Genomic DNA, 72089 nt, shown 5'->3' with positions numbered 1-72089 from the left:
TCTGAGGACATGAAGCAGTGAAGGTGGAACCATTGGCCGCGTCATCAGGATATCGAGCTATATTTTCATCAAAAGGTGAATGTGGATTCAAAACATGGCACCTGTAAAGTCTTTTCGTGACTGTATATTTTTGTAAAAAGTTATTACTCTCAAATTTCGCTGCGTGTTGGAAACTGAACGAAATACGTTCATGAACACTTTTTTTTATCCATTTGATTACATACTATCACAATATTGTGTTAACCGTGATTTGATTTAAATGTCTTTTTGTTTAAAAACAGCCAATCCATTGAGTACATATCAGTAATACCCCGAAGATTCAAATGTGATTGGGAATCTTTGAAATTCTCTTCAATATGGCTCGGAGTACAATTTCATACAGACAACAAACGACTTGTACGTAGCTCATTCGCGTAAAATCGATACATGGCTAGAATGTAATTGTAATGTACCCCCATGAATTGTCTACAGACATCAGAGTATTAAATTTATACCATGATGGATAGATATAATAGTTACAGGAATATATAATGTACGTAGATGATCACAGGCTTAACATGTTAAAAGTAAATGATTTGCATTTTCAATGTGAGCACCCGAACACATATGACTTAATCTGAGATTTCTTGACTGATATATCTACCCTTTTCAATAATTAATTGATGACAGCTGCAAATTAAATATTTTATGAAATATTAAATGAAATACAATTATGCTTTCACGCGTAACTGTAAACACTGTTAGCAATGGTCATCTGCACATCTGTAGTAAAATGTATTGTTTGGCAAGCCTGAGGATAAGTGCGCCTATCATGAAAGAAAGCACGATGATTTCATGCCTTTCATAGGTGGAAGGTAAATGAAATCATTTAGAGTTTTAAAAACTTCTCCAAAGATACATACTTAAATAGACAAGTAACACTCTTTCCTCATATCTGAATATACACGGATTTTTATTTATATCGAAGAAAAGCTGAAGAATAAAACTGAAAACAAATGTCTTCAAAAGGCATATTTTTGTATTGTTCATCGTTACATTTGAGGAGAATGAGTTCTCAAATTCTTTTTGATCTGAGCACAAGTAGTTGTCATTTGCTACTGGCATATCGTAAATATATAGTTTTAAACATAATACTTTACAAGTGCCAGAATCAACAGTCAACCCTTTGCATAGTCCTATCATTTGATTAGCAAACATAGTCTTAATTTGTTTACACTGGGAGCGGGTGTGGGGTCTCCAATATCGGTGATACCTGACCCTGTATTGAAGGCCACTGGCTTCTGAACGGGTGTTTACCTACCCTTAAGCTATGGGGTTGACATCTAGTCGAATACAAACACGTCCAATATATCCTTTTAGACGAAACAAATCTCACTGTTTGCACGTGTAAAACGATACGGCTAGGTACAAAGGGCGGTAACTCTGTCCGGTTTGCATTTGAGGCTTGGCAGGTGGTGTTTTTGGAAAGTCGTGATTTCTGATTGATTTGTGCCATTTGAACTTTTATCAGAAAATACTCTTGAGAGAAGAGGAGAGGAGAATATCTCAAAGCGCACAGGTGTCGTGATCGAAACGAAGCAATTATCGTGTTCGTAACAGGATATTCGCCCCTTTGCTTCATCATCAGCAAATTTGTTGATTAAGAAGTGTGGGGCTAAAACCTTTCAGCATTACGAGCACCAGGGGATGGAAATATTTAATATTTTTGTCCTTTCCACTTTTAAGCGTCCCTGTGCTGATAAAAAATCCGGATCTGTTTTATTTGGAGAATAAACTTTGAATTAACCCCGTGGTGACGTCGCAAAAAACGATGGCTGTGAACAGTCGATTTGAAATGTCTGCGTCATATGCGGACAGGCTTCAATGGAAATGTTTTATGTTAAGTAATATGAGTGTTGGACATTTTCCGAATTGAAAGGTTAATGTAAAAATGTTACCGTAAATATTCTTATTTCTGAACTTTATCCTGGAATTTAGAAATATAGTCATATAAATCAGAGAGAGGGCGGAGGAGGAGAGGAAAGAGAGAGGGCGCAGAGAGAGAGAGAGAGAGAGAGAGAGAGAGAGAGAGGGAGGAGGGAGGTAGGGCGTATTTACACAGGTACAAGCTATATCAATGTACATGTACCTCGTAATGCTTTCGAATAGGTTAGTGAGTTAATAATCAAGGTTACTGTTGTTTAAAGCAACCAATAGCGCTACGGTGATCGTAGGCCGATGTTGTGCAACAACAGCCAACTCATGCACAATAATTTGGCAAGTCTAGATTGAAATTAAGAATTTATCCTATTTGGTTTTCATCTGTTAATCTATTCATCTTCGATTACATATTTTCAAAAGAGACAACTTTAATACTGGGACTACATTTAGACTTTATATTGTAGCTGAAATGAGAAATAAATGTGGAATTTATAAAACGTGTGTAATATTTTATCTTAGCCGGTAACAAGTGCAGCACTGCAGAACGACAAGACAGATGTTCCGATTGTACGCTGATGGTGTTTTGATATTCCTATAGTTTCCGTGCTGAAGGTTACTAGATTTCGCCAGACCACAGGTTCATGCCTTGCTAATCCGAAAAAACATTAATGTTAACAAAATCGCTATTAAAACTCAGTCATTTATAAGAAGCACACAACTTCCAGACAATACATCAGCTTAAATCAAACAGAAACTTACAATTTACAAACCCTTTAACACAATTTTTAACATCAGATATAACCAGACTAAAAAAAAATCACTGTCGTTGTTTAGCAAAGCATGTCAGTGAATGAATCTTTAAAATAACCACATGTTTTGTTCGTATGGTACAAAATAGGTGAATTAAGCAGACGAGGCCATGGCAAAACAGCCTTGTCTTTTGTTGATACATCCTGCCAGATGACTTCGGGCAGAGATCTACAATGTGTGGATGTTCATTGAAAAAGAATACCTGCTGTTGATAATATTGACGAATGATTCAAAGCAATAATAAAGTATTCTTCCTCCTAATATACAGACCGTGTTCCGATGCTTGACACGCGCCGTAGAGTGGTATGGGGAGGGAGAGGGTGTTCGTTTCTCAATAAAAGTCGCTCGTCTTAGCCTAATTGCTGTCACACACGAGTACCATAGTGTTTTCCCTATGAATTGTCTAAATATGAATGCAAAGTGCCTGCAAAGGCAAGAGGTTAATCCCTTCCGGACACACATTAAAGGAAATCCAAAAGACCCCTCCACCTTTGTTCAAATTTGGAAATTTTAATCATCACTTTCGAATCCTTGAATAAAGGTCCGGTGCTAAAACGGCACCCTGGCTATGTCCTCTTGCAAGGTGCGCGCGTCGCTGCGAAGAAAGACTGTGATTGATAAAGGAATAAATTCAACGAGACCGCCTACCTAATACCATCCACGCGATTGAAAGGCTTATTTGTCATTCGGGCTCACTAGGCTATGTGTTCTTCGCCATATGCTTGCTGCTTTGGTTCTTCACGGGACACAGATCAATTCATATTTATACAATAATCTCGACGAGTCAATATTTTGAAGCAAAGCTTTAATCACGATTGTAGTCAGCGTATTTATACTTGCATTCTTCATACACCTTCCTTTATATTCGCTCTAACGATTTTGTATCATATGATTTCTAGTGAGTGTAAACATTTTCGTCTATTTGGTTTGGATGTGTCCACCCTTTGCCTGGGGGCTCTTTATGAGATGGGGTTCCAGAAGGGGGTGTATGAGGGGTCATTTCGTTTGAAAGAAAGTAGATCAGATTTGAAATTGTAGCAACTTTTGTTTATGGAGCGAATTGTTAAATATTCAACTGTCCACGATACAGTAAGCCATCCATGTTAAAACAGGAAACAAACATAAATAAATATAATCAATATAATCCAGGGACCGATCAATAATTGATCTAATGTCAGCGTTACAGAATCATAGTCAACGTCATATAAATATATCTAAACCTAACTGTAAATACATTTAAGCCTTACCGTGTATGTAGGGATAAAGGAGGAAATAAACGTCACTATTTTCTTGTCCAAGGCATTAAGGCATTTAGCGCTTTGTGAAAAATCATGTAATGAGTGAACTTTTTCGCGTAAGAATCGATGGGTATGTGGTAGATGGCTGTTCAAAGTCGACATGGGTCGTGCGTGAGGTATATTGCGGGGGATATAACATAATCAGTCGTTTTAGCAAGAGATGTTTACAGTGATAGATAGCTGGTTGTGGTCTCGACAATTTATGTGCACTTGACACATCTGAATATTTGGAAAATCTTTCGCAAAATCGCCATAAAACTTAGGCTTATAATATTGTATACAATAACGTTTTATGCACACAATGGCACAGGGTTTGAGGTTATTGCTGCTGTCTCCCTTGCGTTATTGTGGATGTATTGCTATGAGCGTCATAACATCATACCCACCCAGCAGCAAACATTGATTTTAAGAAATTGATAATTTTGTTTTGATTTACTATAACACATCTTCCGACACGTCCAGCGAACATTTTTCTTAATTCGGTAAAACGTGAGTAAAATATTTTTTTCATCTCCTTAGCCTCACCCCTATCAAGCTGGCAGTGTCCGGGTATATATTGTTAATCTGCACGCATCAATAAATGACCTGTTTACATGTTGTTAGGGTCACAGAAAAGCTTTTCAAATTAAATAATCCTTTAAATATGTTTAGGACCATAAACTCTGAGAATTTAGGTCAACAGTATAGGGTTCGGGAAGTGCACAAGTGGTATTTCGGCCCCTTCTACTGTATTACCCCAACATACTAAATTACTTTTAGTTCAATTTCATAGAATATATGTTTACATATTGTCAGTGATAATCAGTTTCTGTTAACTTGATATTTGTTCATTTAATAGAAATAGCACAATGGTTAAGTTTTTAAATTCCTCATATTTACGTTCGACACCCTCGCGAGTCTCCAAGGTCGGGTAGCTCTAAAGGTATCACGAATTTAAAAGCTTTACTTGCTGTTGTTCGCATTGATTTAATGAAAGGAATCTAATATTGCGCCGTTGCACTTCGGTTGCCCCTCAAGCTCTCGGTGTATTGTGTACGTCCCTTCCATTCAGCAATCTATCGCAAATACAGTCGCTAAAGTAAACATTAAACTTACAACAAGATGTGTCAGAACCCTGAAGCTTCAGTGATACTTCCCTCACCACTGATTCAATGACAGAAACGGTCCCATAATGCATACTCATCGCCCCGAGCCTAAATGATACTACCCTCGAAACTGCTTCAATGAATAGAGAAAGTTGAGTGCATAACCTATCGCCGTTTTTTCTAAGACATTTCCTCGTACAAGTTGACACAGTATGTTTTAGCTCGAATATGTCTCTAGGGCATCTGAGGCAAAGATTAGACGTTTTGTCGTAGAACAAGAACAACATATGGGCCTAATGCTGTCGGTCCTCAAGTAGAAGATTTCAAGATAACGCGTTAAGCTATAGCCGATGATGCACATACAATGACGACTAATCTCATCATTCTGACGTCATATATAGCCTTGGATGAGATTTCATTCACGTCTTCACTGACGAATGACATTGAAAACGAGGAATACTATAACATTTGGATTTGTTTTTATAAGCTGTATAAGACGTTCGTCTTGCAAAGGAGACGAATGTTAAAGCACGTAAGGCTCAAGGTGTGCATGCACAAACGTACGTCTCACCGCCACACAGTGTTTCTGATAAACAGAACAGTGTGTACAACGCAATTCATGACGGAGGGGAATTACGATCTCTGCAGCTGGAAACGCTTGAATCAGTGACACAATTACCTGTATCAGTATTACCAGTTTGTCATTTTGTATACAATATTCCCATCAGTCTGGTTATTACCTGTATTTTATATTAGGTTTTTGTTGTCTTATGCCGATTTGTAAAATATGAGCCGCATTAAACACGCCAGCCCTATCAACGATGTTGGAAATAACATTTGGATAATACATTGAGGAGAAAACGGGAGTACCGCACTTGTTTCATACTGTAACGTTAGCACCAACGTCTCATAAAGTGAAATTCAGAAAATGTTTCCGTATTTTGTTTAAAGCTTGCCTGTGTGAAGAATGAGAAATGCTTCCCCAAGTTCCAACTGCGAGACACAATCTCTATAAGTCTGATGTCTTTACAGTGAATCTTTAATTAATTTATCGTACAGGTTAAACCGAAGGAAGCAAACAGTGATGGCTTGAATGTTCACATGACTGATCAGTTGTAAGCTTACCTAAGGAGAAAATCATCTCTGCACCCAATGCCCATCCCAGGTCAGGCTATCTCAGCAGTCAGTAATCATCAAACACCATCCCCAAGCGTTAAACATGCTAAAGTGTGTTGAAACAAACAACCATTATTATTTAAATATAGTAAGTAAATGTTGTTTCACGGATATGACGTACGTAATATTATGGACTGTCGTCGTCATTTAATTAAATGCCGGCGATTCTGAACCACGTGTTGACGTCGTCGAGATACTTTCTCATACGGGTTCAACTGCTCTGCCCGTGGAAGATTTCTTCCCAAAATCTGCATGCTATATGTACGTGTATATGGTAACAGTCTGACACATTCTGAGTCTCACACGGGGATGATTACGATATCATTGCTTTGTTTTCTTTGGGGTTCTTTTTGTTTGTTTGTTTTTCGTTTTTTTTTAATTATTTCCATTTTTGTCATTTCACGCCAAAATGTTTTCATTTTCATCAACGCATGACATAAATTCATGCATTCATGCATATTAAGTTTCTTTTGACTCTCTGTAGCTCCACGTACATTTGTCCTTCTGGACTCTCTAGTTCTCGTCTAATCACGTGGGTAAATATATCTTCAGCCACATTCTACCAAGTAGAAACCAGCCATCAACTGTGAAACGACAAAAACATCACAGCTATGTGTTTTTCCATTTACAGTACGACAATTTTTTTTTCAAAAACGTAGCAAACTTTCAAAATCTGGCTGTATACAACTTATTGACTCTCAGTCAACACCATACAGGTCAAAGATGATAATTACTATCATGTTGAGAATACATGTGCACTACAATCCTAATGATTATCATCTGTAACATGGACATGATAATCAACATGGGCGTCAAACTTGTTAATAAGCAGAACCATTATTATCAATATAAGAAATATATAATAATATCAACAAAATGCCTATCATTGATATCATTAGGCCAAATTTAATCCTGAGTTATCAAACGAAAAATAACAATAAACACTTATCATTATAATTATAGGCTTAATATCGTCAGTGGCATCAGACAAATTTTTATTAATATCATCAAACAAATTATCATTAATATTATCACACCATCAACGTTATCAGAAAAATAACAAATTTTACCAGAATGATTATTATCGATAACACTATTCATCACAATAGAACGATTACCATTCAATTCATCCGAAAGATTATCGTCATTAATATAATCCGCTGTTATCTCTGCCCTGCTTTCTTCATGAGGGAAAGAGCGAAATGACAAGCCCGCTTTTCTGCAGTAAACGCCAAGCTGAAGTTGGGCTTGTCACGCAATGTGTGGCTTTTCCAGGCAAGTGAATCAGATGACACATATATTGTGGCATTCTTCGTCGGCAGTCAGGGATAAAACTGTCTTCATCACAACCGAGACCGTCATTAAACTCTGATTACAAGCAAACAATTTCGACAATTCAATCATTACATTATACATCTCTGCTACCATGATGTCATACTAATATGTAATATCTTTAATGTGATAATAATTAATCATTTAGGTCCAAATGGGCTTGCGAGGTTAGAGTTCAATATCTGGTTTCAAAACGTGGTCTGACAATAGTTTGACGAGTGTCGTAAGGGCAGTGAGATGGCCCAGCGGATAAAGCATTCGCTGGTCACGGCAATGGCCAGGTTTTGATTCCCCACATCGGTACAACGTGCGAACCCATTTCTAGTGTCCTCAGTCGTGATATTGCTGGAATATTGCTAAAAGCGGCGTAAAACCCAATCCACTCATTCACTAACCAGTGTCTACACTATCTCCCCATCTGGTTTGTCTGTAACCAATGATGGTCATACGAAGGAACTTAATGGAGCGGAACCACGTGGTTGACAGATAGTACTTGAACCTCAACAGCGTTGGTCGCTGCTCACAACATCAATCACTGCATTGTTCTATTCCGACTAGACTACAAAAAAATCTCACACAGGCGCAAGCACCCATGCACGCACGCACACTTCCGCTGTTCATGGCCGTCATATTCTCATGGTATGAATGCACACAAGAGCTTGTTTAAAATAGAACAACAGAACAATAATTTTGCTAATGTTAGGTAATAAAAAATTAAGATATTTAACCTTGAACGCCATATGATTACAAGGCAGTGTCAGGAATATTTTAATCTTCATAAATTTGGAGTGTACGTTCCCATGTCAAAGGTATTTAAAAAAAACCCCCCAAAACATAAGGCACAGTTTCATTGCTAGGACTAACAGTAAACAAGTAAACACAACCAGCTTGATTTCTACCAAGCACTGCTACATTCCTGAGCTGAAGAGCACCAGAACCTTATATACTACTGCGGTGAACCTGTGATTCCATGAGTTCTAAACATTCCTGAATATAGCCATTTTTCATCATTTATGTATTAAGCAGATCACGATAGAAGAAAACACACGAATAAACAAAGTTTCTCCAAAATAAATTTAATTTCGTATTTACTGAAAGTTGGTTAATGCAAGAGTGTCAGCCAGCTCCACCGATGTTGTGATAGTATTTTCCAAAAACTGTTTATGCGGGTAATTTAGTATTTATTTACTTTCAATGAATATACACCTCATTTCCGTCCTAGCAAGCTGCCACGGGCGCCATATGCAAGGAAGAAACTCCATACCTGCAAAACCAAGCTGGGTAACACAAATATATCATTTGGTAATTAGATCGAGTGACAAATCAAGCGAAATCGACAGCCGTTACACCGTGTCAATAATCCATTTAAAGAACCTGTCATGAGCAAAAGTTGGAGTAAGTAAAGTCTCACGTGCGTCGTGTTTATTTGATTATGCCAAGTAAGATGTGTGTGCGCACATGACGAAAAGCGAACACAAGCGAATCGGAAACATTGTAACTGATCTTGGGTCATGACTAGCAGCCATCCATGACTCTAAACCGACATCCTGTTTGTGTACGGTTCCAGTTAAGATAGATTTCAGAATGCCACCGGCTTCGAAACGTCTCAATCAACTTGGCGGAGTTTGACATTAGCTCTTTTTACGACGAGGAAATAGTCTAAATAATTGCGCATGTCAAGAGAGAACCTAAACTTTTTTTATTTTGTTGCTGGAAATATACCGTTTACAGTATGATTTCACTTGTGTGTTAGTCTAATCCTTGAATGTCAGAAAGATAACATGAAAATGTCAGTATGATAAAATTTAACTGTAAGTATGATAACACTTAAAAGTCAGTATGTTGTTCCTTCAGGGTGTGGGTGAGTATGGGTTTACGCCGCTTTTGTCAATATTCACGCAGAATCAGGGCGGGGAACACAAGAAATCGGATTCACACATTGTATGCATGTGGAGAAACGAACCCAGGTGACGAGTGGACAGGTTGACCACTTGGCTACCACATGTTCCGGTATCCCTTGAATAATTTTTTAAATGCACGCTACTTGAAATATAAGTATTTGCTTTGATTAAGTATAATGACACTGGGTTGCAAAGATAACATTTTAGTAAGATTCTGACATAAGTGATTGTTCAATAAGGATAACACTGGGGTGAGTGAGTAACTGAGATGTGTTTTAGTCGCTTTTAGCAATATTAGAGCAATATCGATATCATTGCGGGGGACATCAGAAATGAGCTTCACACATTGTTCCCATGTAGGGAATCGAACCAGTGTTTTCGGCGTGACGAGCGAGCGAACACTTGAACCACTGGGCTATCCCACCAACCCTGTTAACGCTGGAATATCAGCATGATAACATTTATATATTGGAATTCAGTCGACGACTGACGTCCAATGTTCATGTTGGGGATCCAAATTTCGATCACATCAATCTAATGCTGTAGCGCCATCCGACTTTAAGCATCAGAAATGTTTTACTTTTCGAAATTATTACCTTAAAGATCAGATAAGTACCATATACAAAGGAAACTGTCACAACCGACATAAAATCTCAGTTACGTGGCTTGTACATTTGTCACCAGCTCTACAATCCGGCATGTTGTCTAAACCGGATTATGTCTTCAGTCACCCCAGTGTTTTGTGGTTAAATTGTTAACAAGTTTTGTCTTTGTTTGAGTGGATGTGTAAGACTGATATAGACGTAGAACGTTAGCGAAAACTATATGACTATATATTCACCTTGTGACTGACTGACTTGAGTTTAATTATGGCCGCATTTAGCAATATTCCAGCAATATCACGGCGGGGGAGAACAGACATGCTCTTCACACAGTGTCCTCATGTGGGGAATCGAACCCGTGTCTTCAGCGTGACGAGCTACCCTAACGCCCCATTCATCTTGTAATGTACATATTTTGAAGATAATTATGATATCCATGATTGCAATTCTGCTGACTCAAAATTTAAGTTCAAAATAGATAGTAACTAACAGTTATTGTGTCAGCTGTATCTAAAGTTTCATCACTGCAATCCATTGATAACTCTTGTGTCACATTTTAAGGTCACTTGTAGTCTGTTAACACACCCCATAGTATCAGTCCCAGGTTACTGGCCTAAGTGGCAATAAATGTGTGCATCTTTGACTGGGAATACTTAATCACAGTGTACTTTCCCTGTGCCCTCTGATGCCACACAGCGAGAACCATTAGCAGCCTCTTTGACAGAGATAAGAACACTTGATCCCGTGTCAGACTCGATATAAGTCAGAGCGTTAAATTAGAGGAATATGTCGCTATTTTGAAACCAACACACGCATAGCGGAAATAAACATACTCCCCAGCGGAATATTTTCCAGGTGTGGTGCGTCAGTCGGAAAACCTTACGCCACTTTCGCGCTCAGCTTAACTAAGAAAGAAAGTAGTTCTTTACTCAAACTGTAAGCCCCCAATCAGTAGAGGATGTAGATTCGTAGATACTGAAGCGGAGGGATATTCGTTGATACGTTGCCGTTAATAAATAAATGACGATTGTTTTTAGCCACGGTGATTGTGGACTGTTTTGGAATGTTCCCTTTTTTTACAACCGTCTGCCTAGGAGTGATAGGAAGACTACACATGCCCGCATTTGGTTTGCAGGAAAATCAGATGATAACACATTTCAAAATCCGAGCTGACCGTGGCAGCAAGAACATATTGTTTTGATGGATGCAGTCAATGTACATGTGGCTGGCCATGGTGGTGGAAACCATCCTGTAACCGCCATTCTTCTGGCTGAATATGCCGTGTGTACTCATTCAGTTTTGTAAGGCCTCTCCTAATGAAGACGACGTAAATCGCATTAGACAACCTAGCCATTCATGTCTGGTGGTGTTTTGTATACAGTAACCTTCCTTTGACAAGGAAGTAATGCAGCCCTGACCCTCTGAGATGGCTGTAACGTGCCCTAGGAGACATCCACGCGGATCAGTTGGTCACAACTGCGTTGACTGCATGTCATCGTATACCGACCGTAGCAGGTTGGTGCTCATGATATAAATCATTAGCTTGTTCAATTTGAAATAGATGGAATATTGTTGAGGCTCATTTCGAAACATACATATGTGTTAAGCGATGTTAAGGCATATAAAACCCAGTATGGGCGGCATTGTTGTTTGATTCATAAAGTGAGCGAACGAGTGAGTATGGTTTGCACCGATTTTAGCAATATTCTGCAATATCAAGACGGGGGACACAAGAAAGGGCTACACGCATTGCACCCATGTGGGGAATCGAACCCGGGTCTTCGAGGTGACGAGCGAACGCTTAACCCCAAGGCTACCTCAAGGCTAGTGGAGATGAGGACAAATGAGATTTTGTCTCCTACGATTATTATGGCAGCCATGCCTGCTTGTAGTAGTTCTATAAGGTTAACTCATTGAGATTCCACGCTGCCGTTTAACATGGATACCTCCCTCAGGTATGTTGTTCGGACATCTTTTTGTCCACTCGCCAGGTGGGGTAGCAGCAAGCACAGATCATCTTTTACGTCTTTACGGGCGATGCTGCAGTGGATCGAACCAGCGACATTCCTCTCTCCCGCCACTACACCAGCAGCGGTCATGATGATGTTGGTGGCCTAGGAAAGGGCCGAGGCGCTACTTCTTTGGTAAACCCCCTATCACATGGATTCGAACGCACAATCACAGGCCTCAGACACACATGAGAGGAATTTCGGGGTATCGAATTGGGACGCCCTAAACCACTGGCCTATCTGCGTCCCAAACATTGTCTTGACACAGTTCATCGGTGTGATAGTGGGGTGTTACTGGGCAGACGCACGACATGAATTCGCCAGTCTGTTAGCTCGCTTGCTATCCTAACCTGTTAGAATTCCGATTTATGCGGATGCATCGGTTCTTCTGTTAGGTGTTACTTCAGAAGCGACATGGTCATGTCGACATGGTACAGAAACGCCACATCGTTTACACAAAGGAATTATTATCTTTTCCAGTTGTTGGTGCGCTTGTTCGTCAAAGATGTTCCTTGTTTTAGTCTCCAAAGTTTCATGTGAAGCTTACCCATAGTCGGCCACGATTTGACGGCTCCTGTACACATTCCGCTGACTTTTTGTTTCGTTATGTTTGAGAGGCATACTTCAAGGAAACAGTGTGTTCTGGTTCCACAGTGAAGGAGGGAGGACAAGAGGACACCATGGCGGTATCACCCGCGGTAACCTGTTTTGAAAATTGACCCAGCAATGAAGTCTTTTCGATAGGATGCGCATGTTTCTAAAGGAGGACAGATTTCATCCAGTATTTAATTTGATTCCCATTTAAGGAAGAAGAAGCCCTTCTTTCAGAGGTGAATCTTTCACGTAACGAGGTGTTAAGGATTAACCCGATATAGAAGCAAGGATCGTATCCACCATTGAATTATCTAAGATGAGAGGTGTAGCAAATGTGACGAAAACGGATTCGCAGCAGACGACATTTTCTCCTCATTTCTCCATGCATGAGCCGAAGGCCGTGTACTTGGGTCTAATCCTATTTCGTATGCCCCGGGGGCAGCGCTTGCCCCTCCCTCTTCATCAATTCTCACTGGCCCATTGTCGGGGAATTCTTTAGCCCTTTCTCCATGGGTGATATCTTGGGGGCACCCAACTTCGTCAGTTTTAGAGACACGATTCCACTGTTTATACGTCAAATTACTCCCACTCTTCACTCGGCTCAAAATGTTTGATTTTCGCCATGCTATAATACGATCCCATTAAATCTCGATTTGTCGAGTAAAGGCTTGTGTCTCGGTCCAGTGGGATAGAATAACATCCCTCTTTTCTAAAAGAACGCTGTCCCTCATTCCTTATTGTAACACTCTATATGGATATAATCTTTTCTTGCCTTTTGAAAGCGACTATTGGCCGATTGAAAGAAATCTAATATGTTTCATAAATCGGCCATGAATTGCATCTCGTGTATTGTGAATCTCAATCGGGGGCTGCTTGTTACCGGTTAGCGAGGCGGGTTAATTTAGAACAATTTGACACCCAAATTTCATTAAACAAGCTACTGGCACCAAGATGAAGATAGCCATAGGCTGTTACAGCTGTGTCGCTGTTGAATTATTTCTGAAGAAAATATGTATCTTTTCATATGAGGTAAAACGACGAACTTGCTTTCCCTGAGGCAGAATCCGAGACCCACACGTGCGAGAGAGAGACTAATTGGTAAGCTATAGTTCATGCGTTGGTGAATTACACTGAATTCGTGCAGGTGTGTCGAAGATGGCGCTTTAAAAGTTTTCAGACAAATAAACAGGTAAAGAAACTTCGTTTGGGGTCGGTGTGATATTATCTATTTCGGGATTAGATGATTGAGATTGGTGGAGCAAATCAAATACAATTTATTTGATAGTAGGCGATACGTTGATGAGATTTAGGCTTTCGCATCAGATACAACCCTGCGGCATATGGGACCAAAAAATGGATGGGTAAGTTTAAATGTTTGCTTTTGGTTATTGAGTTATCAATGGAGTTTCAATTTCAATTAATCGCTTGACGTTACCGGTATAGTCTTTAACTTGCTCCCCACTAGGAACAACCGATTCTCTTTGCAATAATATGCTGTCGCTGTCGCATGAGACGGCTTGCGTGACATCTCCTTACCTGACGGTCACAAATGACACAAATTGGTGGAGATTTAGGAACAGGATCGCGAAGATCATTGTGTGGCATGTATGTTGTTAACAGAAGGTAGATGCCTGTGGACATGGATACTGTGCAACGTAACGTGACGGGTACCCGCTAGGCTGACCCAAAACAGATGATGATGATGATGATGATGATGATGATGATGATCGCGATTGTTACCCGCCTCAATGTCACACAAATCCGCTTGTTGACCATGGTTTTCATTGTAATACAAACTTTACTGTGATATATTTTTGTATTTGACGCTCTGGAGGGTTGTCCGTATTTTGTATTCTATCATTGCACTCATTGCTACGAGGAAGCACCTGGTTGGAAATGCAAACAATCCCAAGCACAGGTGCTAGGCGGCACCTTGGAACGTAACAGCGTCGAATATATCACAAAGATAATGCTGCATGTATTAATAATTTAGACACCCTTCATAATGTCATGTATAAATTAATGTCCATAATTGCCGTTTTTGCATGTCATCATTGAATATAAGACGTAAATGAATTGACAATTCAAACACGTGTATGGCTTTTTATGTTTTATGCGGAGACATTGACAACAGTATTACACTCTATGGATGGAAACATGGATGTATGCGGTGCATGGGAGATAACTCTTGATTTGGAAGGAAATTGCTCACCGCGATCAATACGAAACCAAATAAAGCGTGTATCTGCGAGGTGTAGGCTATTATGTCTGCATATATCCGCGGTGTGGGGATCTGAATACAACGTCTAGTTTAATAACGACGCTATAATAATATTTGGAGCATAAAATTTAATTGTACAGTGGAAGCTGTGTAAACCGGCACTCATTGGGGTTGAAGGAATAATCCGGTTAGGACAAGGTGCTGGATTATAGAGCTGATGAATTGGGCTGAGATTGTATGCCGGTATTGACAACTTACCAGACTGGGCAAATGCCGGTTTTGACAGTTTCCACTGTATCTATAATTTGTAACGAAATCGTAATTTCGTTGAGTATGGTCTTTTTTTCATTAGATGATGCTTTTTTTTTCATTAGTTTGTCTCTCCTCTGTTCACAACTTCAGCACTAATTTTTATATGACGGCACTCACAAGATCGTTTCACTTAATAACCTAGTTTTTCTTCTACAATTTGCGTCAGAATTACTTTAAGGCCATTGTACAAATTAACATTGGTTATTTTCTGCACCACACTCAGCAATATTCCAACTATATGACGACCATCAGTAAATACCAATCAATCCAGTGACTGACATCATGAACAACATTTTAAGCGACTGGGGTACAATGAGATGCATCAATTAAGTCAGCGAGTCTGCACATCCGATCCTGACCGTCGGTTCTTACGATTGGGTTAACTGGATTTTTCCTATTCTGCCTACACCTTTATTCTGTCTGTCATCGGACTGTCTGAACTACAGGCTGTCCTCATAAAGAAGCAGCATCGAGGTTGGCGTCAAACAAGTACACAGTGGGAATTGTTGAGATTGTCGTATCAAAAGGAGAGTTTAAGATTGTAAGAGTAGTCTCCCTTATATGAGATTTTGCTGATTTTACGTGCTCATCTTTTCGGAAGAACTGGCTCTATTGCCTTCATTCTCTTCCCACAGTGGTTACCTGTCATAAACGTAGGAAGATATGGTATGTAAGGCTAAAGGAAAAAGTGAAATGTTTCTCGGACATCGCCGCGTCGCTTTTATTTGTGCGCGTAGCAATTTTTTATTGTCATTTAAAACATATATCCCCCATCATCGAATGATTATAAGAACAAGCGTGACTGAATCTACAACTCATTAACACGTACTAAACTTTCCAAGCTGCATTTTTGAGAGAGAGAAAAAAGGTGTTCCTCCCTCGTCACCCTTTTTCCATCCCACCACCCTGTCACTTCTGAAAAGCATGTGCCCGAGAAACATTTGTTTATTTATACAGCCTAATCTCTGTGGGAAGAGAATGAGTCGACTTATGAGCGATGTTGTTAATTTATCTGCAATGTAGCTAAGAGATGGAGTGAGAACCTATCACATATATTCATGACATTCCTAATAAATTTAACCCGCGCAGCCCGATCGTAATTTCTTCTCCCCGTCAAAGTGACACCAAATAGCTAATAACTAAAAACAGACACATAACAATACCACGAACCAAATTATGATCACAGTTTATGCAACATCCTTCATCGTTTGATGTGCAACAACAGAGTAATACTAACATTTAATATAACACTCACTGACCCAAATCTACACATATACACGTGCTCCCTCGTCATAACAATTGATTTTCAGTAACCCATAGATGTCTTAAGTGGCGTCTAACGAGATCAGACTTGATGACTTGGGTTGCTCATGTACTCGTATCCCAATTGTATAGATCCACGCTGATGATTACAGGATTGTCTGGTCCAGAACTGCTTATTTTCAAATTGCTGCCATATTGCTGGAATATTGCTGAGTGTGGCGTTAAATAACAAAACAACCATCCCATCGGTTGACATGGAATTGTACCGTATACACTTTCGTGATATGCCATTAACCAGCTTAACTGCACCCACAAATATTATGTCTCTATATATTTACATTATATACAGACACACCACTGTCCGCGATGACGGTTACAACGCTGGCTATTTGTGAAGACATCTTGCCTGTATGGGACCTAGTCAGTTGCCACATCTGACTGTAGGGGAATCTTCCCGGGAGGAGTGCTGGAGTCCGGCGGTGACTGGGGCGGGTACGGTGGATACCACTGAAACTATTTGAATACGGTATCATTTACACGATTTCATTATGTGCATAGGTTTGAGAAGATGAGGCTACATTTCCATCATGGCAAAGTAGCAAAGGTACAGGTAGTTAGTCTGATTGTATCCACTGTCTGAATTTCATACCTTTCCAACCATGAAATAACGCCATTAACTGAACGATTACCCCACAAAGAATTCGTACATAATTCTATTCAGAGTACGTAATTTTTACAACCCAAAGTATAAATTATCCAGAAATGAATTATCCAATCCAAAGAAGTGAACAGTAGCGATATAGTTTGGTATATTATCCCGATACTCAGTACATATACTGAAATAATGAAACTGATGCATGTTAAGTGTAAGTCTCCCTTTCTCTTGAACCCATTTCTGTTCTGTAATGCTTAAGCCCAAAAGGACGCAGGTCTAGCTTAGGATTTTTGTCATATGTTCCTCGGGGCTCTTTTTCAATGTAAAATAATTTAATTTCTTTCTACCAAAGTTATATACATTCAGAGACTTCGTGAGAATCTACCTCCTCACCCCCACCCTCACTCACCAGCTACCACCTTGCCCTAAAGGGTATCTACTTACAGCAGCTCCTACGCTAGATGTGTCCTCTAGCGTATGTCCAGGAGTGTAAGGTGGAGGACTAGGAGAAGATTCTGTCTTGTATTTCTTGGGATAAACAGAGCTGTTGCTTCTCTTCACCTTGGTGCTGTCCGAATACGATTATAATATACCATTAAAGTATTGGATATTCCATTTTGTGGGCATACCACAAGCCCATGCCAGTGTATATGAGAAAATGTAATATAAATTATATAAATGAAACATTTCCAAAGGAATAGAATTAGTTTCTCACGTTTTCCATTAATTTCGTTTCATCATCTGTTTCCTCCTTGGCTTCATCACTTTCATTTCATCAATCTTGAAAATCCGATATCCCCTACTTTTTTGGAATGGTATATGATCATGTTAGATGTGGTTCAGCCTATGTCCATCCCTAATATGATGGAGGGATACTCACATGTTTTCCGCTTGTAGTACTAGTATCTGATACCCAGATGTTATACTAGTATCTGATACCCACATGTTATACTAGTATCTGCTACCCACATGTTATGCTAGTATCTGCTACCCACATGTTATACTAGTATCTGCTACCCAGATGTTATACTAGTATCTGATACCCACATGTTATACTAGTATCTGCTACCCACATGTTATGCTAGTATCTGCTACCCACATGTTATACTAGTATCTGATACCCACATGTTATACTAGTATCTGATACCCACATGTTATACTAGTATCTGATACCCACATGTTATACTAGTATCTGATACCCACATGTTATACTAGTATCTGATACCCACATGTTATACTAGTATCTGATACCCACATGTTATACTAGTATCTGATGCACACGCTATACTATTTGTTGCAGACCCAAGAAGGTCTGGGGTAAAATAGGCTTTCAACAACCCAAGCTTGCCAGAAAAGTTGACTCTGCTAGTCGAAAGAGGCGACTAACGGGATCGGGTGGTCAGGCTCGCTGACTTGGTTGACACATGTCATCGGTTCCCAGTTGCGCAGACCGATGCTCATGTTGTTGGTCACTGGATTGTCTGGCCCAGACTTGATTATTTACAGACCGCCACCATATAGCTGGAATATTGCTGAGTCGAACTATAGCAGATTTGCTATCAAACGTTTGTTATTACCGTTTGACCTTGAAAGCCACCACAACCACCACGACGATCAGCACCAGAGCAGACAGTGTAGGAAGCACAATAACCAGCGTGATATTTGGGGAATCTGTAAACCAAACAAGTCACCATCTTCACAAAGTATATTCAGGTATTTCTTACCACGTGGTGGTTACACTATAACGTACATTAACTGACAGATACTTAAAAACAAAATGGACGACTAAATAATATTTTATTCTTTTGGACTTTCACTAATATTTGGAGAAAGACGAAATATTTCCCGGGCTTACCATTTGCAGCAGAATCAGGAGCAGGATGGTCATCATCTTAAACAAATTGACGAACAAGGAACTAAGTACATGCCTCTTTTGAGTAGCGTTAACATCAATGTTATCTGAGAAGAAAGCCATCAACATCTTGATACCTAAATGAACGTACTGCATATTGTATCACTCTGGCAGATTTTTGCAGATGTTTGCACCATGTCTATCGAATCCACGAATCCTTTTGCTGAACCTACATATTATTTTCACATACCGGTACTGCAGTCACTAGCCGATGTTGCTCCTAGACCCGGAGTTGTCGTTCCTGACGGACATGGTCTACACATGATGCTGGCAGGATGGTCTTGGTAGGAACCTTTCCCACACAGAATACATACGTTGTTGTCCTCTCTTGTTCCAGCAGGACATTCACCTATAGAGTACAATATCCGTATAACTTCACTGGATTGGAAAACTGCAGCATAAATCATAGCAATTTACTTGAGTTGCTTTGCTCAACAGTTTCCCTCGTAAACGCGTCACTCAAAAAGTAGGGGTTATTGGCTTTACAAGACTGATCAAATGCAAATGACGAAGCCAAGGAGGAAACAGATGATGAAGAGAAATGAAGGGACCATGTGTTCCATTCCTTTGGAAATGATTCATCTGCATGGATATATATTACATTTTCTCATATGCATTGTCACTAACTGGTGGTATGCAAAATGGAATAAAGTCTACGCAAAGGCCGTGCGTCAGACTTTCGACTAAAGACACTGGAAGTGTACAGTGATGCCTACGTATACTCTTTAGTCACATCCTACCACAAAGCCCAGCAGCATCTGTAGGAACAGTTCCGGGTGGGCAGTTGATATCCACTGCCGTGGTTCCACTGCTGGGATCTGCCCTGTATGTCTTGCCTCCCAGGTTCACTGTGAATATAGTATTGCTGTTGTTGACCAGCTGCTGGGCGGATATCTCGAACGTGGTGACATCAGTGAAGTATGTCTTCAGCTGTCCGGAACCTGTAGCGTTCAAGAGACGAGGACACGGGAAGGTGGACATATCAACATATCAGTGTGGGGAAAGGTTGATGCAGGTTTTGGTTGGATACGTAAACCAAGGGTGATAGTTCGGGCTAATTTGGAGTTTGATCGACAAGCATACGATACTGGCACTCGATTGTCCATAAACAGAGCCTGGTATCTGGATTAGATCAAAAATTATTGTAAAGCACGAGATGTCTCTTGAGGGTCGGATTATCTGTGTGGCTGAAATTAACTTGCCGACCTTAAACCGTTTACATAATACATATATACCTTCCCGTTGATTGTTTGCACAAAGGATTGTATCATTTATTTTGTTCTTTGGACATATGAAACGTGAAGATGAACCAAGACGCAAATATTAGATGTAGTTTAAGAGAAGACATCTTTGAAGGCCATCAGTTACCGATTATGCTATAATTCTGCTATTGAAAGTTCCAAAGGTCGGAATATTTACTTACGCGATTTATCTCTGAATACAAGCGATATGTTCATGGGATTATGACTGTCGGTGTTTGACGTCATCACAATGGCCACAGGGGCACCAGTGGAACGCTTTCTTCTGGCAGTGCCAGGACAGAAGTCAACTCGAATCTGGCATGAGTTGTCCTGCGTGCAGTTCAGAATGTTTGTCTTGGCAAGGAGCTGTGTTGTCAGAGAGGACCTGATTTGTTCACTGCCGTCACAGGTTAGAGATGGGTACTCCATCTGGTGTTGGAAGGTGAAGCCACGGGCACTCGATACAGCTAAAACCGAACATAACAGTGAGAGAGTGAGTTTAGTTGGACGCCGTCTTTAGAAATGTTCTCTCGATATCACGACGGGGGTATGTGATTCATGTAACTTAGATCCCTGAGTGATTACATTATTTGATATTTAACATAACACTGACATAGACCTGAAATATCTTTGGTAATTACAACTATACTGAACAGCAAAGGAAGCGCACACCTGGCTTTTTGTCAAGTTGGTAGACATACACGTGCACACATACTTTTACGAGATTTCATTTTTTAAAATTGCATTTCTTTTGCTGTTCAGCATATTACACACATTGTACCAATATCACGCTAAACTTTGCTTTCATGAATAATCGAACACAATAAATAGATATTATATTTTTCCAGTTTTAGAATCATGTCGTGTGATTAAACATATATGAAACAAATACAAAAAAGTATTTCTTAAAGTAATAGGTTAAAAGTAAATGGTACGAATTTACACTGTCAGTGATTAGTTTAGTATCCTTATGAATCCATGTGATTATGTTTGAACTTTAAACTCTAACGACGGCTTTCCGACTAAAACGTTCGTTGAAGACTATCGATAAGTTCTGATGACACACAAACCGGAACAGACTGGCAGCCTTGCAAGGGGGTTGTCCTCTGTTTGATGGGTCCACATGTAGTTGGTCTTCCTTCCACACTCGTACAATGGCAGCACCGGCTTGATGAACATCAGATCATCTCGACACGAAATGGTGCACTGGATCAGGTCGATAGTCGTGTTGCAGTGAGTCTGGACACCGTATGACCTCAGCAGGTGGCTACAAGCTGAAACACCTTTGCATCTTGTACTAGGGTATCAGATATAAGGGGATCTTGTTTAGTATTTGCAATTTCTGAACCGTGATAATGGCACAGACAATGAGTATCTGTGACCAGTGTCAGATTCAGGACCTAATGGTTAGCAACAATATCCTGAGCAAATGATTTTGGACAAACGTTTTACAATTCTGCTTCAGGTGATATTTAAGGAAAAACCCACTTTTATAAACAGTATTCGGTGCTATTTCCCAACTATGATGGATGGTTTGTAAGATGGTTCCTTGAACTTGAGAGAGTCAGAGAAACAAGTTAAAACTCGGTATGGAGGAATTCTGAAAATATCCTGTGGCCGATTGAACGTTTATAGTTACGTGTTTACCTGGGCACTCTAGTGCATTACACTTTTCGGACAAGGTGTCATTTCCTGCACACGGTTTCCCATCCGGGTCAGGTGGGGGACTGTTACACTTCCGGTTCCGCGTCATCACTCCTCCCCCACAGGTCACGCTACATTCACCCCAGTCGGACCATAAACTCCACCCACCGTTAACTTAAAACAGAAAAAGGTTAATACATTATATAACTCATAAACAGGTTTCGTCCTCCGAATTGGACAGTTGAAATTGACTTAATGTCAAACATGTTATCACCTGTTTAACTAATCAACTATCAATTTTCTAAATTGCATAAAAAAGTAGGGTGTCTCCTGGAATGGCGCAAAGAAAAATTGCAGTGAAAAGTAACGCAGAGTAATATATATTTATCCGGTAAGAACAGAAGAATAGGTTGTTGAAATGTTAAATACATTCAGGAAAATAATCATAGTATTGTTTTACAGTACTCAGTGGGGAGTACATATTTTCCGTACCTATAACCTCTTCACATAGCTGTCCCCGATACCCCTGGCTGCAGACGCACGTGTAGCTGGAGTAGCTGTTGACACACCTGGCCCCGTGTTGACAGCTGTGATGTAGACAGTGGTCAGGCGCTACCTCACACTGTCGTCCAGAGTACCCATGTGCACAGTCACATCTGTATCTGCCCACCTCGTTCACACAGGTGTGGTTGCCACATGGACTCGATAGACATTCATTAACAGCTACAGAAGAAGAGATTCATCATAATCATCATCATCATCATCATCATCAAGGTCGTCGTCGTCATCATCATTATCATCACTTTCCATTGTCATAAGGCTTTTGTGTCATACTATCTTTTATCACTAACTTTTAAACGAAAAGCGATCAGTATAGAGTGCACTGCCCTGTTCCTAAAACGTTTTATGTTCGAAAAAGTGTGATATACGCGCACACACATATACATGTATGGGTATATGTGAGGGTATCACGTTGAGGCCCAAACGGGACGACATGTGCAATGACAATGCCATTGTTCTCTTACAATCACATGTGCTGGGTACAGTTAATCCCTCGGAGTTGACTTCTATGGAAGAGTCGGGTACATGGACGCCACACCCGGAACTGACTTCTCCCACCTCACTTCCGGTCAAAATCCGTCCAATAATGTTGAGGCTACTGATGGTAACTAGATAGTGAACAAATATTAAAAACAAAATTACTACCACGTGAGTGTCCGTTTACTTTCATCATAGTGAAGATAACTTTACGGGTTATCTGTTGTTTAAGGAACAGTATAGTTATCTGGAAGCGGCGAATGATGACGAGAACATTCCAACAAACGACTAGTATTATCAGAAATACAATTCAAGGAATGTCCATAACATTACTGCCTTAAAATAAATAGGTATGCGTCCTGGGCAGTTTTGCCTTTTTTCGCGACTTCGGAAGAATGTCTTAAAACAATAAAAACACGAATAAAAACATGTCGTGCAGAATGCAGAATAATCTGACCTTTTGTGTTGGAGATCAGTGAGACAGTACTTCCGTTTAAGACCACTGGTGAAGCAATTCTGGAAAGAACTTTCGTGAAAGCCTGTTTGCCGTTAGCAAAAACTGTGATCTTTTTCGTGCTTGAGTCAGCTGTTGTTACGATATGCATCCAGTCATTTTCCGTCACAGACAGACCTGAATCCACTGAGCCACTGAAACATGCCAGTGTTTGTTTATTTGAACAGACTTTCTGTGCTGTTGAACTGAAAGTGACATCCATCTCATGCACAGTTTGGTAGTTTGGCTTTGCCGCTGAGTTGGTGTCCTAAGAACATATGAACAGGAGGCAACCAAAGGGAACAGGGAATGGGGAATGCTCATGTATCAGACAGACTCTTTACAGAGTGCAGTATTGCTAAGTGCAATGTAGAACAAGTCATTGACACATTATAATTGACGAGAGTGACAAAGATGACTGCATATTCTAAAAACACCAGCCTCTCCTTTTTTTGTTTATAACGTACAAAGACAACTAAACCCGGCGTTAAGTTTAATGAACTCATGACATTAAATCTCACTGAGTGATATCTTACCTTCCTATTCCAACCGTAATTGTATCCGCTATGTTGACATTGAAGTTTTCACCACCATGCCAGTCGGAAATCTTCACCTTCGAGCTACCATTTCCATGTATCCTTATCCAGAAATACATCGATAGGGACATAAAATCACCCCTAATTGCTCCAAAATCGCCTAAAGTAGATTTGTTCACAGAGATATCGAAATCTGTAAAAAAAAATGGATGTATACATAACAGCAAAAGTTCCATGGTGTCATGGCAGTCATTACGTCAGAGGTGCTGATATTCGCTGTTCCGTTTCCATCTGTTGATTTGAAACTCTGCTACGTCAGAAAGTACACTCGTGGCTTGTCAGTAAGCACCCAAGGCCTGCATCAGTTCTGGTTATCATCCCCAAAGCGCGTTGGCATGTAACTGAAACGTTTTGCTAAAACGAGTCACTTTCCTCATCTCAGATTGTTTTATGTGGAAATGTTTCTCCATCTTACCAACCGGAAGTTGTCTCTTCAAAGACGAGATCAACCCAACTACCTTATATGATTGTATGTAAAAATATGCACTTACCTACACAAAGTTTAATGTTGTTTGAACCCCGATTCATTGTCGACTGGCCAGTTGGACATGATTTACATGTTGTCATACCACGAATGTCTTGATAGGTCCCAACAGGACAGGGGTTACATGGTAATAGACCGGACCCAGAAGACCGCCCTGCTTGACACATAGCTGCAGAACAAATACACACTATAAAGATATACCAAGTCTTAGTGCCTGCATGCACTGACGTATTTAATTCAGATCAACAGAATCTCAGGAAGGTGATGAAATATATTTGCTGCATATAATACCTCCTCATTTACCTGTTTCTATAATTACTGAAGAGTTTGATCTATGAATAACACCTTCATCAGGAGCAAAATCGTTCATTAGGTATCAAGCATTTAATATGAAAATCAGTTAGAAATGCACACAGTGCAGTGATGACACAAGGCGTTGGCACAACTGTGACAATTGCATTTATCTGTCAGATGTTACAGAGAAGTACGTGAAGCAAATGTTAGCAAATGTGTTGTTTGGAGTAAATCATTTATCAATCTATTGCATAAAAAGGGTATCACATAAACATCAAAATGTCAACCCACCTATACAGTCTTCCTTCTTTCTGCTGCCTGTGGACTTAGTAGAAAAACCATCTGGGCACCTCAAACATGTTGACGCAAAACCACTGTCTTGGTATGACCCTAAGGGACAGTCAGCGCAATCGTTGGAGGTTTCGTTGAACATCGTTCCAGATGGACAACCGGCTGTTGGAAATTGAAATCACATACACAATTGAGGAAATGAAAATTCAGTGACGACAGATAGCTGTAAAATGTAATCAAGACTTTAAGATCACTGTCTTGTGTGTTTACCATGTTGTACAAGACATGCGCATCACCTTGTTGACACATTGTTGATTAACATGCGCGTGGTTCCCTGGATATTACCCACCATTCCTGCTCATGAACTCTCTCAAGAAGGGACAGGAGGCTGCAGGATCTCTGATATATTGTCTTCACCCGTGAAAACTTCTGCAAATGCCCCAGTGCGGATATGTCAGTGGACTAATCAGGACAGCCTAATGTCTATAGTCCTTCACCGGTGACAACCTGTCACCTCGCAGTTCAGACTTTGCCGCCTTGTGATAAGCTGGGTCCAGGTCCTCAAAGGAATCGTAGCACTACGACTGTCGTAATTCTATGTTAAAGTAGGGGAGTTGCTGTCCACTTACTAAATCTATAAGGTCTGGTTTGATTTATTATTTCAAGCGTTTAACTTATCATTTGGACGCAGAGCATTTAATACTAATGTGCAGATCATTACATGTTTATAGGTGATTAAAGGGCAGATAATTGTAGGTGCCGTGTCACATGTTTCGAAGGCCTCGCATGGTCGTCAGGTTCATATGCGTCTTCACGACAGCGCATATAAAACGGTAAGTAAACATCGTGAACTGGTGTGTTTGCAATGATTTGGCAATTTTAATTTTAAATAAATGAAAACTGTGCTATCCGTAATACGTTACGACTAAGTTACGTACTGTTGTAAATATTTGACAAAAAGTCAATTTTGGGCTATCTGGCATATTTCATACATCGCTATTCTGCCAATCTAAAACCAGTTTAAGGAATCTGAATTTCAAGTAATATCCCAATATTGCAAATAAAACACTAAACACTTACCACACGAAGCAGTGCTATAATTTGGTATCATGCCCTTTCCACAGAGAAAATTTGGAATGCCAGGGGCGTAGGAATCGTCCTGCAGCTCTAGCCCTGGAACTCCAACATCGAGGCTTTTAGACTTAACAGCCTTATTTATTGCAACCTTGATTCTGTCGAATGAAGCTTTGCATGACTTGACGTCAACGCTGGAGTTATGACCGCTCTCCTTGTATGGCAGTTCGACGTTAAATTCAACAATGACGTTGACTTTCGCGGCACGTTTACGTCGAGATGTTTTACCGCATTTCACGCTGACGAACTCGGCCTTACAGTCCGGGACAGTTCCGCCACATTCTTCCTTGAACAAAGGGTTGGCCTGGAGCATCTTGATGAAGTTCTCCTTAATCTGTTGGTTGGCTGTGGCATCAGGACAGTCACCGCTGTAGTAATACAGCTCGGATGGCATCATCATGGATCCAGGGCGTCGCTTCACTAAATAATGATAAATGGTCTTATCGAGAATTTGTCCACGAATTACGTAATGTATCGGAACATTTAAATTGTTTTATTTCACTTTGTTGCTTACACGTCATACAGGATCTGATGTCCGAAGACCATTATCGAATTTTAAGGCTTTCTTTCCCACTTCATTCGTGAATTCGATAAGTAATTAAAGCATTAAAACCTGAAAAATGCTTTTCAACCAGATGCAGAAATGACAGAATATTACTTATATATATTCTAATCAATTACTCTCAGCAACATAAAACAATGAAGTTCATTTTCACATACCAGTACAATCCTGAATGTTATCACTGGGGCGCCACATTCCGTCTGATTCTCCACAAACATATTGAGCAGGCACAGACCTCGGCACATCGAACTTGTCATTACACTGCATCTGGCACATCTTCCCATGATTCCAGCGATCACATGCTAGAGCTCCATTTAGTGGTTCCCTGAGGTCCGGACATTTGTTAACTGAAGGAAAACAAACGATGAAGGGACTGATTCAAAGGACAATTTAAAACCAGATGTATATCTCACAATTTCAAAGCACACTCGTGATACGAAAGCAGCAGAGAATCTATCCCGATGCTTAACTGGTGGACCGCAACAATATCTACCGATTTTCAGCTTTCATTAGAATGTATTCATACATTCTCATATCACCCTGTATCCAAAATGTTTGGATCTAGTTCGGCATGTTCATTGTCGAAACATACATACAAGAAATTTGCCATAAACTGTTATTATGAGTTCTAACACAGGGTTTACCTGCTAGTAGACCAGCAAATATCCAAATATCTGTATTCGAGTTACTCACTTTTACAGTAGGGTTCCAGAGTATCAGCTGGCCATGTCCAGTGAACCCTTGGGGGCGTTCCAGAACCAGGTCTTTCATCGCACAAAATCCTGCTTGAACCCTCCAGTGGGTAACCCGACTTGCAGGACATTGTGCAGGTGTCCCCATAGGTCATGCCATCCGAACATGAGTACAACAGAAGATCTCTTCCAGACTTGTCTAAGTTGGGGTCGTCACAAACCAGAGCTGAAGGATAATGGAAACGTTCAAAAACTGGAAGTCCAAGCAAATTTGTTGCAGATATTTCAAATTAGATTGTGTTATTAATTCACAGTTTAATATCTGCTTGCTCTCTAACAGTCTTAAGTAAAATGTGCTAGGAATTTGTAACCGTTTCATATATTTGTCATCAGTATTGTTGACGATATTTTGACGACAATTTTATTCACTCACTCACTCACTCAATTTTCCATAACAGACTGGCTTTGGTAAAAAAAACCCCAACATTATGATGAATGCCATTTTCCAGAAAAGTTTGACATTTCCAAACACACACTATCTGCACGTTAGCTGCGAATATGACTATGATTGAAACACCTCTTTAAAGAATCAGCGCAGATCTTTTCTGGAAATGATAACATGCCCTTAACCATGTCATTAGAAGGAATTATCATTTCGTTTATGAGGTATGTACTCACTCTTGATGTTAACTGTGAAGCTACAAGATGCTGTGTTTCCGTCTTGATCAGTAGCAACAACGCGGACAGGGGTTCGACCAGGAGGGAAGGCATACCCAGAAGACGGAGTGCTCTTGACTGTTGGAGTCACTCCAGAGTTGTCCTTGGTTGCTGGGTCTGTCCAGTTGACCAACCTTGCGTCGCCCTTTTTATCAGCATACTTTTCAACGTCAGTGGGACAACCATCTACAAACTCTGGTGGTGTAGTATCTAAACACATCAAGTAATAACTTAATTGTTTGTGCATATATTGGGCGACTTTCATGACGCACAGTAAAGGATACATGCTCTTATAGGGAAATCTAAGAGGCCACTATTTTCAGTCATTTATAGCCGTAGTTCTGTTCATGTATTTTGACTAAACTACATTGCGCGTGGTCAGTTAATTATATGTGCGGTATCAATATACTCCGTGATCCTGATCATTTTTATGAGAACTATTGAATACATATCGAATTATATATTCCTTGCGTTGAGTACAACTAAAGTTCCGCGGAAAACAAAACAATATTATTTGCAATATATAAGCGTCTACACTGAGCAAAACTGTGGGTATTATATATACCTATGCATTTTCCAGGTGGTGAGAACTCTCCCTTCTTGTTGCAAATGATCATTGGTGGTCCTTCAATTGAAAAACCCTTATTGCAGGACACTGTACACAAAGTCTTGTATGTTGGCGGATTCCCCATGCAATAGACATTTCCGTTTGTGACATGTGGTATTGTCAGACACTCCTTTTCTGGAAGATACCAGTACATCTTACTTACATATATGTATCCATTTGTCACATGTGGTATTGTCGGACACTCCTTTTTCTGGAAGATACCAGTACATCTTACTTATATGTATCCTGCTTCGGCCATTTGCAATTTGCCTCTAACCCTTGCTATCCATAAATCTCAGTAGGAAAACAGCTGAAACTAGCCACCACTTTGGGGTTCAGTTCCCTCGATTTTTCTCTTGCTTCAGTTGAACACGAAAGACAGCCATAATCAACTTGAACCAGCACAAGAACTACATAAGCTATGGAGAACTCTCATCTCAGACAAATAGACTATAAATGTAAAGACACCTGCATCTGTAACTGTTCCTCTCTTGTTCCTCTTGCTTGTAGAAACCAATGAAACAACCAACGAAGATGACATGACTGCTGGTGCCGAGAGTTGGTTACTTCTTCGACTAGGATGAAGGTACGCCATACCATCACATGTTGCTACACATGTGTGTACTAAAATGTACAGATCGATCCCCCAATATTTCTACAAAGTCCTTTGGTGGCGTGAGCATGTTGATCGGTAACTAAGATCATATTTTCATCTATAAGAGTCTGATAGGAATACACAACACACGAATAGCAACAATTAAAGAATGATCATAAGGACTATGCCACTATAGCCTTCAAGTAATGATTGTTATGATCGTATGAACCAGTAATGGCGGCCACATTTATACTGACATCTCAACCTCATACTGGCAATCAAGCATTCAGTTCTCAGCGTTAAAATCCTCAGCTTTCATTGAGGAATTCGCCCTCCACCCGCCTTGCGCTAATATTGAACATGACTCTCAATCTCGATCTTTGCTTCCAAAACGGACCCAAAAGGTTTGATATGGTGCCCTTTGCAGGCGATACCAGCCCAGGGATAGTGAGTCCTAGCATTGTCATGCACAAATAGCAGACCAATAGGATGGTTATCAAATTGTGCATTCGGTTAATTAATTGCTTAATTAATGCCCAGGCGCATATGATAACCTATCGAATCGTTATGTTAGATAGTTTCTAAATGTTTGGGATTTACAGCTAACCTGTACACTTGAAAGCAGCACTCCATTTCTCCTCGTCACAGACTGACTCAGCCGCACCAACTGTCTCGTAGCCCTCATCACAGTATAGCTTACACGTGGAACCAGAGATCTCTCTCTTGTCGCACTCCACTCGCCCTGTACTCGGCCAGTGGATCGGAGAACATCGTTGCACTGGATTTTTAATAAATTACAATCAATAAAAAGACGTTTTGATTTAATACACGTCAAATAGAAAGATTTGGACGAAGCCAAAGAAGACCAAATGCATGTGCTAAAATGTACTTTTTTCGTTCATGAATGATTTGTGGACACATTCTACTCACTATCAGAATGATCACTCACACTTACTTTAAAAACATCCAGTAAATTATGTATTAGAGTGAGCAAACCTTTTACAGTGAATTGTATGCTACAAGATGCAGTAAGTCCTCCTTGGTCCTCGGTCTTGTATTGTATGAAATGGGTGCCTTCGTCAAACACACTTCCAGGATCTTTTCCCATTATAAGTTCCACTCTTTGAGTCATGAAATGTTAAGAGGGTTTAAGTTATGAATTACAGATTCAAATACAAATGTAGCAGATGGGGCACGGGTGGTCCTGATATTGCTAAGCCAAGTTCGGGGCCTGTGGTGCATGTTCCAGCACCTAAAAACTCTTCTGATCTACACGGATGTTTAGAGGTATCAAGATTGGAGCTGCGAGAGGACAAGACAAACGACTGTACAGAATCAATATCTGCAGCAAAAAACATGAGTTTTCGCCTTTGATGGATTTACATCATCAGTCAACACTCAATAGCCCACGTGAATGTCACCAAGTATATAAACTCTACACATTGTCATACACTTCGAATGTGACTATCGTTTAGGCGTCTTCTGCCTACCCTTTGCTGCCATCCTCTGGGTCTGTAGCGGTAGGTGTAGGCCACGTCACATGTGCTGTCGTCGCACCCGCCTCTGCTGTCACGTCACTCACTTGTGGGCAGGTGATCGTTGGGGGTGTGTTCGGTGGTGGACTTTCTGTCGTGAAACATCGTAATGGATAACGTTTGATGTTTCCTTAAGTCTGGCGTGGTGGCTAGTGATAAGCCTTCTATGTACAATCGTAAACATATTGACAAAGAGAAAGGTTGCGAGTGGACAGTGGTACGGTTATTATGTATAAGTCATATAATGTTAACTAAATGGGGAAAAAACATGCAGTTATCTTAAATATATCTGGAAACTGTGTATATACGTTTACAAATCGGCAAAATATATTAGTACTGAGATCAAAGACAACAAAGCCTTAAGAAAATTAACAGAAGCTTACTTTCGCAAACAAACATGCAGACCACATCTGCTATTCCTTTTATAAGTCCAGTTACGGCTCCCATTATTGGCGCTACATACTCGATTTGACGTTTGTGTCTGGTTATAGCGGTGTGTTCCCGGACGTCGTATACTGAAATAATGCATCACACATTTATTATTACCAGGCAAACTCCGCCATATGGCAACCAGACAAATTATTTGTATTTCGTAATATATAATTACCGTTTTTGTCTCAACATTCTGTTTAGTCAGTTTGTTTTTCACAGTTTCATTATTAACGTTTAGTTACGAACTTCCTATGAATATTTAGGGACATAGTGAAATCACCGTGTGTCCAGGTGGTGTCTTCGTTACATATCATGACTCGCATGGTTCCTGAAAATCTACATTTGGTTCCTGGAAGAACCCTCTTGATAACGTTGTCCGTTTTCGGGAATACATCCGTGTCACAAGACCCATCAAACTGCTCAGGCAACCAGCATCCAGTGCGTGTAGTCTGTGTAATCAAAAACAGACAGATCCAATTTAGCTCACAAATTTTTCCTCATGAGGGCGACACCGGTTAGAGTGTAACAAAATGATCGTTTGTATTCAAAGGTTCCATTAATTAAGAAATTATGAATCGTAATATGTATGGCAGGTTCAGAATATACATTATGCCTCTGTTATTACGTTTTACGATTTCCGTAATTCACCTCCTAAGGTCAAATGGCCAGCAAGGACATATCATACCTGAGTGATATTCGTATGAATCAAGATGATCACAGTTACTACAACGGCAGGCATGAAAAGCGATGTACCTGCCATTACTGCCCTGCAAAAAACAAAATCATGTAGGTAGGCAAAACAGTCGGAAGATATTTTGCAGAATGAGTGCCTGCGTGAATAACATAGGTGGCAAAGAGTGTGATTGAGTGATCAAGTGAGTTGCGTGTGTGAGTGTTTGATTGAGTGACTCAGTAGGAGGGGTAGAGAGGAAGCAAGAAGTATTTATAGTATTAACGGCGGTTAATACGCTAACTATAATGCTCATCAATTCACAGTAACACATATTTATTGTCATCCATATAATATAAAAGAATGTCAGTCGACATTCCTTCATTACGAACAACAAAATTATGCAATGGCATATAAGCTTAGCTACCAATTACACTGAATCGTGACATGCCCGCATGCATGTGTCTGGTTTGTTTGGTTGTTGTTTAACGCCATGGAGCGTGAGAAAATAGAACGAAGTTTCTCATGATGAAAAACAATAAAATTCATCCAAATTAGATCACATATTTCATGAAATCCTATCGTTTTTAAAACGTCAGCAGTAGAATGTGCTTACCGTATTCTTCAGTGATCATGCGTGGTATGTGTGAGAGCAGCGCAGATATATACCTGTAGGATTTGACTGCTTGCCAGTTCTTATCAGGTAACCTCCCACTGATTTGCATAGGTTTAGGAAAACACCTGTGATAAGGTACAATCAAATCAGGGACTGACTGATGTCTTCACCTTACATCAATTTTAGTACAGGTGTAATACCTAACACCATTTGCTTTGAAAAAGTTCCATCAATTTGACTACATAGGCGTAGCAGACAAGATAATACGAACTACCGTTACGAGTTTGCACAAACCAAACGTTCATTGCAGGTGTAACCATGCTGTGGTTGATCTTGGTCACCATCATTCCTATCGCTGCATGCCAGAGAACCGACAAATGGGACAGTTGTGGATGCCACTGGGACACATGGGAGGCCTGGTCAAAGTGCTCCAGTAGATGTTATGGCACCCAGATACGTACGAGGAAGGTATGGAACTACAACACGCCAGAATGTGAAGGATTTGAAGCATGCGATGGAGGCAGAGGTGGTTATGTCAGACGGGACTGCAACAAAGACTGTGATGCAGGTTACTATAATGGATATGGATGTTCCTGTCCTGTGGGGAGATCTGGAGAATGTTGTGATAGTAGTAAGTATTATCTCTTCGGTAAATGTCACAAAGATCCTCAAGAACGATGGTAAAGTGACTAACAAATTCATTATTTCGTGAAATGACTCAAAGGGTCGACCATTTCGCGTCTTTTTGTGTAATAACAATCAATATGCTTCAGTCACGTCATGTGTATATGGTGAGCAGGGTTTTTTAACTGTTAGTGACAATAAGTGATGTAGAAATTGTGATCGTAATTAAGTTATTAGGTGAAATTTCACGAAATGACTGATTTCAAAATCTGGCTGTAACATATAGACGAGGTAGGTTGTGCTTGTTTTGGTTTTGTTTTGTCCAACTGCGAAATATTCAAGCTTTATGACGACAGTCTGTAGATGGAGTCCGACAATCCAGTAACATGCAACACTAAGTCATCGATGCAGTTAGTCAATTCTTACGACAAGCATGGGTTGCTGAACAATTCGTTTATGTTTTTCTTTTGGCTCTCTTTGCAAAGCCTGAGTGTAATATGAAAGGAAGGAATACAAAGATTAAAGCATATGTTCATTGTACAGTTTTGTGACAGAAATGCGTAACTACAAAAGTACGAAAGGACGAAAACTGCAAACAAATGAATAGCATTCGTGCTGCGTAAAGTTTGACTCGTTCTCTTTTCAGTTGTGACCTGTGCCAGGCCAGCGTCCATTCTACACGGAAACGTACACGGGGGAAGGTTCCAGTATAATGACGTCATCACATACTCATGTGACATCAACTACAACCTGACTGGTCCCTACGAGAGAACCTGTATGGTTAATGGAGGCTGGAGTCGTTCTACACCTAGATGTCTCTGTATGTATGGCATTAAGCTGTGTTTCTAATTTTGAATACTGAGTGTAATTGAAAAACGATAATGAAACTGTGTGTACTTCATTATTTTCATTGATTGTTTCATTGTTTCATTGATTTCATTTGGGTGTTTCTTTGTTTAAAACATGCACTGGGCAACATTCCAACTAAATGACAACTTGAAAGTGTTCGAATCTGTTTTACATTAATGCAAAGTCCCAAGTGATTAGTGATGGATAACAGAATGCCCGATACATGTATATTTAGTGTGTTAGTTACTTGTTTAAACCCGGATCTCCGTCTTCAAAGTGCATTGAATTGTATTGCGTTGTAATCATTTATGATAATACACACTCCCGCTTTCGATATGTTGCATGGGCTTATCACCGAGTGTTCGTGTCTCTTCATATCTTATAAAATGCACCTCTCAAATATACCCTGGGCTGTTTCCAGTTGCTGAGTCGTGTAGGAGTGGCCCATGTCAGAATGGCGGCACATGTGTGAATGGTCTGGACAGGTACGACTGTGTCTGTGGAAGGGGCTGGAGTGGGAAAAACTGTGATGTGGGTAAGTAAGTTAAAAAAAACCTCATAAACCCGAACATTTAAACTGCATACAAAATGATTGCCGGTGTGGAAATGTTCATGTTCTTTTCAGATATACAAGCCCCAGTGGTTGACCAGTGTCCTTCTAGTGTCCATTTGACTACTTCATCTCGTGAGGTGACCTACACATGGTCAGTTCCAGTCTTCTCTGATCCCCATGGCAACCCGGTGATAACGTCCTCTGATTATGACAGTAACAACTTCACCTTCCCCTGGGGAGACTTCACCGTCCTCTACACAGCAGTGAAACCCAGCAACGGCCTTGAGACGAACTGCAGCTTTACAATCAGCGTCAGACGTAATGCCGTTTGTTAAATCGTTCGGACCCAAGTGGCACTGGTCATAGTTTTACATCATGTCAAAATCGCAAAGAAACTATCAACGACTGTGGCGTCCATCTTGCACAGGTTCCCGTAGGGAAGCCTAACAGTTAAAGCGTCCGAAGGCACTACCAACAATGATAATGTTATCAGTGTAATTATTACCTTAGGTCAATGTCCCTTCTCTTTCTTTTAATATTTTCCTTATCATGGGATATGAAATATGCAATGTATGTATTTATGTTCCGGGTACAGCCAAACCGTGTCCATCCATCGTTGCCCCGATCAACGGTTACGTCCTGTGTAACGGGTGGAGAGCAGACTATGGGCAGTACTGTCTTGTTGGGTGCAATACGAACTACTCTCTCCCACGCAGCTTTGACGCAAGACAGTGGATAGTGTGTGGCGCAAGTGGACACTGGACACCAGATTCTGTTCCACAACGATGCAAAGGTGAGTTATTTAATCTTTTTTCTTAGTATTTCACGACATATTTGTTTTGCTTATACTGTACCCTTGTACTTAAATCCGTTTTGCCTATGAAATGAGAACAGAGACTCGATTTATTGAGATTATTCAACTTGACATCGACAATTCATTGAAAACTGCAATGCTAGGAATCAAATAAATTATTTAAAATAGAGAACACAAGCAACAAATTATCGCACATAATTCTCCTCTTCCCTCCCCTTCATCCTCTTTCTCTCATTCCATCTATCCTCTCCTCCCAGAGAATCTGCAGTCATCCACCTTTTTGCACAAGTACTTACATATCACGTTTAAAGTTAATACGGTGACTTGCCATGCGGTTAACAATGCATATGTCCTGGAGCAAAAACACATTACGCTCTCTATTGGTAGGCAGTATGGTTTTAAAGCCTTTAACTAACATTGTGCATTATCCTGGACACTAGAAATGGGAATTTCTGTGTAGCTATCTTGGGAATCGAACCAGGGTCTTCGGCTTGACTATTTGATTGACTAGCAGATTGTGTTGTATTTGTTAAAGTATTATAAATGCATCTATATTACAGTTGGAGATGCAGCTGATACGGCTGTGTTGACGCCTGGAGTCTGTATCAGCGGTAGTCACAAGCGAAAGGAAGACTACATCCATGCTCTCAAACGGTCGTCTTTCAACTCTGTGTGCATTGACAACCCTACTATCTGCTCCCCTGACAATGTCAATGTTGTTTGTGGGGCATAGATGGTTGGCAGATGCGAATGTAAGAATCAGACAGGTTCACTTTCTGACTATTGTCATAGGGTACTGATGAAATAATTGCTAGAATCATAATTTTTTTTATCATTTGACAGTCGTGAACATAACTTATGTGGTTTAATTTTGCAAATAAAACAATTATTTTCTTGAACAGGAATTATTAGTGTGTTGTGTTGGTACTTTGATTTCACCACTTTGATTCACGCCGCTTGGATTATATGTGTTCTGAAAACCATAGCTCTTTATAAATGGTTATGCTTGTGACTATATGACACGTCCTTTGTCCCAGTTTCACCTTACCTAAGTCATTACGTACTTATGATGTGCTGGAATAAACAAAACAAGAAGCCATTACTTACATTTGGCCTGCTCACAAAAGCAAAACAACAAGTCATGACTAACCATTTAAAATACTGACATTAGCAATATCAGAACAAGCAGGGAGTCACCTTCCATCAGCTCCAGCTGATATTCCAACACCTCCGGACCTTGTTGCTTTCATTTCATATTTTCGCGGATCTTCCGCACATGCCCCTCTATTATAATGACGTTTTTACATTTACGCTTAGGGCACACCAGGTTTGCTCATTACAAGTAGGTAATATAAATTTTCAATATGCTGTTCTATCGTTCGACTCTCAAGAAACATCAGCAGACTTATGACGTTAAGGAAAGTCAGTTTTCAGGCTTCAAGTGACTACTCCTCGGGAGCATACAGCTCTACTCAAAATTGCAAGCATTGGTCAGTTTAAGTGACATGTTAAAAACAGAGTGCCTTCTAAGAGAACGACCCGGCCTGGTATGGACCAAGACAACCAGTCAGACAAAGGCTGCACAAATCAGCACGACTACCTTGTCCTCAGGTTCGACCTCACTGGAATTATACCTCTTCTCCACTTGTCGGAATAAAATCGATTTCCGTTCAATCGGTACCCATGGGGATACCTACTTCTTAGCGGATATTTCACCTTCGAATTTCACAAAGAGAAAGTCCAGCATATCGCTTATTCTGTACACTTCGAATGACATTTACTTTCTGGACATCGTGGAACTCTGAAGATAGGTATGAAGGTATATATTTGTTCACCATATTGCTTACTAAAGCCACATGAATCAAGGAATGAAGTTTTTCCTTAAGTTCGTAATGAGAGATTTTGAAATTTTGAAAACTCAAATGTTTTGACAGAACGGATCTCGGCCGTTTCTGAGGTTCTAAAAAATCTGTTGAGTTTTTGAAAAACGACATGGCATTAATTCCGCCTGTCTCAAAATTGTCTGTGAATATCGACAAAGTCCCTCTTTGATGAAAATAAAAATCATGGTTAATCTCTGAGACATGGATGTAGTGGTACGTTTGCTGGAATCACCAGTATATCTCCCCTTGTGTGGATTGTGATGTATAGTTCCAGCACAAAAGAAGTATGGGCATGTCTTCAGAGTTTGAGTCTTTTAACCACGAACTCAAAGATAGTCATGCAATCCTCCTTAGAAGTTATACGACCATAGTTTCAACATCCGTGGCATCAGAAAAGCTTTCTAAACGTTTTATGGCAGATGAGTGGAGTGCAAATTCAAAATTTGATGCATAAGTGACGAAAGATGATGTCTCTGATGCAATTCCCTACTTTGACGTGTAACATACCTTCCCGATCATTCGTTACTACTCGTCTCTTTCCGTGACCTACAAGAAGACTCGTACCCCTCTTGTACGCCATCATTGCCAGGAAACGTGGCAAACCAAGCAAATCGCGCGTAGTGAAACGCATTTCGAAACAACAATGGCGAGACCGTTAATTCCGAAACATAAGTCTCATTAACCTTTTCAGACGCTGACCTACTTTTCAGCCAGCAGAAGTGTAAATTGACACCAGAGACGACTCTGGATAAACTGCATCCCAATTCCTTGTTTCATAAGAAAATGGTATTTACAAATGAATTGTAATTTTAAACTTTAATAACACTGTCTTTCTATACTTTACGTCGAGGTTCAGGTAGCATACCCTAACTATGGAATCACAGACTGCCCATCTTTGGTGAGATCGTAAAATGATTCACAATGCGTCTGGCTCAATGGTTAAACGTGTTATGCATTTTGTGCGCGTATACGGCTTAGTTCTGTTTTGAGATTTCCACGATTTTAATGTTTCCGTTTGTCAGAGCTCGCTGTACGTCAGAACACGCTGTACGACAGAGCACGCTGTACGGCAGAACACGCTGTACGACGTGTTTGCTCGGAATAGAAGGCGCGTAGTGTTGCAATATACAACTGCGTAGATTTATCAGATCATACTGATTAAAATTTGTGCATCCAGTAAAATGACAGTGTCTAAGAGAAACCCCAAAAGAAACGAAATTTTAATATTTAAATTAGACAGGTCCCGGTGAAGGTGTATAGAATCGTGTTTGGAAATAATGAAAGGACTTTTTTAAATCTTCTATTTTAAGCAAAACATTTGTTGTCTTATAAGGTATATATTCTATTGCATGCCAATGGTATTGTACTAGGCGGACGTCCTGGTTCAAACGATTACTAGCTTATGAGAATAATTAAATACATTAAACGTCCCAAGTGATTTCATGTTGCTATCAGCATTGAAAAACGTGCGGTTCATGAACAAGTCACAGTCTAATCAAGGTATAATCTTTCACTGTGAGAACAGGTTTGATAATGCCGTTTGCTATTCCAAGATCGTCTGTAAAATCCATGCAGCTGGAGAGAAGCACGTAGCACCAACATGGTAAACATTCATATCAGGCCAACGGGTCGAATGGACCTGTTCCAGAATCATGGTCTTCAGCTTACAAAAAAATATCTAATAACAAAATTAACAGAAGCCGTACACAACGATATGTAGGCTGGGTTACCTTAGCCATTTCATGTACATGGCCCTGGACACACGCACGCACGCACGCACGCACGCACGCACATACTGATGAACGTTTCCAGTCATTTGCAATTATTTGGACCGCGACTTTGAACCCATGTCTGGTTTAACACCACGTGAAAAAAATCGTTTATGTTTGTAGATGTATAAAAGTCCGATGTTATGCAGTTCTTACACATTTGACACTTGTGGTAAGATAACACATTTAACCTAACATAACATATTGACAGTGGAGTATGTATCCATGGCTAGATACAGGACCGGGATGATATGGCTGTAACATTCAAGCAAAACCTCTATAACACTGGTAATAACATGTAAATAAGTGGGTTTCCATGACCCGAGTTTCCAGTTGAATTACAGAAGTCGGGTTATGGTACACTGATACGTGGTTGATACGTTTCAAGTATTTATTGCATCGTTTCAACACAGTTCATATGCTTTCCAAACATATGAAAACCTGAACATATACAGACATACAGACAATGTTTCAAGTACAGACGACAATGGACGATTATATACTGAAGGAAACAAATAAGGGAACAATACTTCATGGCAGTTTTATTTATTCGCACATTTCCTCTCGCAGAGCTTTTACAGATGGTGATGAAGACGGGGCAATGTTAGAGGAACGCTGAATTTTCCTGCGTTCCTCTATTTGTTTCTCTCATTATATTTCAATTCAGAATGTAATCGGTGTATTTAGAAAACAGCTTTAGGTCTCGTGTGTGGCCAGCATTTCAGTGCACCTTTAATTGTTTGTCCTATCCGACTCAGACATTGTATCGAACCGGTATTGAATTTGTTTTAGATTAAAAAATCTGATTCAAAGTGAGTAAATAACACCAAGCATAATCATTAATTTAGACCAGTTCTTTCTTTCATGGCATTAAAAGAACCCATGACAGTTTTCGAGACTTACGCCTGATAAATAAGGATTACAAAATCCATTAATTCTCTCCATTCTCTCTTGAATTGACAGATAGATCTCGCACATAGCAGGGCGTGTCTACATATGTCTCACAGACTTGCATATCTATCGATTAATGTGTCCCTCTGTGTACCAGGAAGTACTTGCGAAGGGATATGTTTACACTTTATCGACTTTTCTTCTCCTGGAAGGTTTTGATTGCTAAAAGTTAAATATATCCCTCAGCCCCTTCGTCTGTCACAAGCCACACAAATAAGCCATACTAAGTGCCATTGCATTTACTTAAGATTACAGCCTAAATTGCCCAAAGGCAAGGCATAATAACGGAAACTTGCCAAAGCAACGGTTCGGCTTGACCAGCATAAATAAATAACACGAATCTCAAGTAAAGCTACTAGGAAGTAGAAAGTGGTTATTTTCTGAACTGACAAGTTGACATTGCCTGTATAGCCGTGGAAGTTGGGGATAAAAGCTGATACCAAACTGAAGAGACACAAAAAAAGCTGATACCCAACTGAAGAGACACAAGGAATGTAACTTAGAAAACGTATTTTAACGCGTCAAGATATATGTAATTCATATTAGCAGTAAAGTGGGATAATTCAGAGAGCGTTCTTGAAAGTATCGTTCTTTTCATTCTAATTTACAGTTAAACCTTTTTGATGTCGCTTCACCAAATTGTTCTATGAATTGAAATGTAAATGAATTCAATAAATTATCCCGGTAAAATTACATTATCCAAATGGGAGTAAATGCACACCGTAGATATTTAGATGACAGTAAATGCACAATGTGAATTAATCTAGGTAGTTGTAAATGAACTCTGTATATATCTGTATACCAGTACATTAGCAATTAACAATATCAACATTAAGGGACGCTATTTAAGCAAACTTGGAATCGAGGAACAGAGAGATAACGCGTAGAAGTTATTCAGCCCTACTATTAATTTGTTCATTTTACACGACTATACTGTGTTACTGTTTCACTGTTACTTGTACGAATAGCCAAGTTCGAACTATATACCTGATTGTAGCTTGGTAAACACACGGCCATACGGAATGATTTGAAACGCTGCTAACCTTTACCTCTATTGGCTACTGTACACAATGACTGACGACTTGGGACTGCCAATCAAGTAACACTACAAGATATAGGCAATAAGTTTCAACAGCACTTGTGACACACAGTTGCGTTTCGAGGCCGATAACGGAGATGTTTAACAAAGTGTATCCTCTGTTTCTAGTATTTGTGCTCTCAAGAGCCACACATAGAGACATTCTAAACTTCAAGGTAAGATCAAAATAAATAAACATCTGCATTTTATGTACTAACCCGAATACATACATTTTAGCTACAGTTAATGTTCACAAACAGTCATACCGTAGGTAGATGCATATAGGATTAAGAAACTTAATACTGTGGAAATTGACACAGCATTTGGCTCGATGGTCCATTACCAGGCGTGTTCAGTTGTCACGGTAGCATTTTAAGATAGGTACATGATAGGTACATGCTGGTATTCAGTCGTGATGTGTCACAGCTGTAAGGACTTAGAAAGAGTGAGCGGAGGACTTTTGAGTTTTGCAATGTCGATAGGGATTATGTGTTATCAAGTATTTCCTTTGATATCAGAGCATCACCTACCTTTGATATCAGAACATCAGCAAACCTTTAAACAATAATGTTCGTCCTCCTCATTGTCCTCAACGTTCATTTTGAGAAACACCCTTGAATGCTATTACACATGGTTTATGATTGAATGCAGTTCGTGATGTTTGTTCCAGCATAACATAAGTATCTTTAGATCATGTCAGATACCCGACTGTCGAAGCAGCTGGGGTGTTTTGGTAGCCGATTTTGTTTCAGCCATGCCCGTGGCACCCAGACTTGAACCCTCCCTTGGAGTCCTGCAACCTAAATAACGTGAAAGTCCTGTTATCTCACAACAAGACACAGCTGCTAGAACCAGCCACCCAGTGTGATGTAGTGTGTCAGACTTCCGGGGACCCAGGAACTGCGACCTGTATTGATGGAAAATGGGACATAGTGTGTCAGAGAGGTAAGAATCAACGGCTTAAGATTCCGTATTCGTGACCGAAATAGACAGATATATAGAAGTCAGCACATAGTTACATAGCTTACAATTCACTGACAATGCAACGTAAACTGTGTTTGATTTGAACTAGGGAAACCGATTATTTGAGTAAATATATTGTGTGTATGTACGATGTTGTTAGCAAAGTAGTTTTAATCAGGAACACATGTACAGTAGACATCAATACCCTAATGATCATCAGCGTGCAGATTTGTTCGTTTTAAAGGAACGCATTCGTTCAAATACCGCTGTGAGGTCAAATACACATGTTTCTGATATCGGTAATATACATTGTTGTGTTTGAAACTTGACTGTTTGTTTGGTTGAACAGTTCCTGGTATATACTTTCATGTGCATGTAAATATGATATACAGATATAGCAATTTGGCAGTTCCTGATAGTATATACTTGAATTTTCACAGTGTAAATACCTCACCGTTCTGTAAAGTCTTTTATCATTCTGTAGGTGTGACAAGCATGTCTTTGCAGAGGGAAAACGCGCACAGGGGAAAACGCTTTCTTGACATACTCCTTGGGCTTGTAGTTGGGTCTGCAATTGGATGCGCCTTATTTTGCCACCATCGACCAAGAGGTAACATACACCCACTAAAATAGAAATAGATGTATTATCCCAAACACAGTTCCTTGGGAAAAATCTCCATTAATATGAACAGAACTGATTCGTCATTGCCTATAACATCCCGACATATATCTTACTGAGTCTATGGCAATATTTCGTGAAAAATATTATCGTGAAGCATTTGTGAATGAACTTCTTGTACAGAAGTAGTACTATCGGGATGCACATGTAATGTCATTTATCACATGATTGTAGATAACGAAAAACCAAGTTTTAGTTCAGTGTTACCTGATATCCATGTAAGGGCTGACCCAATACAGACCAACAAACGAGGCGTCACATGGGTGGAGCCCACAGCCTTTGATAACAAAGATGGATCTGTCAGGTAGGCTCTTGCTGTTGTGGGGAACTAAATAGAAAGCTTAATCATCAGATTGGGTGGAGATGCTGAACGGAAAACATAATGATATGTGCTATGTAGTTTTAATAATTATACGTAATCCAACATCAACGCTAATGAATAACCATTGTTGATTGGCTGCAGGAAGTAATTCTCTCCGGCTTGAAAGGCAAATAGCGGTGAAAATAATGTGTATGACTCACTGAAATCGGTGAAGACACCAGGTTACAGTTAAAAGAGTAAGCATGTAATACCCAACCGGTAGCTATTCTCATACTGGCATACGGAGGTAAATGGTTACCATGTACTCCACAGAAGTCCTTCCCATCTTTTCTAGTTCGAGAGATCGTACTTTGGTAAACTGACACTAACTGACATAAGATATGAATAGATTATCTCTGGTGTTGCGAACAGCGTTCACCGCTACGGTCCTGGTCCGGGGTACACGTTCGTTGAGGGCGCAACACGAGTTGTCTACTCTGCCAAGGACAGATCGGGAAATGAAAACCGAATGACATTCTATGTCCACGTACACGGTTAGTTGTTTTTGGACACATTTCTTACTTTTATGGACATATTTCTTTCTTACGGACACTTTTCTTATGATTTTTCTCTACACATATCAATGACATACTATTTTGAGACATATTTCTCACTATTTGGGGACATACTTCTTAAGTCAGCGTTTAAATGATTGCAATATCTGGCAATACTTCATTATTTTCGCTCACGTCTATACTGTAAAATAGTGTGCATAGCTTAACAATAACAGGCACTGTATTTTATTGTTCTTAGTGATTCGCTGCAACAGTAGTCCAAGCAAGGTTTTCCCCAACGGGTACTACGTGTGCCACCCAAGCGCCGACTTTGTTCAGGGCACACGGTGTATTTACGGGTGTTACAGCGGGTATGAAATCCACGGGAACAGCGTCCGGACGTGTGAACCACAAGGAGACAGCGGCAGATGGTCAGCACCGGAACCAACCTGTGAAAGTAAGACGAAAAAGAAACTATAGTCTGTCTCACAGCCCGTGAACCACATTAAATTTACTTTTCTGCTGAAATCGTAAGTGAAGCAAGTCCAGATCTCGTCGAGTTGAATCACTGAGCTCACTAGGAATCCTTTTCAATTTAAATAATGAAATCAGCAATGAACAATATTATTAGCCCGTGCAATATGATGATAATTTAGTAGAACAGGCATTGCACCATCGGTTTTTTTGTTTGTTGCTTTGGTTTGGTTTGCTTTTGTTTGTTTTGTTTGTTGTTGTTTTTTTGTTTGTTTGCTTTGTTTTGATTTGCTTTTTTTTATCTTTTCAGGAGTACAATGTGCACCTTTAGAACCCGCGGGAAATGTTCAGATCAGTTGCTCTGACAAGATGTTCTTCCAAAGCAAGTGTACATATGAGTGTCTACCCGGATATGACGTCAAGCCAGGCATGACCCGTCTGAGAGTGTGCAGTGCTCAGAAAACATGGCGTGGAACAAATCCAGTGTGCACTGGTAAAGAGAGCTTTATGCCTTTAACACTCAGTGATATATTTATGTGCGAAAACACAGTTAAATCGCCACGTGATTAAGGTTTCAGGAATACAATCCTTCCCTAACATGAAACAAACACATAATCACAGAATACGTGAATAGCCGGGTTAAAATCGGCCTTCAGCAACCTGTACTTGTCGTATGTAGCAACTAACAGGATTGGGTGGTCATGCACATTGACATCGTATTCTAGTTGGCTAGATCGATGTTCATGGTGTTGATCACAGGATTGGGTGGTCATGCACGTTGACATCGTATTCCAGCTGGCTAGATCGATGTTCATGGTGTTGATCACAGGACTGGGTGGTCATGCACATTGACATCGTATTCCAGCTGGCTAGATCGATGTTCATGGTGTTGATCACAGGACTGGGTGGTCATGCACGTTGACATCGTATTCCAGTTGCCAGGCTAGATCGATGTTCATGATGTTGATCACAGGATTGGGTGGTCGTGCACATTGACATCTCATTCCAGTTGGCTAGATCGATGTTCATGGTGTTGATCACAGGACTGGGTGGTCATGCACGTTGACATCGTATTCCAGTTGGCTAGATCGATGTTCATGATGTTGATCACAGGATTGGGTGGTCGTGCACATTGACATCTCATTCCAGTTGGCTAGATCGATGTTCATGGTGTTGATCACAGGACTGGGTGGTCATGCACGTTGACATCGTATTCCAGTTGGCTAGATCGATGTTCATGATGTTGATCACAGAATTGGGTGGTCGTGCACATTGACATCTCATTCCAGTTGGCTAGATCGATGTTCATGGTGTTGATCACAGGACTGGGTGGTCGTGCACATTGACATCTCATTCCAGTTGGCTAATCGATGTTCATGGTGTTGATCACAGGACTGGGTGGTCCATGCTTGGCTATTTACAGACGCCTTCACATACCTGTAATATTGCTGTGTGCGGCGTAAAACAACAGACACACAAACGACATATCAAATAACACTCTGTAGTCAATGTCACGTTACACATAGCCATCTCACATAATGTCTTTAGTGATAATATTGCATAGGAGTTTCATGATGTTTTGTAATGTTTCATTACGTTGAATGATAACGTCTACCCACAGACTCGGAACCGCCCAGATTCACAGTCTGCCCCAGCTACCAAGTGTTCTTCACAGAGCAAGGGTCAAGCCACGGCTTTGTTGAATGGAAGGAACCAACGGCAAGTGACAACAGTGGCAAGGTCACAGTGACCCCAGTAAGCAAATTATCAAACAATGCGTTCGAGGCAGCAGGGGTATACTCAGTTCTGTACACGGCAACAGACGCTGATGGCAACAAGGGACACCCGTGTAGCTTCAAAGTCGTAATCCGAGGTAAGACACTGAATAGGTTCCACAAGCGATATCCGTAACAAATATGTACTGAAATGCATTGAGATCAATTAGAAACGCGTCACGACGTTGTGACTGATTCATGTGATACGCAAAACGAATTTTGAATTAAACTATCTTTCTTTTGATCTTTCTATGACAAATGAACGTTATCAACACCAAAAAGCACGTGCATCCCTATGCGATCACGTGACCCACCATTTGCTTCAAGGGTGGTGGGGTACCCTAATGGTTAAAGCGTTCACTCGTCACGACGAAGACAAGGGGTTCGATTCCCCCATGGTACAATATGTGAAGCCACTTCTGGTGTCCCCCGCCGTGACTTTGCTAGAATATTGCTAAAAGCGGTGTAAAAATAAATTCACTCACTCATTTGCTGCAAATAACCATTCACAGTTCTCACCGGTTTCAAACCACACCGACATGTCATTCTCATAACCATTGCCATTACTGACACTGACTGTGTGAAAGTCTTGAGTCTGTGTGAAATTTAATTTGACTCTAGTCAAAATGCGTGATTGCACTAAATGATGAATAACTGATTGCTCCTTTTCCTGTGTTTCTATCTTGATCGACAGTTCTTTCCTTCATCAATCAGGGAGATAAATCGTTTTATACCGTTTCTTTCTCTAATGTATTTCGGTATATATATTAATATGTGATATCGGGAAGACTTTCCAAATTGAATATATTCTTATAAATATGATATCAACGTCGTATCTACTTCGATAACAAAACAGATCAAATTCGTATTTTGATTATTTGATCAAACTGTTCAGAGCTGAAGTGCCCGGCAATACACGCTCATCCTTACATGCGAGTGGACTGTCCAAGTGGACACGGATATGGGGCACGGTGTAACTTTACCTGTCAGGCTGGGTACAGTCTACTTGGGGGTCCAGATCACACGAGGTGCGAGAAACCGGAGAGCCGCGCAAAGTATGTTACATGGACACACAGTCAACCAATTTGCCACTGTGAGTAGGTGTTTTTTCTTGTTTGTTTGTTTGTTTGTTTTGTTTGTTTTTTTTTGGGGGGGGGGGGTGTTTTATTTTTGTATTTGTGTGTGTGTGTGTTTTGGTTTTTGTTCTTTTTTGTCTTTTTTGGCGATCAAAAGTAATTACCTCAAATTACCAATGATATGAAATGCAGATTTAAGTGAGACCAGTATGAGTATATTTTCAATATGAAGTAACTGTGCCTCAGTTTCTGGCAGTGATGAAAACATGTGGTATCATTATGCAAAATGTAACATAGTTGTTAGTATGTAAACTGAGATACATCAGTGACTGTCTGTCGTGTCTTTCTGAAGTAAATCGAACCTGTCCCCTCCTGACTCCACCCGGTAACGGTGCCCTGGCATGTGACCTGTGGGAGGGTGGAAACTACTGCCAGATGCAGTGTATGAACGGGACGGATATCTCACCAAGATTTCCCTACAAGAAACTTTTTGTCTGTGGGCGATCTGGCACGTGGAACTTTGACGGCAGCATTCCTGACTGTGCAAGTATAAAATTGTTTCTTAATCATGCTAGGGCGGTGGGGTAGCCAGGTGGTTCGCTAATCACACGGTCTGGGTTCGAATCCCGGAAAGGGTATAATGTGTGACGTTCAGTTCTGGTGTCCGTAAAGCCACGCTCGCCTATCACTTAATTCTCCAATGTTTTTCTTGATAAAAGATGAATAATATGTTCATTAGATACCGCAATCCACTTAAAATGATTAGAATGCAGGATCCAGTTTCTTCTGCACAGTTGTGGTGATTGTGATGCTTGAATCCAGAGTTGCCCTGACTATGGTATATAATTTGTCAGCATCATGTCATTACTTGTGGGTTTCACCAAAACTGAAAACATCAAAGACATGCATCACTCCCCACAAACAACAGGCTGAAAGTCTGTGATATCAATGTAACTGCAATTGTCTTAAACCAATTCACCAATAACATACGGACTGAATATACCTCTCACGGCCTCAAAAGTAAAACATGGGACTACATTATTTCTTGGAAGCATTTTCTGAAGAAAATATTACTTATTCCAAATACTATTCAGTATTTTCCAAATGCTATATTCTTTTTGCAAGAGGTCGTACGAGCTGGATCGACGGAAATGATGATGAACGTGTATTCCTACTTTGACGGAGAATGTCCCAACCCAGCTACAATGGATGCGATCAGAAACAATTTCGTATCTGCTTTGAAAGCGGGCCCCTACAGAGAAGCGTGTGATAAATCTGAGTGTCGTGTAGCGGATGTGCAGGTTTGTACATGATAATATAATACTTCGAGAAGAGAAATAGAGTCTCTCTGTTCTTCGTACATTTGACTGAGGACGCATATTTCTTTGAGTGTCTTGGTAATAGAACCTGTAAGTCACGCCTACTTGCGGTACTAAGCTAGTTCACGGCTGCCTTTACGCTCGCCAACATGCGATATCCTAGCCGGGGCCAAACTTGCTTCCGGTTCCGGTGACAAGCGTATATTCAAGAACCAATCCTGGTTCCAAATTGCACCCAATTAGGGCTTGGACTGGACCAAGTGTACAACCATGCCTGGTTGTCACAGCTGTTGGCAGTCGTAATACGTGATTAATTTGGGGATGGTTTGATAAAAGATGTGTTATTCCTGCAAGGAAAATCCGTTCCTTACTGTCATCTGACAGCCACGAAACCATTCGATAAGTATAAAACGTCGTTTGTCACCGAAAGTAGTCAAATCTCGCAAAGTGTCGTGACCCGCTTACCGGCCCTATCAGTATTCTCTAAATAACTCCGATACCACCAGTCTGTCCTGTTGCTTTGATGGCTTTAGCTCCGTTTCAAACATTCATGTTATTTGTGTAGTAGAATGTGGGTGGAGACGGATTGTGTCTGCAGTTTGTTTTTGTGGTTATATAAGTATCAACACCTTGTATATAAAATTATAAATTTGTTGTTTTCCAGCATTAGCTAGCCAATGACTGTCATTAGAGTAATCATGGCATATCGTTAAACCATTTATAAGTGATGTTATATTTTATGATGTATTATGAAAAGTGATATTTTGAATTCGAAGTGCCCGTAGATACTGCCAAAACTCTCCGCTATTGCAAGATACCAACATAGTTCCCAGTTTATTTTTAAGCAGACCATAAACAATTACCAAAAAAATAGTCAGTCGTCAAAATATGCCTTGAAATGGCTTTGAAATTTGATTTTCCTTTAAGCAGTACTATAAACTGATTCCCACTCACCAGGTTTCATGTGGTCCTATAACAGTAAAGCGCAGCGTCAACTCTACTCATGGAATGGAATACCGTTTAAAGACAAGCCTCATATCGATACTCGACCCATCACGTTCGGCAGAGGATCAGTTCGAAGGCATCAACGTAAACATGCAGCGTCTACTGCAGGTTATTGAAGCCGATATACACAGCAACACCTCGACATTCATACCCGCCTCCATTACATCAGTTCATAAAGTTGGAGTCCGGAGTGGTCAGCTCAGCCTACATTGTCCTCTGGGTACATTCCCAACATACAGAACATATGGCTGCGGTTAGTGTTCGATAAACCATGTCCTTACGTATATAAATGACACACAAATACAGAACTTTGCAACTCCCCATGTCATGCTACTATGGACCCCATTATGACCAATATGTTCAGTGGCGCCTTTCTTAAACACCAGATTAAAAGTTCAACATAACAAAAGCTATTCAAGTTTGTAAAATTAATGTACTCCCATATTATGCAAATGGGAGTACATTCCACTGTACGTGATGGTATGTCCATTTAAACATCTAACCATTATTAAGTTTAATAAAGGCATGGGTACGGTTCCATAAGCACTACAGCAGTCTTTGTGAAGGTATTATTTGACGGGTAAGTGGAATCAGACCCTCGGTTACTAGCATTTACATGTGACTAAAGAATATACATTGCGTCAAGTGAATCTAACCAGACTGTGAAATATGGTGTCAGTTCTTTGCGCGCAAGCAAAGTTATGTTTGTATGTATTTGCTTGTCTCCAGTGGGATGTGTTCGAGGCAGTTTCTACAACGCTTATACGGGTGAATGTACGGAATGTCCAGTTGGTCAATATACAGACAGTTCTGGACAGACCACTTGCACTCCTTGCCCAACCCACACTACCACAGTTGATACAGGAGCGTCGTCTAGAGCCCAGTGTGAAGGTAATGATGTTCTTACGTTAGATTCACCATAACAATGAGCTAACACACGTACTCACACGCGGTGATCTTCGAGACATTGTTCGAATTTGCCAGCAGCCAGTGACAGATATTTGCCAGCGATTGACCGGCAGATGCTTACAGTTCTCTTCTATGTTGAAATCATTGTCCAGCAGACTTTACAATTCGCTTCTATGTTGAAACCGTTGTCCAGTTACGTTTACAGTTCTCTTCTATGTTGAAACCGTTGTCCAGTAGTGTTTACAATTCTCTTTTATGTCGAAACCATTACCCGGTAGTGTTTACAGTTCGCTTCTGTTGGAACAATTGTCCAGTAGAGTTTACAATTTCTCTTCTATATTGAAACCGTGTCCAGTAAAGTTTACAGTTTTCTTCTATGTTGAAACCGTTGTCCAGCAGCGTTTAAACTTCTCTTCTATGTTGAAACCATTGTCCAGTAGTCTTTATGATTTTCTTCCATGATGCCAGCTATTGACCAACCGAGTTTCAGTTCCCTTCCAAGTAGCTATCCACTAAAATGCTGATCTTTACAATTCTTTTCCATGTTGCCAGCAATGTGTAAGCCAGGCATGTTCTCAGCGACCGGAGTGGTGCCGTGCAGTCCATGTGATATCGGCCACTACCAGGACCGTTGGGGAAGCAGGTCCTGTCTGGAGTGTCCAGGGGGAAAGACTACACTAATTCAAGAAGTAAAGTCAATTGACAAATGCCAAGGTAAAACAAATTTAGTATTAACAATGTTATACAGCTGCGAGTTCATGTCATCAATTCTTCACACGTTGTCGTGGCTCATTTGGAGTTTTTTTATAGATGAACATGACATTTATGAGTTGTGAAACATTTGAAATGATGGTGGTTCATCGATGAAATGACACATCCGTATAACTGTGTTTTTTTTGTTCAGAGTTTGATGTTGAGTTTATTCCGAGCGACAACACAACTGCTACTGCAGTGACAGCTGCTAGAGGTCAACTAGACCTGCCTAATGTCACACTGGTACTGTGGTTGAAGACACAGAGTGATGAAGGCTATGTCATCACAGTCACCTCAGATGGCAAGGAACTGATGTCAGTTCACATGGAGAGCAACCGCCTCAGAACAAGGATTCAAAGGTACATAACTGGCCTGTTGATTACGAAATACAAAATGAATTTTTACCATTTTTGTACATTCAACTTCAATTAATTTGCATGTTTAAGTGTTGCTGTTAATTCCGCTGTCTTCCTGAATGATACGAAGTGGCACCAGCACATTGTCACCATCACACAAGGCGATGTTGAAACGTACACGGACGGTGTATCTGGTGAGACGATTGGGCATACAGGCATGGTGGCAATCAACGGATCTCTGGTAGTTACGGCTGGAGGTATGCACGAACAATTGAGCATAATGATATGATGTATTCAGGACGTTGGGGTTACCTATGGTATAATGCGTGGGGTAGCCCGATGGTTACCTGTCAGATCGCAGACCCGGGTTTGGATTCGACGCATGGGTACATTGCACGAAGCTCATTTCTGGTGTTCCCCGCCGTAATATGGCTGAAACATTGGTAAAACTAAACTATTATATAAAATATTATCATAGAATTTAACATTTGTTTGAAACCTTTGGAACTTGTTGTAGTGAGTCACAGTTCCAGTACACACGGAGTCATAGCATTGCTCGGTAAAATGTTGGAAATTTTAGCTGTAAAAATAATTTGGGAATGTACGTTCATTTGCAGGGGAAGGGTTCGCCGGAATCATATCACAGGTGAACATATGGTCCGGAATTCACGTCCCTGTGTCTCGAAGATGTTTCAGTGAAGATCACGGAGACTTGTTTTCGTGGCAGACCTTTGCCAAAGCTGATTTAGTTAACAGTTTCTTACAGATACCTAGCGAGTGTGATGGTAAGCGTTTTATTCGGAAGGAAAGACTTACATTTAAAAAACTTTTCAGAACACTTAATTCTTAATCCGAAACCGATGAATCAGATTATTCTGATATTTTAGGGTCATGGGTATGCCCATATGAAGGTGTTCTGGAAAGGCTGTAGTGGTAACTTGAAAAAGGGTTTTTGTGGTGAGTATTTCGTTCACGTGTCACATGAGATCCAGCAGGTTTTGTGAAGCGATTCATGGTTTCCTCTAATTTAGAGGTCACATGCGACGTGAAACACAACTTTGCAGATTGTGATACCATTCGGTATGCACTCATCGAAAGAAATCACCAAAAATGCCAATTCAACCTATAAAGTTGAGGAAAAAAAGAGATGAAAAAAGCCCGCGAAATCAGAGTTCAAACGATTCACTAATTTCCCCCAGCACTGGAGGCAAAAAGTGGTTTCAACAGCTATGATGCACTGCGCTCATAACGCATGCGCAGTTAATAGGTTCGCGAAGCCTGAAACAGTGTGCCCACCCGGCCGTGCGCAGAGTCTAATCTTGGTTGTGAAAACAAACTAGTAAATAATCTACTGGTTGCATAAAAGAACACAAAACATGTTCATTGTGATAAGCAGACTCTGTCACAGTGAAAAATCAATGTCTGGTTTATTGAAACCTACCTATCCGTCTGCCTGCCTGTCTGTCAGTGATAATATGCAATGAACAACTTCAATCACTGAACCCATACAGTTTGAGATTAACAGCTATCGGGGTTATAAGCCATAAACAATTAAAGAGACGGCAAATGAACCAGTGACCAATGAAAAGACTTTGTGACACTTGAGTGCACACCCACCGGCTCTGACTGGGATCGATATCGCGGCTGCTTCGTTTGAAGGGAGGTAAACCCAAATACAAAATATTGTACTTTTGATTTGCGCCTATACGCTTATAAATTAGTTTATTTGTTTTTTTATTAATCAGCAATGTATTTTATATATCTTGAATAAGTGATAACCGTGTTTGAATTATGTTTGATGTTTTGGTTGCATGTGACCTCTAAGTACTAAGTGAAACCAAACGCTTACATGTAAATGAGCCCACACGGCCTAGTTCAAATGGTGATTGCAAAGGTATCCTCTTCAGACACTGACGCCTGCATCTCTGATCCCTGTTTCCATGGCGACTGCACGGACAAACTTGGAGGGTATAGGTGCACGTGTAGCGGTGGCTTCACCGGAGAGAACTGTGACATCAACATCGACGATTGTGGCGATAATATTTGCGCAAACAACGGCACATGCGTAGACGGTGTCGAGAGCTACACGTGTTTGTGTACGTCGGAATATACTGGCCAATACTGTGACGATCTCCTTGGTAAGAATTATCACAAAATATAGATCCCTGTTTTATACCAGCCTGTATGGAAATATCTGAAAACCGTAACAGTTGCATTTCCTCATGAACACATTAAATATAGAACGTCATCTGAGGGCACACCATCACATGTACAAGATGGTGGTCAGTAGGATCAAGACATTTGGTGACAGTAAGTCTTTCAGTTTGTCGGCCAAGGTTTATGGACCAAATTACCCGTCTCTCTTTAATCAGTATAGACGTGCAGGACATATGGAGTTCAGCAGAACTTTTGAGCAGTCTTCTGAAGACTGGATATTAGCACTATAAGAATACATTGTCTTTACTGTCAATGACCAATAATGACGTCAGGTGTTTGCAAAACATGTTGACATGTCCTGTCCCAGCGGTAGCATTAAGACAAGTTGTAACTTGTAAACTAGGCAAAGCAGGTGGCAAGATTAAATTACAGGGGACTGTGAAAAAATAAAGCTTTCATTTATCACGACGTCATGCAGACGCGCCCCGCTGGTTGATTGAAATTTCGTCCGCGAGAAAGAATTGGGCACTGTTGTCAGAGAGCTCGATTTAAGGTAATTAAATGTCGAAATGAGTAGTTTCATTTATAACGATGCCAATAAATGATTTATGTATTTCTACCTCCTAGAGTATATGAGATCTTTAAGCATCTTTAAGTATGATACCCCATCGACGGTCCATGTACATGTACCATTGTACGTGTACCGATACATCTCCATGCTGTTGTACACAAAAGGGCAACACCTCCATGTGGACATGTTTGATTTGTTCTGCAGTGCACGGGGTTTGGGGTACCTGGGGCAACTGGAGCAGATGCAGTGAAGAATGTGATGGAGGGGTGAGAAATCGTACACGGCGCTGTGACAACCCACAACCTCAGAATGGGGGTAGGGACTGCGACGAGAGCGACGTCGATGTGGGAGACTGTAACACACAGGCGTGTCCAGGTAGACGCAACATCACCACTACGTTAGATGCTAAAATGATGTAATCATTGATGGTTATGATGTCGATCACTGGATTGTCTGGTCCAGACAGACCGTCATCATATAGCTGGGATGTTTCTGACTTTGGCGCTAAACAACGAACGAAACAAACCTTTCCAATCACGTAATTACGTAATGGTATTATATATTTTAGACAGCGGGAACAAATATTTAATGAATATAAAAATTTACATGAACTTGGTTCGTCTTCAAGCAGGAGGCATGCCAATGATATATTCTTTTCGCGAGAAGAATGTCATATAATGTAAAATGTTTATGAAACTGATTACGTTATCGTCAGTTTGCTCCGATGTCCTTCCGCCGATGAATGGCACTTTCGACTGCGACATGAAAGGGAAGATGATGGTCTGCAACGTGAGTTGCGACGAAGGCTACAGCTTCGACATCCCCCCGCTGGACATTTACGAGTGCGGTGATGAAACCGGATATGTGTGGAACTTCAAAACTGAAGACAACCCCTACCACAGACTACCAAACTGCATGGGCAAGACATTAATTAATCATTCGATACAAAGTGTGCCAATGCTGTCGATACACATTAGTGTATGTTCTCCTAGTCAATATGTAAAGTTCAGAATCTGAAAACAAATAATACCTTTTAAATATGTTCTTTCTGTATTTGACTTTCGATGCTACTCATACGGACCCCAAGCCTTGAAACACTCAAACTGGTATGAGGATATGTATGCGCATAGGTCCATCAAGAAGAAGACGTTCATGTATAAAGATTATGTATAACTGGTCTCCATCTATAGAACTGAATCTTAAACTGTACACCTTCCACGTTTGTAGAAATCCACCCACCAGATGCACTAGACGTTCACTACACAGCGGAGTATACAGACCTGATTTGTGACGCCGCCAATGTGGACGAGGCAAGAGAGAAAGTTAGAATGGTTGTCCAGGCTGAAATATTCTCCATCCCCTGTATGATAGACAAACGTTGCCAGGTGACCAGTGTTGTTATTGACAACTGTCATGGGGGACAACGAGAGAAGCGTTCAGCGTCCCCCGCCGGGTTTACAGTGACGTTCGGAAACAGCCCTGCAACTGGTATGTTCGGATAACAGATACAGGGTCACATGGCTTGTCATTTAGATAGGAAGCCATCTGTACAGGGCAAGGGAGTTAACTGAATGTACTAGTGCAGTTTCCAAGCATGCTGAACTAGACTTGAATAATGGAACTAGGTATTGACTAGACTAATCAAACTCTACCAATCAAACTCTCGAAACAAATTCGGCATCCCGTTAATAAATAACCTGACGACTCTCATCATGTAGATTTTGGTCTAGTCAGTTAACTTCCTTGCCTCGTGAATATGGATGATTCCTGTTTTAGCTGTATCATTAACCTTTGAAAAAAAAGATATCAGGTAAATGTGAATGCCTGCATTGAAAACGGGAATATTAGTTTCATTAACTACTCTGTGAAAATCATTTTGTGTTTCTAAAATTCGTGACTTAAATCGAGTTAAATCTAATTCGTTATCATAATTTCTTCAAACGGTATTGTCCCATAAAGTGAAGAAGAATTAGATAGCCAGACACACAGAACTAATGGCTGTAGTGCACGTTTTCAGGAATTAGCCGCTTCATCCTTTCAAAAATCACTCCATACAAACAGTTTTCGGGTCTGAGTTTGTATTTCTCATCAATTAAACCGCTGAAAAATGGTTTCAGAACAATATATCAAAATGTCCAAATTAAGTTTGCATGTACGAATACAAAACCACCCAGACAGATGTACTGACAAAATTCTTATCCTATCCACATCTCCGCATGTATAGAATGGGTTGAAAATTGTGTGCCTTGTCTATTTAGTTGGTCTGATAGTCAGCCTGAAAGATGTGGAAAGTGCAGTGATACACATGAACACCTCCAGCCTCAGCGGAGTCTTCACTGTGAATATCGGAGGCAGCAACTTCTACCTGAACCAGCTCTCAACCTCGATCTCAGGAGATGTCACGTGTCCTGATACTCTCACCAGGGTTGATGCCTTCTGCAGTAGGTAGATGCCTACGATTGTAGGTATTTTATATGCAGTGATAAAACTCTCCACATAGTCATAAGAAATAACCTGCTAAAATCAGAACCCTTATTCCACTTTATAACCGACCTTCAGTAAGCCATGCTTGTTGTAAGAGGTGAGACTCATTGAGTTGGTTGACACATGTCATCGGTTCCCAGGTGCGCAGATTGATGGTCATGCTGTTAATCACTTGGTTGTCTGATCCAGACGCTCGGTTATTTACAGACCGCCACCATATAGTTGGAATATTGCTGAGTTCGGTGTAAAACTAAACTTACTCACTAAAATCCATGTCTTTCGGAAGAAAGCCGATAATTCATTGGCGGCTGGCATTTGCCATCCATCAATGACTCTCAAACGGGGAGCGCTCCATGTATTCCAAACAGGGCAAGCCCATCTTCACCGCGTGTGTATATGGTTCAAGTCAAAATAGTGAATGGTTTGTGATTGATGTGTTAAATTTGGAAATGTAAAGCGTTATAAGAACTTCACAAAAGCCTTGGATGTTGTGTCAAATGTCGTGTGACGGCCTGTGAAAAAGTTTGTGTTACACCTCTTGTCATGAGGTTTTGGTGATGTTATGTTCTCATTCTGAATCTTCATGCATAGATCTAAATTTGGAACAGACTAGGTCCTGTTGGTCTCATATTTCCGGCACACATTATCAGCCATCAGGACAATAGCTGGAACACCGCTGACAAGTGCGTAAGACTGCGTTCATTTCGTAGACACCAATGCGTTAGTAATACTATGTATATCTTGTCACATGTTTGATGTTTGATGTACGTGTCAATAGTTCCCTGTGGACCCGGCACCTACCTGCTGAACGGACTCTGTGAAACGTGTGACAAGGGACGATACCAGAACGAAGCCGGACAGGCATATTGTAAGGCCTGTACTTCCGGGAAGACAACTCTTGGGCGTGGTGCTGTTGACATCAACGAGTGCAACGGTACATAACCCATCCTATACTATTATATAATGCTCATAGTCAAGTCGTCTTGTTGTATGACATTTTGTGTCCTTTATAGGTTTACCGAAAATATGAGAGTATGAGCTCAATCCTTGATTTGATTCGATTAAATGGTATTTATTCACGCGAAGTGAAGGGCGATTAGGGGACAAATTCTTCCAAATTAGAATACCTAATCACAGGAACGTGCATATTTACTATTACAGTAAAAATAATATAACATTTTGTAGTTCAACACTTATACAGAAATTGTATATGTTTCATATAATTTAATGAACTTAATAATTCAGAATAAAGTTATAACTCGCAGTTAACTATATCTGCCCTTTAAGTTTTCAATGATGATGATTTTTTAAACAACTTTTGAGTACTGAAAATGTTCAAATATAGGAAAGCTGTTGGGTAAATGATAAACATGTCTGCTATTTATGTGGCAATTTTGTGCAATGATAAAATTTGCAATTCATCGGTCGGTTTCTGACTCAAACGCACTGTAGTAGATCGACGATCTATCTGGATTTCCGAATAGACTTTCCACCAACACATTTCGTACAATCTCTTTTGTAGGTAAACGAAATAGTTGTCGCAGATCATTTTACCAACATAATGGATTGTATTAATGATCGTAAATATTATATTGTGTATTTCAGTTGATGTGAAAGGCTCAGGTATGTATCAATAAATACTGTTTCCCTTTCTAACCTTAGACTATCCAATAAAACATGTACTCCCTCACTCTTTGAAAATATTTATAACAAACATACACAGCTTATAATGAATAGCTTTTAAGTTTTATCGTGGTTGTGAAATTCAAATTTTTCTTACCCGTGAAGGTCCCGGGATAGAATAGGCCTGCGGCAACCCATGCTTGCCATGAAAGGCGACTATGCTTGTCGTAAGAGGCGACTAACGGGATCGGGTGGTCAGGTTCGCTGACTTGGTTGACACATGTCATCAGTTCCCAATTGCACTGATCGATACTCATGCTGTTTCGATTATTTACAGACCGCCACCATATAGCTGGAATATTGCTGAGTGTGGCGTAGAACTAAACTCACTCACTCACTCACTTTTTTCTAATTCAACAGTATTGCCAATATGCACTTACCATGAACTGCCGCACACATGTACATGCACAATGTTTCATCTAGCGGCTTCCTTATATGTGGTTACAGACTGGAACGCCCCTGTAGCTGTCATTGCCTGCTCTGTGTCTGCATGCTGCCTTCTCACAGCCATCGTCATTGCCGTTCTATATAAGAAATGGTGAGACATAAATGTTCTGCTTTAGTCAAGTGAGGTTTTTCACACAGTATCATCTCGACTTCCGTCGACAATGTCTGAAGAACATCTGCTGACATTGAAATGGATATGCCAGCGTGTTGATTGGTTCTTCTAACCAGAATTGTTGGACTTTGTCTTGGGTCAAAACAAAGGTGGCACACCAACGGTATGGGTTGCGTCTGCTACTCAACAAGCTTTGCTCGCTCCTGAGATTTACCAGTGCTTCTATCCAGCCTCCACGTTGAAAGAAGCGTTATGCATGAGATTGCTCCCTACTCAAATTGTTTTGTCCACCAGACAGAACGTAGGCACCCGGTAGATTAGCAGTGAATACAGTACAATATAGCGAGACTTGCTGCTTGAGCTGTATGTATTGTCTAACGGACGAAACTATTTTGCTCATATGTTTGGCATTTTAATAACGTTAAACATCTGCATTGCATTAATATCAGTTATGTCACGATACTTGTACGCATGTTCTGATTCATTTGTAATCCCAGAGACATGCGTTTTGAACAAATAACTATATATATTTGCCCACGGGGCTAACATATTTAGCCTATCATGAGATCCTAACGCTAATATTTAGAGTGTATTTAAGTTATATTAAGTTAAACTGTGCGTCAAACTTGTTGGCACAATTTCAATAATTTGCATACTAAAACATAACGAGATGAAAATCGTAAAATTGTGAGTCACGCTTTTCAAACTTATGTCGTAGCTATTATCTGCTAAATTTTCGTCATGTCATCGTCGTCGTCGTCGTCATAGTAGTAGTAGTAGTAGCAGCAGTGGTGGTGGTAAGTACACATCGGTACATACCAGGGTGCAGATCCACAAAGCGTTCGTAACGTTTCGACCTGTCGTAACTCTGTAGTTTACCATAGGCCTACGAATGTCGTAGCGATACGAACGTTTTGTGGGTCGGGGCCCTGTAGCATAAATGCGACAGTTAGACTTTAAGGAACGTGTTGGGAGCCACACCCTTTATGTTTCAGGTGGAAACGTTACAGAAAGGTGCACCTTATGAAGAAAGAGCTGGAAACGGTAAATCGACAACAACAGTATGTCTTGCCAAGTAACACACACTTCAGACCCAAAACCGCACTGTCCCTACACGACGGAGAGATGTAAAGACGGCACATTGATCCACAAGTTGTGACGTCAGTAGATAAAGGAATAGCATAGTGGCCTAGGTGTTCTCTCATCATTAAGGTTTGATTACCTCAAGGTACAACATGTGAAGACCTTTTCTGAGTTGTTATTTCAACTAGAATATTTCTGAAGTAAAACTATATTGTATTCTTTGTTGACGTACTTATCGTAACTGTCATGGTCGAAGTTTCCAATACAACTGCCTGTACTAAAACATATCGACTAACTATGAGAGAGCAGTTTGGGTTAATGTGTTTTTGTTAATATGAACTACGTTTTGTAGTGTCAAAGCCATTATAAAAATCACATCAAAGTTTCTGAAATCATTTTGGGGTTACATACTATATTTCATCCTTTCTTGTCACATATGGGACAGCTCATGCTCAGAGTAATGTGAATTACACAGCATATGAAATATTGGGTTTCCATGGGTATGTAAAGGATGCATTCAAGAAGAATGCTTAACACAAATATTAACTGACATATTTTTTCACACATTCACTCACACACAATCCGATGGTCTGTAACATGTCCCTTGGTCTCATGTCAGATGTCAAGTATATATTCTATAATTAGATATAGTAAAAGTGACGACTGCTCTTTAACAACCCACGTTTGTCGTAAGAGGTGACTAACGTCTCGCTGACTTGTTTGACACATGTCATCGTATCCCCGTTGCGCAGATCATGGTTTTGATCCCTGGGCTGTCAGGTCCAAATATACAGATAGCAGCCATGTGCCCCGTGAGATTAATTTTACGCAACAATATTCCAACTATATGGCGGCAGTCTGGAAATAGTCGAGTCTGCAGCAGACAATCTAGTTATCAACGGCATGAGCATCAATCACTGGGAACCAATGACATGTGTAAACCAAGTCAGCGAGCCTGACACCAGATCCACTTATCCTCCTCTTACTACAAGCATAGTCGCCTTTTATGGCAAGCATGGGTTGCTGAAAACCTATTCTACCCCGGATGTTCACGGGCCTGACCCGTTAAAAAACAACCAAACAAAACCTATTGTACAATGGATTATCTTGCTTTTTGATGTTCTAATGGTACAGACAGTGAAACTTTTCTTGATCACTATTCATATAAGCTATGTCTTATTTTTTGGTAATGTTCATTTTCTGTGTAAATCTAGTAAAAGGTTAAGTATTTTCATATTGAAATAAAAACGTTTGTCTCTTTCTTGAATTCTAAATAGTATAAATCCAGTACCTATATATGTTATCCTGAACCCCGACATTGCGTTCAAAGACGATACAGAAAGCAAGAGGAGACTGAATTTCATAAAGGGCATCCACTCTTACTTTAATTCTTCTTATTTCGATTATTTCAACATGATATAACAACTAAAATAACCACGGGTTGATATCAGTATCTGTATCCTTTGTCCAGATATCTGGTTAAGAAAACACTGAAAGGGTTCACTCTCATATTCTTCTGTTCTTCCTGGACAGGAATTTTGTCCATGTCAGCTGTTTAATGTGTGTTAATACTAATCACAAAGAGCATATTGCAGTTCATCACAACTTGTCTCTTTCCGTAGACTGTTTGACAAAACTCTTTCCACATCTGATGTAGAAAGAATGACAGTAGCATAGACTCTCAGCAGCTTGACTATGCATGGATACTGGTTACCCAAGTCTGGCTTCAGTTGTCAAGGCTAAGCTTGTGTAAACATCATCTGATTCCGCTCAAGAAGTGTTTGGTCTGCATCCAGCTGGAATTGTTCTGAAAGTTTTGATACATTTGAGAGAGAAATATAAAATACAAACAGCTACTTGAAACATTTACAATGACATAATAATGACATAATAATGAATGTCATAATAAAATATAATTATTTACAAAACATAGTTTTCAGGCTCTCTAACTAGCTGATTAAATATAGAGGAACACTATTATGCACTAGTAGCATACCTCAGCATCTCCGTGAAATGTGAGAAATGAGGAATCTCGAGTATTCCTCAGGCCAAGGGCTGACAGACTTGTGAGGACTGGTGTGACTTACAGCCTGTCCTTTATATTCCCAAGCAGACGGTTTTGGGGGCTATCCGTGGAAGATTGTACATTTATCTGCCTGCTCTTTGCCATTTTTTTACCACACAGAGCAGCAACCTGGTGAAAGTTGTAGACACATGGGCCCGGCTTCTCCTTCATCCTCTTCTACTGCGAAGTTGTGGTTCAATAACACTCGAGGCCAAATCACCTTTCTTGAACAACTTTGACAGGTAGCCAATATGGAACAGACATAACAGAGGAGACGTTTGTTTGATGACTTAGCTGTTTAACAGTTCCACTGAGCCCTCTTGCCATTGCCCATGACAACCGCGGATCTGCAAGAATTGACTGATAGCATTGCTTTGTGTACAAGTGTATGTACTACTCCCTCACTGCCTTTTTGATTGTGATATCATTTCCTGATTCTGAGCCTTCCATTCCTTCCGTCAAAACCAGCACTTTCATAGGGGGGGGGGGGGGGGGGGGGGAGGGGGTGTGTGTAAATCTAACTTTGTAGTAGTGGTATAATTAAAAGGGCCCATCAGTAAGAAGTGTACGCTGTTACGTTTGCGATTTTCAGATCGCAAAGGTAAGTTAGCTTTGACTCGCATCTTCAACATAACGTCCAACAAATGCAAGATGTGTCCTTGGTGAAACATCTGTATATTCATCAAGCATGAGTCCTAATGATCTGCCTTCATTCATTTTCTGTGCCACCACTAGGACAGCCTTTTCATGGTCTGTAAAGTTCTTCGTGCTTCCTCCGTCTGGTGTGACAATCCATCATGTGTAAATATATATCATCAGGTTATGTGGAATCTCATCTTATTCCATACCATGGATCCATTTCTCTCTTTCCTGTTCCACGTACGACACAGAGAGTAAAACATCATGGCTTTGTTGACGCCATGATAATTTTGGACATCTTGACATTTTAACCAAGGCCGATCCTGTTCCACTTGTCTTGTTACGCTGCATTTCTTTCTTTCTTAAATTAATCTGTACTGTTGTACGTCACGGCTTCTAGACTTTTGGAATCAGTTCCTGAAGAAATTCTGGCTTCATACCAACGTGCTGCTAATTCTTGCAGGATGAACCTGGAACTATTATAAGTTACTCAAGTATTATGTCAACAGCTGTGCATATCTGACAGACATACAGTGTATCCGTGAAAAGATCAAAGGTCTTTGTAAAAAAGTAAAATGGGTACTGACTACGATCAGGTATCATATCATATTTGCTGGCACCCCTACACACACTTGGATATTGTTGCTGATAAGGAGTCTCTTTGGCTCACGCAGAGCATTAGACTTTGATGACTGTTCATTTATCGACATTCAACATTTTATATTTTAATAGAACAGAGAGTGCAATCAAAAGAACATTATATTTTCAGATTTTAACATGTAAAATATTCCTAAAGTTATGATTCATAATCATGACATGTCAACAGGTACCACAGAAGCAATCTTGTAAGCTGTATTAATGAGGCGGACATTTCCCTTACGAAAACGCTATAGGTTATAGTTTAAAGCACACGTAAAATACCTATTTCTACGTCACTTCTGGCAGCTAAAACAGCGGGAGAAGGCAAGGAACTGAGATATCTCTGCGCAATATACTCGTGAGCCTCCATTACAAAATATATCTGAGAGATCATTCATAATACGAAGTTCCCTTGTAGTAAATACACAAGAGTTCTACATGGGCTCACCTGTACAATATATACACGAGCTCTCCTGTACACTATATACACGAGTTCACCTGTACACTATAAGCATGAGCTCTCCTGTACACTATATACATGAGCTCACCTGTACACTATATATACGAGTTCACCTGTACACTATAAGCATGAGCTCTCCTGTACACTATATACATGAGTTCACCTGTACACTATATACAGGAGTTCTCCTGTACACCATATACACGAGTTCTCCTGTACACTTGTTTTAATTTATGCATCGGTGCACTGCAATGGGTCACATTGAACACATCAACTATTCAAGTAAATATTCATTCCTTAAACATAAGCAGACTACATCGACAACGCTATAACCCTGGTCACCATAACATCGTCGGCGTCGCATGGGCGAGGTAACAATGTTCTCCATCAAGAGCGCGTCATTAGCTGACGCAGTCAACTCAGCATTGCTCAGTGTGACAATGACAGGATATCCTGTTATTCCAGGTAAAGTCGGACAACAGGTTGATGAACTTGATAGCAGGCCTCATCTGTCTTCACACGCGGTAAGTGGGCCAGGTAAATGCATGGGATAAATGGAAGTGGCTTTACGCCGCTTTCCGCGCCACATTCAACCAAAATCAATGAATTACCGCAGGGGACCTCACACTGTACCACAGTGGTGCATCGAAGCCAGAGGATTTGTACTTGATGAGTGTAGGCTACAAGCAACATAGCGGTATATACCAATATATTTTATAAGTTGAGACTATTATATAAAAAAACAAGAATATACATCAGCGCTTGTAATCAGATGATTCTTAATGAAGTTACTTCTATCACCCGATAAACACTTAAAGTTGTTTTAATTCAACACCATCAAACACCACAGGGTGGTTAACGCGTTCACTCGTCACACCGAAGGCCGGGTTCGATTCCCTACATGGGTACAATGAAGCCCATTTCAGGTGTCCTGGTCGTGATATTGCTGAAAGCGGCGTACAACCGTACTCTCTCACTCATTTGATACAATCAATCCATGCAGTTCACACCTTTCCATTAAGACACCCTCTCTCCCTCGCTCACTCTCTTTATCATATATAGCGTGCAGATGAGCATCCAACCGTAAGACCCGAGATCAGCTCTTCAATATTAAGTACATTCTCCGATATAATGTATATGTCAACTTCCCAATATACTGCTTGAATAAATTCTCTAAAGTATACGTCAACTCCCCAATATAGCGCATACATGAACCCTCCCATGTAACGAATACGTCAACTCCCCAATATACCGCATACAAGAACCCTCCCATATAACGTATATGTCATATCCTCAATATAGTGGATAAATGTATTCTGACATGACGTATACTTTGACACCCCAATATACTGCTTGCATAAACTCTCCGACAGAACGTATTCGTTAACTTCCAGATATTCGCATGCATGCATGATCTCTTTAATGTGGGGTAGACGTTAACTTCACAGTTTATTCTATGCTATCTATGATGGTTCTATCTCACAGCACCTATTTGTCAACCCCATGCAATGTGATACATTGGCGAACGCTCAAAATTACGATACAAGTAATGGTGATAGTTTTAGTAGTATAGGGAATGACAGTTCTGGACCACTTTCAAGAAATGTCTCTACAAAGCCTTATTTAGTAAATAAGGCTTTGGTTGGGGCCTTAGCTCTTGCTACTATTACCCCTACTACAAAAAGGTTGGGTGTCTATGAAACAGTTTACCGTGTGTTGGTAGGAGGTAACACTGTGCCGTACGGTACGATCAATAATTCTTCTCTTACAAAACCCCTACCCGGCCCATCCCTCAAGTAGTACAAGTTAGGTTCGTCGGCTTTCATATCCACTTTATCTATGTTGTAAGTTTTGACTGACCATATAGGATTGGTGGCTCGCTTACGGCTATCGCCCTCGTGTTCCCCTATGTCATGTTTATATCGATGAAACAGTTTAACGTGAACCGCCTACGATCTCTTTGGTGTTCATAATAAAGGCTTGCTGGGCTTTTTGTATCCCCTGTTCTATGTACTTTTTTTTCTCGTCCTCGCTGATAGCAGACTTACGAGACTTGGATCGAATATCTTGTTTCATTCCGTTATATTTTGTGAGTTCAGAGAGGATTGAACGAAACTCCTCTTCTGAGATCTTACTATCAGAGAGTGCCGTGGAAATACGCTCACTCACTGTGTTCAGCTTTGCTTCGGCCAGAACCCTGATCTCGTCGTGTTTCAATGCCTTACGATGAAGTCTGCGTGATACTAACTTAAGCGCCAACCCTAACACCCCTGCCACCCCAGCTGTTATTTCAAAACCTAGCACTATAGGTGCAGCCACGATGGTAGCCAACAACCCAACGCCTGCCGCCCCTAGTCCCATGCTGGTTGCCATAAGGGTAGTGTCAGCCCCGTCCACGATATTGAAAGCCCTATTGTACTTCTTACATAGTGCTTTCCGCGTGTCACGGTCTTGTTCTAGTTGACGTTTCACATCACATAACTGCCTCAAGCGGAACCCATCTACGGTTTCCAACGTCTTCGCTACTTCCTCTACGACTGGGTACAGACCCATCCTATAATATATATTTTGAAAGATATTTTAATTGGGTTTCATTTAATAGTCCTTCAATGTATTTGAAGTCTACAAGTTGTATACTAGTATTCAGGGTAATAGGTGAGAGTCTAATAGAATTTTCTGTTGTAATAAAAACCCCACTGAGATTTATTAAGCGGTTTATAGGACCCCCGTAGGTATCCCGTTGTATAACAATACGACAATATTTTCTTGTGTGTTCGTCAAACCAGTGTATTGACACCCCGGGTAAAATTTGGTGTACTTTTGAGGTGTTTTCATTACCTAAAAATACAAAGAAGACTTCTATGATGAGTGTGAAAGGGGAGGATGTACTAAGACCTACGTTAGGATTATAATTGATAAATGCTAATTTATTGTCTTCTCCAGGCATTAACCTATTTTTTTCGGTCTCAGAAGTTGCTATGAATACCCTATCCGGAATGAAATCCCCGGTCCAGATACCGTTGTTCCTAATCTTAGTGACATATTTTGTATATGTATCCATTGTGATATAAGGTGAGGCGAGTGTTAAGTTGATCAGCCATTTAGGCTCTTTTAAATCTGATAACGGCACCAGTCTGTACACGTTGTCTTTGAAGTGTAGGACGTATAATTCATCTTCCTCACCAGGCTGATCGAATCCCTCCGTATCTCCTAGGTCGTTAAGCGTAGTGTTGGGATGATGACTGGTCATTATTATACTATTATGATATAATTTCCAACTGGTTTTTTGATAATAGTTCAGGGGTGAACTTCACACCCATGAAGTGTATGTTGTCAGGTAGGAAGATATTGGTTAGTGATATCTTGTTTTCCACGATCACGTTGACCCCCTGCAGACTGGTGTTGGAGCCGGAACCCACCCGCACGTAAACGTTGCAAACTTGATACTGGTGTCGTTTCACCCACCCGAGTTTGATCCCCTTCACGATCTCGACATCATTCCCCGATGGTTCCCCTAGGTAGACTTTGATGATCAGTGTTGAGTTTGCCGGTAGACTCTCTAGTATCTTAACCACACCTTCGAATTCAGACACCAACTGCAATTTCACGTTTTGTATGGCTGGTTTACTCGATAGCATGTGGGCTGCTATAGTGTTGACTGGGCTGACGACTATGCTACGTCTCTGAGTTGGGACGTAAGCCACGAGCAGGGTTCCATTGTTCACGACTTTGTTTAGGTGGTTGTCTTTGTTATCAGTGAACACGTAGGGGGAGACGAGTCTAATATTGAGAAACCAGTCGTTATCGGGTAACAACACCCACTTGTCATCTTCGGTGAAGACGAGCATATATGGTTTGTTTTGGACGACGGTAGTGCTCTCAACATCGTCTAAGTCGAACAGTTTACCACCGAACGATGGGTATATTATCCAATTATTATCACCGGTGTTGACAAGGGCGTACTTAGTGTTGACTGTTGCTCTTGTGGTATCTATCATATCACTTAGGGTTCCACCGGAGGGGATTTCAACGCGTTTGTAAATGTTGTTTTTCAGTTGCAAGGCGTACGATTTACCATCTACTCCGGGAGCGTCGAAACCGCGCGTGTCTCCGAGGTCGGAGATCCCGATATTGACGCATTTTTTCACTCCGGGCCCTTGTGCGCTGGTCATTTTACATGAAACGTTAAGCTGAGGTATCCTATATTTACAGGATTATGATTTATATCTAACACCGATATTGTCAGCTCAGGTATGTTGCCCTGGGTTAATCTCTTATACTGCCGTGGTGAAAACGACTCGGTTCTACCGTCGTTGAATTTGTCAGTTTTCACCGGCACTGCTCTCAGTATAGTGGAAGGGTGACCTCCTTGAATGTTATACGTTGTGCTCACCTGACCGAGATGAATGTACAGCTCTCGGTACGGTACTAGGTCGGGTAACTTCGTGCCTGTGACGGTTGTTGTTGGTTTTATCTCGTCAGGAGACATACCGAGTATCCTCGCTAATGGTCGGCCGAGCCTCAAGGAGGTTCTTCCGTTGTTGATTAACACCACTGTGCCGTTTGAGTCGTTCATCTTGAGTTCGGCTCCCAGGGGTTTGAAGACCTCGTCGTTGAGAGAGCACACGCTGTAGTAGCCGTCAGTTATCTGGCTGCGAGTTCCACTGACGAACAGCTTATTGTTGCTGATATTAATGTTAGTCCATTGCGGTAGGTAGGTGATATCGCAGAGTGCGACTTCGAGTTGACCTGACGTGTTATCGATCGCGTGCGTCAGCTGAACGGCCTCACCGCTCGTTATCCCTGGAAGTGTTATGTACATATAATATATAATTTATATATTATAATATGGATTTAGCACACTTGAAAATCGTGGTGAATGCAGATGGTACGGGGTTTAAAACAACCTTTATTAATATCTTTGAAAAATATGTCGTGTCCGTTAATAACGCGCAGGCGGTGGTAAACTGGAATCAAAACCCAATGCAGTTTTGGCAGAACCAACTCAACTTTGCTGTGTGGTGTGCGACGACAGGGTCGGGTGTGACACCAGACTACGGTATAGACGAACTGAGTAAGGCGGTTATTTTGTTTCATATTTATTATCAAACGAGACGAATATTGAAGGAAATAAGTGCTCCTCTTCCCCAAGATAAAGCGTGGAGTATGACGAATAACCCCTATGATAGGCGCGCTTATGAACGTGTTTGTGGGGAGTTTGAGATTCCAACGAATAAAGACTTTCGCCTTCCTGGTGTGAACCATGGTCTCGGTATAGTTCTCGTGTACTTCTACAGGTCCGGAACATATTATGCCGGTTCTAAAGATGGTTCATACAACCCAAACCGGCATACATTTACAGGCCCCACAACGAATGAAAAGATCCATGTCAGCTGTATAAAGCAAACCAGTCCTGATGCAGCCACAGCCTGGACTAAAATGATCTCAAAAACATCGAAAGGATTCACTTGTGCTGGTACAATACGCTTGAACGACTCGATTCGAACGTACGTGTGGGCGCTGTTGGGTGCGCAGTCGATGACGCGTTCCAACATCCTCGGTAAGGGAACTGCTTACGACGCTCAGACACAGTTCGTTGCCAACGTTGATGATGCTATCAATTCTCCAGTTGATCTCCCGAGGGCCATCGACCGTTACCAAAACGTGTTAGAATACGCCAGATCGAAAGTCAATTACGTGTTCGGCGTGGGGTTGTACATGGCTCCGAGTGATATGCAACTGAGAATAAAAAAAGTGGTGGGTTATAACAACAAAATAGTCATAGCCACGGCGGACCAAAAGTTGGGTATCAACCCCGATATTAACACCCCCTATATCCCACACATCCCACCACGTGAAACGGGTATAGTGGCGCCACCCCCGGAGTCTAAAGTTCATGTGCCCCCCACACACACCCATATACATGTGGGGGTACCCCCCTATCAGCAGCATATTGATAATAAAACGGCCCTGGTGGTTGGTGGGGTAACTTTGGGACTTATTTGGTTAAAGATTTCTTAGCCGCTACGTACACCAGACCCGCCACGGCGACGATGGCTGCCCACAGGTTTTGACTGAGCCACATGGCAGTTTTAGACAGAGCGCTCAACAACCACGAGACGATGCTACCCAGTATGCCGGGAAGGGCTTCGGCGGCTTTACCAGCCAGTTTAGCTAGGCCTTCCCCGAGTTTTTTTATCCAGTCTTTAACACCACCGCCTGTGGGAGTGGGAGTTCCCCCGCCGGCAGGTGTGGGGGTTCCCCCCACCAGTGACACCACCAGGGTTGATATAATGAAACCCAATGCAGTCAGAATGCTGGCGATGGTGATCCCTTGCTCCCGGAACAATATCCGAATCCTGTTGGCTAAAGTTGTATCCTCGTTCAGTATTCTATCGATTGTTTCCCGAATACGACTGATCTGGGATCGAAGCTGTTCACGATTCGAGGAAGCGGATTCCAATCGTGTACGTCTCTCGTCTTCTAAATCACGTAGTCGTTCATTGATACGACGCTTCATATCATCGTTTTCAGTTTCGTTGAGTTTGGTTTTTTCCCTAGTGATGTGCTCGTCGATTTCGTTCAGTTTCCCCATGTTGTTCACGAGTTCTCCACGCACGCGTTTCACGGCTTCGTCTAAGCCGCGCAGTTCCCTTACCGGAAAGTCAAACCCCGGTAACGGTTTGTCCCAGTAGGTGCTCAACAGTTTTTCTATGCTGTCCGAGGCTTCTGTAGCACGCTGTGGTGTAATTTCATCTCTAGTGGTGAGGTGGGATCTGGTAGCTTGCAGATCTTCAACAACGGCCTTAGGTATTGCACCACCGTAATCATTCATGTTTAGATTTTTACGGATAAATTCGACACCATGGCGGCTGGCTAGAGTTGACAAGGCCAGTGGTTTTTTATTGCTCTTGTTAAAGAGGTCAACCCCTGGGTCAGACTTAAGGCGTAGAACACCCTTTGTATCAATAAAAAAATTCTTATGGTATCGACCCTGTGGTTCAACGTAGTTTTTATCTCTTCTTAAACTTTCGTAATAATCATTTACCGTTGTTTCCAAGAGTTCTTGGTTCAATGGTGAACTAGTAAATGAGGTCTCCTGCTCATCATCGAATGCCTGGGCACTAGCGCCCGGCATCTCCGTCATATCTATGTCTTCATCCATTAGTATTAAAAATATATTTCATTTATATAACAATGTACGGTAGAAAATTAGATCCTTTCAGAAGATTGAGAGAGCCATTAGCAGCCAGAGCCGTGCGACAGTCGGTGACCATCACCAACAATCCCAGCAAGATAGACCAGAATCAAACTCTGCTGGTTAGATTTCCAAACCTTGGTGAGAATGACCTCATTGTACCAGGCACTGTTCGACTGGCGTTCAATATCACGTTGACCTCCGACAACGACAAACGTGAGCTAGTGCGTAACGTGGGTCGAGCCATCATCAAGAAAACGACCGTCAAGATCAGCGGTAACGAGGTGCTGAGTATCGACGACAGCGACGTGTTTCACTGCTACAAGGATCTCTGGAAAAGCAAGAGAGAACGAGTCAATGATGTGTACCAGGGCATCAGTAAATCAACCCGGGCGCGCATAGGGTATGTCTTCACGCAAGACCAGCAAGACAAGCTATCGGACGGTGAAAAGGCCATCGCTCGAGCATACGGGAATCGATTCTGCGTGCCGCTCGACTTCGAGTTGCTCACGGGACACGCGCCGTTTTACCAGGCCGCGCTGGGTGATAGGCTCGAATACGAGCTCACGTTTAACGACTATAGCAAAGTAGTGCATACGCCGAACGGTGATGAGGCTAGTTATACCATAAACAACATCTCTCTGGAGTTCGACATGGTCACTAGCCCTGAGCTGGCCAGGCAGGTTCGAAGCCAGTACTCTGGGAAGATGGCTATCCTGTACGATCGCGTACTGAGGCATAGATCAGTCGTGCGAGATAAGAGCGACACTGTGTGGAATATCAACCTGAACGTGCCGGCGCGATCGATGAAAGGTATCCTGGTCGTCCCCGTGGAGGATTACGATCCATTCCGGAGGGACAGCGAGAAGTTTTTCAACCCCGAGATTGAAAAGGTGGAAGTTACCATCGAGGGCGTGCCCAACCAGCTGTTCAGTCATGGTAAGAGACCACACCAGCAGTGGGATGAGATAAAAAAGCTACCAGTGGGGGATTACATAACAAAGGACCTGGACCTCGGCTCCGTGCAGATCGGTGAATACCTGACCACCAAGTACGCCCTATGGTTGGACATGCGATCCACGGATGATGATAAACTGCACGGTAGCGGGCGCCGTATAGATAACGGCAGCGAAGG

General features: G+C 40.9%; 3 protein-coding genes across 3 annotated transcripts; 2 read left to right on the top strand and 1 right to left on the bottom strand.

The window, feature by feature from the left end:
* Positions 1-14824: 14824 nt before the first annotated feature.
* LOC137294846 (sushi, von Willebrand factor type A, EGF and pentraxin domain-containing protein 1-like) lies at positions 14825-31438 on the bottom strand. The gene is made up of 24 exons (XM_067825974.1): positions 31397-31438; positions 30969-31104; positions 30475-30599; positions 30086-30256; positions 28842-29018; positions 28238-28486; positions 27561-27785; positions 27026-27214; positions 26252-26725; positions 25172-25333; positions 24594-24755; positions 24043-24235; positions 23471-23661; positions 23001-23144; positions 22468-22698; positions 21979-22149; positions 21402-21605; positions 20514-20798; positions 19831-20031; positions 19281-19439; positions 19034-19069; positions 18756-18849; positions 17623-17746; positions 14825-17036 (listed from the first exon to the last, which is right to left on the bottom strand). Exons 1-24 carry the CDS (start codon positions 31410-31412, stop codon positions 16941-16943), a joined length of 4215 nt encoding a protein of 1404 aa, XP_067682075.1. The 5' UTR covers positions 31413-31438; the 3' UTR covers positions 14825-16940.
* A 1411-nt stretch (positions 31439-32849) lies between these two features.
* LOC137294850 (sushi, nidogen and EGF-like domain-containing protein 1) lies at positions 32850-36476 on the top strand. Its single transcript, XM_067825985.1, has 6 exons — positions 32850-33362; positions 34002-34175; positions 34626-34739; positions 34830-35075; positions 35353-35550; positions 36132-36476. Exons 1-6 carry the CDS (start codon positions 33050-33052, stop codon positions 36302-36304), a joined length of 1218 nt encoding a protein of 405 aa, XP_067682086.1. The 5' UTR covers positions 32850-33049; the 3' UTR covers positions 36305-36476.
* A 4874-nt stretch (positions 36477-41350) lies between these two features.
* LOC137294845 (sushi, von Willebrand factor type A, EGF and pentraxin domain-containing protein 1-like) lies at positions 41351-61220 on the top strand. The gene is made up of 26 exons (XM_067825973.1): positions 41351-41428; positions 41990-42197; positions 42700-42825; positions 43069-43198; positions 43628-43749; positions 44009-44206; positions 44534-44716; positions 45845-46096; positions 46894-47091; positions 47427-47621; positions 48200-48375; positions 49351-49651; positions 50128-50289; positions 50860-51021; positions 51212-51419; positions 51507-51673; positions 52034-52201; positions 53324-53554; positions 54349-54519; positions 54860-55063; positions 55372-55632; positions 56403-56585; positions 57407-57562; positions 58234-58251; positions 58759-58849; positions 59866-61220. The coding sequence occupies exons 1-26, from the start codon at positions 41351-41353 to the stop codon at positions 59999-60001; spliced, it is 4485 nt and encodes a 1494-aa protein (XP_067682074.1). The 3' UTR covers positions 60002-61220.
* The last annotated feature ends 10869 nt before the right edge of the window (positions 61221-72089 follow it).

Source organism: Haliotis asinina, chromosome 8, assembly GCF_037392515.1.
Source record: "Haliotis asinina isolate JCU_RB_2024 chromosome 8, JCU_Hal_asi_v2, whole genome shotgun sequence".
In the NCBI taxonomy this organism is placed as follows: domain Eukaryota; kingdom Metazoa; phylum Mollusca; class Gastropoda; order Lepetellida; family Haliotidae; genus Haliotis; species Haliotis asinina.
Note: the sequence above shows the minus strand (reverse complement) of the source record. Positions and strands in the feature narration are given on the sequence as shown.

Bases quoted from the DNA above. Each gene is read 5' to 3' on its own strand.
- LOC137294845 (XM_067825973.1), top strand. From the start codon at position 41,351: ATGTTTAACAAAGTGTATCCTCTGTTTCTAGTATTTGTGCTCTCAAGA. The intron at 49,652-50,127 runs GTTAGTGTTCGA...GCTTGTCTCCAG, and splicing joins ATACAGAACATATGGCTGCG to TGGGATGTGTTCGAGGCAGT. The intron at 58,850-59,865 runs GTGAGACATAAA...TTTATGTTTCAG, and splicing joins GCCGTTCTATATAAGAAATG to GTGGAAACGTTACAGAAAGG.
- LOC137294846 (XM_067825974.1), bottom strand. The intron at 23,145-23,470 runs GTCAGATTATTC...TTCACTATCTAG, and splicing joins ACTGATCTCCAACACAAAAG to TTACCATCAGTAGCCTCAAC. The intron at 18,850-19,033 runs GTAAGCCCGGGA...TTTGGTTTACAG, and splicing joins TCCTGATTCTGCTGCAAATG to ATTCCCCAAATATCACGCTG.
- LOC137294850 (XM_067825985.1), top strand. From the start codon at position 33,050: ATGCTGTGGTTGATCTTGGTCACCATCATTCCTATCGCTGCATGCCAG. The intron at 33,363-34,001 runs GTAAGTATTATC...TTCTCTTTTCAG, and splicing joins TGGAGAATGTTGTGATAGTA to TTGTGACCTGTGCCAGGCCA. The intron at 34,176-34,625 runs GTATGTATGGCA...GGCTGTTTCCAG, and splicing joins TTCTACACCTAGATGTCTCT to TTGCTGAGTCGTGTAGGAGT.